Raw genomic sequence first — 60,948 nt, 5'->3', positions numbered from 1 at the left:
GAGGTCTGAAACCTACCACTGCTACCCACCGGCCTGCCAGGTCCCCCCGCGCGGGACCCTCTCGGGGTTACCACCTCCGCGGGTGGGGCGCTGCCTGCCGTGGAGGGGCCTGATCGTGCGGGGCTGGCCATGCGGCCGGCGAGAAGGAGGGATCGCGGCAGGCAGGCGGAGGGAGGGAAGGAAGGAAGGAGGCCGGGCTGATTAGCATGCAGCAGCGCTCGCAAGCCCGGCTCCATTGTTTTAACACCTCCCCTCTCCTCCGCGCCAATCTGTCACCGTTCAGCAGGCGAACGCTGCTGCCTCGAATGCTGCTCTTCTCAAATGAGACGGATAATTAGCTGCCCCGCACGAATGGCGCACTCTTCTCACCCCTGATTGCTATCACCTTCTTGCTCCTGGCAGTTTTGACACCTCGTAATCAGCCTGCTGCTTTTTCTCTTTCCCTATTTCTGATTTTTTCTCCCCCTTCCTTCAGTTTTTTTTTTTTTTTTAAATGCAATCCCAGTTGCCATTTGGATTGAGACTCCACTGTTGAGTTAACCTTGTATGATTGCGGGGGAAAGGGGAACGTACGGTAGGGAGGAAAAGAAATCGCCTCCTCTGAGCCTCATCTGCTGAGTGAACCATGGGTGGGGGTAGGAGCATCTCGGCTTGATCCTCCAGTGCTTTTGCTCCTGAGGGGGAACAGCCTCTCCTGAGCATCCTCCGAATTAACATTATCTCGGATGGGGAAGGGTCGTGTGTGGAGCGACTCCTCCGCTCAGTTGATGGAGAAAAGTCTGCATTCCTATTGCCTTAAATCTGTTGAGTTAAATTCAGCAATACGAGGAGGGAATTTGGAAAATAAGTTCACAGGGCCGGGAAGCTCTCCCTTCCTCCCGGGCAGGCAGGGAAGGAAGGTAATTTCTCCTGAACCTCTTAGAGTGAATTCACTGTGTTTTATGGGAGTCGGAAGAGAGCTCTGATTGGAGTGCGAGGTGGCAGAGGGAACTTCTTCCCTTCCGATTCCAGAGAAATAAGAGATCTCAGTTAATGCTCTGGTGATTTCTGGGAGATCTTAAAAGAGAGAGGACTCGTGGAATCTGTCATAGGAGCGTTTTCCTCTCCTCTAACAAGCACTGACAGTCTAATTACTGGAGCTACGAGCAGCTGTCGAGTTAGCCGGGGAGAGAGAGGAGCTACATGTGTTCCGCCGGCGCCGAGCCCTCGCACCAGGCTGCGGCGCCGCCCGGCAGCCGGGGAGCCCTTTGCTCCCGCGCTCTCAAGCCAGCACTAGAGCTCCCGCGGACGCGGGCTGTGAGTGGGGGGGCTCCCGGGTGGCGTGGGGGGCAGCCCTGCGGGAGCCTCGCAAGCAGCTTCGGCCCCGGGGCGACCGGGGAGGGACTCGTCCTGCCCCGGGAGAGGAATGTGGCAGTACACCTTGGCAGTGCCTGCTGCTCCTTCTTTCCCCTCAAGCTCCACTTCTTCCCCCTAGGTTTATTATTATAAATGTTGATGAAATCTCACTCCCATTTGGATTCAACCTCCTCTGCTGAGCTGAGCTTGTGTGGAAGGGGGAGCGGAGGGACACCGAGCCCCCCCCCCCCCGGTGAGTGTAATAAAGCAGATGTCCCTGCTGGCAGCAGCAGCCTCCTCAAGGAGAGCTGTACGAGTGGGGCCCACTCAGGGACCGCACTCACCTCCTACTTCAAGTCGGTCACAACTGCTTAGCGTCAGATGTATTTGTTTGTAACCCAGGCCGGCGCCCCTCGCAGCGGTCTGGTCGGTGAGCCCATCCGGGCCCCCTCAGGCAGCTGTAGCACACAAAAGCACACAAAATGAAACGGCTTCCTCAGACGCCGCGCTGGGCAGGGGCTCTCCGAGCGGGAGCGGGAAGGTCCTGCGGGGCGAGGAGGCTTTGGGCAAGCGTGTGCCCCCGCCGCCCCCGGGCGCGGGGCTCCCTCCCTGCCAGCAGAGGAGCTCACCGGGAAACCGCGTCCCCGCATGGGCGGCGGGAAGGAACAGATGACTTTATTTTCTTTAAAGGTGACTCGCAGTTTGTTCAGCTCTTAATAACGTGAGCTCCAATTTCACGGTTGAGAGGACAAGTCGGGTTTGTGTCGGGCTGGCTGGAGATGTGCGAATCCCCTTCTCTCCTCCCCATCCTGGAACTTGTGACTCTCCCGGGAACCACCCCCAGCCGTGCTCTCTAGGGAGGTACTTCACACGCCGCACGGCGAGTCCAGGGATGAACGCATCCTCCTCAGCGCCGGGCGCCGGCGGGGGTTTAGAGCTGGTCATAGTAACAAACGCCTTCTCCAGGTCACGTAGCAGGCATGCACCGAGCGCTGCTGTTTATTACAGTACACTGTTGACAGCCAGTCACAAACATGAGAGGTTTAAAATAGACAAAATAATTGCAGAAAAATCCATTTCTAAAAATTACGCAGGTGTTAATTCTTCCCTAAATTGGTCACCCGCGAACAAGTCATTAAAAAGAGAAACTGTTGTGCTTTGCTATGAAAATATTAATGCTAATTATCGAATATAAGGACTAAAAACCTATATTCAGTTCAAACGCAAAAAGCTCCAAGTCACCCTATGTCATTATATTACTTAACACCCCCCCCCCCCACTTCTTAAGTTGATCCCAATAAATGCAGAAAATGTGCAAACTTCATCAGAATGCAATGTTTCAGCTGAACACAAATTTAAATTCCATTGAGAAAGCCATTCAGGTTAAAAAGAAGTCACTGAGATTTGGGGGATTAGGTTTCCCCCTTTCCTTTCTAGGCTGTAACAGACTTGAGCAATCCTTCATGGCAGACCAGAAAGAATGGGAAATTTGCTATTCTTAGGTTTAGGGAGAGTTTAGCCTTTTCTCACTTTATCCTTCACATTAATATAAAATTTTCCATGAAGTATTTTTACTAATTATTAATACTAGAAAGGTCCCTGAACAAAATAATTTTTTTTTAATAACACTTAAGAGATATCCATAAAATTGCTACTGTTACATTTTAGCAAAAGGGTCAGTTATGTGCTGTGTTTGATCACTCCCTCTAGTAAACAATTCATCTGGGAAAGTCAACCCTTCATTTATGTTACTAGTGAACAAGCCTATCCCAATTTTGGCACACCTGGCATTCAGTTACTGTGATGATTTTACAAGAATCTGAATTACGAGGTTCATTACTGTAAGTTAAAATTGGAAATTTTATAACAAAGTAAGATGAGAGCCTACTTCTCTTCCTGTTTACTTCAGGGAGAACATAATCACATCACTGGATATTGAGAAAAAAATCCTAGCATTACACCAATTTCCCCAGCCAGATTAAGACATTAATCCTGCAAATCTACACCTATAAATGTAATAATGACTTTGGGCCTATTCAGGCAATGATTAATTGAAAAAAAACCAAACAAACAGCCAAACCCAAGAAAAGGGAAAAAGGTAAGGTGTTTAACATCACTCTCAAAGGTAATATTGAAGCATAACAAGCAATAATGTGAGTTACAGTAGAGTGACTTACAGTTTCATTTTATGTTGTCAAAGGACAATAAAAAATGTGCTTATCTGACAAACAATTTCAGTCATGAGTTCTTGTTACAAGAAGTCTTAATTCTTACATTCTTAGCACATCTATTGAATACAAAAAATCAAATGTATGCAAAAACAGTGATCCATTGAATTCTCATACATTAAGACTGTACTTTAAAGTGGGAATTCAGATGCCGAAGAAAATCTTCCTTAGATGTTTTAGATGGTGGGAAAACTTCTCGACAGAATTCACATATTCCACACTGATTCAGTTCAGAGTCTGTATAAGCTTGTGCCAGCAAATCATTGTCTTGAGGCTGCCAAACGGGCTAAAAGAAACAGAAAATGATTATTGATGTGGTTTATGTTATGCTGTGGTTTATATTTATATAAAAAAAATAACCTGCCTCTTTAAACGACATGTCATTTACACCTGCCTGGCCAGAGACATTAACTAGAGAGTTCTCATTTAAGGAAAGCAAGACAGGGCTTTGATTTTTTTGAAGTTCTATAAACATGCTATCCTTGCAAACATGTAAAATGCCTTCATATCTGTTCATGATAAATACTGCTATGACCAAAAGTCTGTAATATCAGTCTGATACATAAGAAGGCTTTTCTTTAACCTCACATTTCAGAGTTTTACTGTACAAGCCACAGTACCTAATATCAATTTAACAGAAATAAGAAAACACATTTTCAGCTTAGAATAAAATGTTGCTTGTACAGAGTTAATATGAACCATATTTTATTTCTATTCTTATTGACACACAACTAGTTTTCAGTTTACTTACAGAATTACTAGAGGAATGTCTTATGGCTTAAGTTACTTACTTGCTCTGACTGCCTTTTAGTGTAAATGTGTCTCAAATAATCTGTTTTGGGATTCCTTCTGCCATGACAGCGTCAAACTCAATGGGACCATCTGAATATCTATCCAGGCATTCAGGCAATTCTGTGCGTTATGCTGAATTCGGTTCAGCAGCTGTGCTGCTCTTGGTCCTTGAGCGAGTTAGTTTAAAGCCAGCAAGTCTATTTACGAGACACTGGAGTTCAAGGGACTTCAGCCTGATACATACTTTAAGTCAGAGTGTACACTAATTATTTCGTGTTATACCAACTAGGAATCAAAAAGTCTTCTATCAGTTTTCCAAGTAAAGTTAAAAATTAAGTTTCATTACTTTAGTATTAGCAACACAATATAACATATATAGTTACGTTATATGGCCAGGACCATTAGGTTTTGAGTAAACTGAAAACTGAACGCATACTGCTGTGACTGCAAAGTAGACAGAATGGCAGCAAGCTGGTATGAGCTGTACGTGGGGATGGAACCTAGAAGAGGAGAGCACCCTACAGTTTTTTTGGCTCAGTTTTCTTCTCTCTTGCTTCGCTCACACATGGAAAGGCAAGCAAGAATACTTCAGAAAGTAGTTGCTTCAGAAGTTTTAAATTTCCTGCTATCGTTACTTACCCAAGAGTTTTAATTTTCAGCTCTTATTCAAATTTCATCATGCCAAATAGTTAGAATCTATTGTTTATTCCTCCCACGGTAACTCCCTGTACAACTAACATGGCTTTCATAGTCATTAAACCTTTTTAAACCAGCTACACTTCTTCAAGTCAATTTCCTGTCCATTCCCTGTTTAAACAGTGTTTTTAGCTTATCAGATAGCAATAGCAGATTTACTGTCTTTCATTATGGTCAGCAATCCATATAATTAAATTGACTAATTAGTAATTAAGTGCAATCACACCACTTTTTTTTCAGCTCAGAGTCTACTTATTGTATGTTGCTGGTGTAAATTGCATATTAAATCTATCTAGACACTGACACACTTAAACATCCCTATGGAAATGTGTTTAGAATTACTTGTTTCTAATATCTTATGATGTAAAGTACCATTTGAAAAAAACATAAAATAGTACTGTAAAAACCCCACAAAGGCCATAGTAAGCTTTCTAATCTTGGAAGCACAACAAGGGCAGATACTCATCCGGCAACCCACTGAGGCAGGCACTTAACTTCCATTTCTTTCTTTGAGTCTTTAGCATGTGCTTAATATGCTTTTCAGTATAGGGATATATTTGAGCAGATGTTCCATTTCAAAAACATTAATGTTAAGATTAAGATCAATAGACTATTGATTTGCTTTTAAAATCATGAACATTCTTAGAAATACTTCTGGTGGAAACAACCCCCTCAAACTGTGAATACCAATAAACACATGCATCTATATGCAAGCCTCACTTAAATGTAGTCTGTAACATCCTAGGTCCACTAATATCCACGTTTATTTTAATCTGCTGCTCTTTTCAGTCACATGTTTTTTTTAAAAAGTTACATCCTAAGAAAACAGTACTGAGTTTTCACATTTAGTATCCACATAGAAGGAAAGAGCTAAATTTATTACAGCAACTGAGAGCAGTTCCAAGAACTTACTGTTGCCAAATCTATTGCATTTATGGGGTTTTCCATTTTATAAGTTAACATATGTAGTAAATACTTGCAAGTTTTATCTACACTAGGAAAAAAAAATCAGGTATATAATTCCTCCTTATTGGAGCTTCACCAGTGGCAGGGATGAGGGAAGCCATAAGCAGTGTAACTACCCCTTAGAAAAGCGGTAAAAATACTAGGAACAAGTCTATGCATAAATTTTGCTAAGGTTAATACAGTAGAAAGTATGCAAGTAACTTTTAAAAAACATTAGTATTTTAATTAACATATATATTATCTGGAAATTAAATCTTTAGCACAATTAACAGCTAGAAAAAACTCTAAAGCTGAGTCCAATACACTGGGAAAAATACTTAAAAACCTTGTTTGAAGGCAGCTGGATAAAGGTGATGGATGTTTAAATATACTGATATACACAGCTGAATATTTTTCTAAAGTAATATTGGCTTTTTTCAAACAAGCTTCTGGATAAGATACAACATTTTAATCGATGTTCTGGATGTTCTAAAGTGCTATTGTAGATATGACTTACAAATCCTGAAACATTCACCATTGCCTTTCTTTTCTCCAAGTGTTAGCATTATTACATTTTCTCCACAAAGTAGATAATTTACATTTTGAATGTTGGCTCCAAAATAAATTTCTTTTTTTTTTTTTCAGAAATAGCAACGATCAAACCAAAGGCTTACTGCTATTCAACCGCAATTCTTCTCTACTTTTTAAGCTGCATACTTCCCTATCAATTTATAATCACATACCAGCTGTTTCACTTGCTGTAATATACAATGCAGGGTGCCATCTATTGAAAAAGGAATACACAGACTAACTAGTAAAAGAACAAGCTGGAGAGGGAATAAAGAAAAAGAGGATAGTAACAAGCAACGGAGCAAATGCTTCACAGCTCCACAGGAATTTCTACCAGTGACAATAATAAATGGTTTAATTTGTTTAACTCAGTCACAACTTTAACTGAAGATCTAATGAAAAATAAAGCACAATAAAAACTGTGATTAGTAAGCTGGTATGAATTAAGATCTTCTACATTACAAATAGATATTTAAAATACATTTTGAAAAATCAGGCTTATAGTTTAAAATACAATGATGAACAGCAAACTTCCCATGCTTTAAAACTTTTAGTGTAAAACTGGTTTGCAATAGAAAATCAAAATAGACTGGGTACGTTGCAGGAGAAGAAAACATCAAAGCTATCAAGTCCTACAAACGTTTTCTGAATGCTAGTTTTTCATGTCATGCAGTGGTCAAATTGAGAGGTAAAGCTTTTCTGCTGCAGGTACCTTGTCATTAGCAAAGAACACAAAACCACATCAATATAAATAGTAAAAATATGCCAAATCCACCCTCACAGAATTCCTAAATATCACTATTTGCCTATTCTTGAAAAGCTGTCCTTTCACAAGGTATGAGAAAAGCCACAGAAACATTAAAACATCTGTTTAAAAGGTCCATAATAATTTTACCAGCAATTTCAACTGAGACAGGATGCTACACAAGAGCACCAAAGTCTTCAGAGACGTGATTGTCAGAACCTGCTGAAATGTTTTTCTGCATTACAGCAACTGGGCCTTGCTTTCACAAGCTCTCATGAACTTCAGGTAGCTGTAAGTGAAATGCAAGCCCAAAGTACCTACATAAACCTAAAATCAAGTATTATAGTGGACTTCCCTTCATTTGAAAAAAAAAATGCTCTCCTCCTTGACTGCTTAAACTATGAAGAAAAATTTTACGTTTTCTTAGAGGGGAGGAACAGAGTGCCCTTTATACCTCACATCGAGATAAAAAGTAGATACTTCTTCCACAATTAAATATTTATATGTTCAGCTTTTTAATTAGTCCATTTGTCATATTCTCTGCTGTACATTAAAAACAATTAAAACAATTATGTGCCCTATTCAACTGAGATCAAGGGTAGAAAAAATGCAATCTAGGGGGAAATTTATGATTAATGACAGCTTTGAAATAGATATAGAAGCAATTAATATCTAAATGAACTGAAATTTGTGCAAGCATATCCAGGGCTTACATCTGCTTAAATTCCTGCCCTTTCACTGGTAAAGTGCCTTGTACACGTACTTCAGTATCAGGAAGAAAAACTGACAAGGGATATCATCTTTAAAAAAGACCGATTAAATACTTCATAGAATATATGAACCCTGTGTCAAAGATCTTTGCAACATGGTTGTCTGAATCATTACCATTTTTTGAAATGTATGGTATTTATAGAAGGATACCTGATGAGGACCTCTGACAGTTGTCCCAGCAGCTTCCGAAGAAGAAAAAATTACTTCAGATACGCCCTGGTTTGTGTGCTTAGGTACAAACGTGAAACCAGTATCTGTTGTTTTTAAACATGCTTTGTCACAGGTACTTTCTATGGGCACGTTTGCATGATTTGGGGGGTTTGTTTTGTCAACAGTAGTTAAGCTTTGTAAAGCTGAGGTCATGAGATCAACTCCATGAGCTTCAAATGAGTTAGGTTCCAATTTACTGAGGTTAAGAGCTCGGTCTCTGTGCTCCAGGTTAAAATGATGATCTTGAAGCATGTTTTCAGCTATACCAGTACAAGGAACTGTTGGTTTTTCCTGAGTGCTCTGCAAGAAAGCAGAGTCATTGTCTGTAGGTGGAAACTTGACATTAAATTTAGAAAGTGATTCTACAGAGTTGTTGTCCTCATCTTGGCCCACTCCTCTTGGTGTGATAGATGTGATGCATGATGCACCTCTATTTATATCCTTTATAACCCGAGGCTTAAAAAGCTCTTCTGCTTGTTCATCAGTTTTATCAGTACACTGTATCGGCATGGAAAACTGTATTTCTGTGAAGAAAGAATGAAGAAAACATTAAATAGTCCACAAAAGTATAGTTATTAAGGGTGTGGTGTTGGGGTAATTTTCCCGAGAGGTTTTTGATCTTCCTTCTTGGCTTTTTAACCTTTTTCTCTTTGAAATCAGTTTGAGGCATAGTTCTCTTTCACGAACATTAGCTCCTACACAAAAACTATCAGAACAGAAATAAAAGGAAATAATTATGTTCTAATAATTCTATTTCTCTTTGATATGTGGCTATAAACATTTTCATTTTATTGAAAATTATGTTGTCCCATACTCTTAACACATACTTGCATATATTTACTGAAGTGTTCTGGCAGAAATAAAAGCTGGAACCAAACCCATTTCACACAGTGCCAAGAACACGCTAGGCGCCATGAGCGCAATTTTAGAAGGTATTCAGGTACCAAACTCCCATTGGTTTCCAAATCAGGTAAATATTTAAACTGCATAACTATTCAGAAGTGGGACCATATTCTCCCTTTGTTTTGTGAATTCCCCCTTCATTTTTTTGTACTTTATTAACAATTTTTTGCTAATAATAAACATATGGTTATAATATATGTGGTTACTCCTAATCAGGTGAGAGAATAACTTCAGTACAAATATACTGTACAGCAGCCTTCTGACATCACTCAGATATTGCAGTAATGTGGACCACAGAAGTAACAGAAATCAAGCAGATTAAATCTGTATCATGTACAGTTATTCACACAGTTGAGTTAGGCACTTATTTAAGGAAAACAAATCCATTCTGAAATAAATTGCCAAGCACTCATCCCTCAAAACTCCCACCCTCAAATAATGAGGTTTAATAGTGCACAATCAGAATATAACAATACAGTTCAGACATAGTGAATTGAAGCCACAAGCTACACATTAGGACTTTGTGTAACAAAACTTCAGTAATGGTATAACCTAAATGAGAAGCAAGTGCTGAAATCAGCGTCTTTTGCTTCAACCATGCATGTTTGGCAGGTGTTCTTCTGAAATTACTTCAGAGTTTGATCCTACTATTAAGAAAAGCTAGTAGGGAATACCCGTAGCAGCTTACATTATATTAAATGTAAGCATTAGCAGAACCCGACATTCAGGATCTCTTCCAGTTGTAACAAAAATCAAGCCTTTCTTTTGTTTTCAGGAAGCGTTGGATTAAGCTCTTGTCCCATGTAACAAAACAGTATTCAAAAGTCTGCACAAGGAAGTCTAGAAAATAAGTCCTCTGACTCTCCTCAGTCCAGCAGTTTTCCTCTAACAGATATGGGGCTAGAGACATTCATAACAGACATCTTTTGAACTGACAGCTAAATTAAAAGCAAGCAAGTGCTGTCATTCACACAGTATGATGGGGTATCACATGTAGTAAGTGCCTGCCTCTCACTCCAAGGGACAAAACAATTACAAGAGCCATTGATGTGATGACTGTCTTTTATAGCATGTGATTTGGAGCATTCGTCATAGAATGCCAAAACTGGCGGTGTGTTTTCTTGGTGAAATACTGAGCACCATGTGAACAGACTTGAAAAAGGCAGATGGTAAACAGTGGAAGTACTTCTATGTATGTGTAATTTACAGTATTTTCAAATATAAAGCAAAGCTTTCAAACAGTTGAATCACAATAAGAGCTTAAGTATGATATTACCAGTTTCAGGTTCTGGCTTTATCTTAAATTTACTCAGTTGGTCTGTTTGTTCTCTGGCTAGCATACGTATTCGATGACACTCTTTTTTCATGTCCTGGAAAATAGTCTCCAGATTCTCCCTGGAAGATCAAAATTGTAAATTAAAAAGTCAACCAATCCAGCTTGTTGTGACCTTTAATCTAGTCACACCCACAAACCAGAGAAAAACAATAGCGTAAGCTATTTTTCTTGGATACCTTGTTCCTCAACATATATATACATGTACATATTTTTGTTCTCCTTAGTAAAAGCAAGCAGAAAGGGAAAAAAAGTTGTCAAAGAGCCGTTTAGTCCTATCACGTGCGCGCACACACACACAGTCGAGGCCTGACTCTGCAAGGAGTTCCCCCCAAAAAATCCAGCCTTTACATTTCTTTCAGTTCCCTCAGGTATTTTGTGGAACAGCTTATCTTTTACAAGGGTACTGTTCCCATCTCATTCTAGGGAAAATAAGATGCTGCTGCTGTGAGCATTAATTGTTTTCCATTGTTTTCTGTGCACTTCATACTTTGTAGGAAAAGGAACACACGAGCCATTTGTTACTGCTCCTTCCTTCTCTGCCTACTTGACATTTTGGAGTGGGGCTTGTGAACTCGTTCCTTCTCCGATTTATACAACATCACATGACTTTTCCGTTTATTTTGAGGGATTTTTTTCATTATGTATTTTCCAGAGCATCATATGCACATCCAATATTCAGTTATCCATACTGAGAACGGTAAAAAAAGTTCTTTGTGCCAGTGTGAGTTCTATTTGCCCAAAGGCACTATGTTATTCAGTTATTGATGCATCTAGAGAATTCCATTGTGAAATTTTGATGAACTGTGTATTTATATTTCTAAGCACAGTATAATGGATTTTATAAAATGAACTTCAAGGATGAAAAGGTGAAGTTGGTGGCAAACTGGATTTGTGTTCTCTTTTGCCTCTTTGTATCAGAAGAGCTCAAAAGGGGTTTTTCTTTAATCTAGTGAATTGTTTTCCTTTTTACTGCTTATTCATATAGCAATCAGAAGTGTCATGAGCTGTGCTCCTACCTCTGCTGTGCTTCTCTTTTTGAAGACACAAATGTCTATTTGTATCTCATTCGGGGGGGGCAAAATCTACAGAAGGCGTTAGAGTTGCTACTGTTAACACGTTCTGACCGTTTTTCAGATGTTTTGGTAAGAAATTTAAAAAGACTCTTAACACAAGTTTCTAATCTGAGCTTTAAAATACACATATGATAAGATGAATCAATCTTTATTTGCCAGACGTTTGTGATACTATTATCTTACTAGTGTAAGATTACCAGTAATCTTAACAGTCACATACCTGTTTCCAAGAAAACAGTAAAGTAAGGGAGCTATTTGAGAGGAGGGAGACAGAAGACAGGTAAAGGTTTTTCATTTTTTAGATATAAATCAGTAAAGACAAAAAAGTCTTTATCACATCACAGTCTTACTTCCTCTTTCTTGTCATAAAGCAGTAGCGAGTCAGACTAAAGATCTGCGGAGTTCACCTAGCCTATGTCTGAGAGCGGCCAAAAGCAGATGGCCACTAGGCAAGAGAATAAGACAGCAAGAATTTAAGATACTTTTCCTTAATACTCTCCTGGTCTCACTTTAGAGAATCTACCTGACCTCAGCAAAATTGTTAAAAGTGGTATTACTGCCTATCCTGTGAAAAACGCAAACCTAAGGCTTTGGTCAATATTTTTCCCAAAACACTGGCAGAAGAAGGAATACTTGCTTAGGAAATATATTGTTTTTAGTCCCTTGGTCATAGCAAGGGCTGGCTGGCTTCAGCTTACAGATAAACCTGTTTCCAAACTCTCTCATTTAGGATGGATCAGGCCAAGAATTATTTCTTCATGTTGACTATAAGACCTCCTCCTGGCAGCGCAGCAGGCCCCTCTGCTGTGCTGCCATCAGTTAATCCATTATGGTTGTACATTCCTGTTCTGAAGAGAGTTAATGCAAGGGAGTTAATGCTTACCCAAAACCCAGCATTAACATCCACTGCAGTTTCCCACAGAGTTTAACCTCCTCCTGAACCAAGTGGCTGTTTTTCTTCCTCCCAACTTATCCCTACGTACTTGCAAAGCCCCAGATATGATGCCACATATTTGCTGGCTTCCCAGACCAGCTGTTTGACCTCTGGTGCTCTGCCCCGCCCCACCCCCCTACCACTTTTTAAGGTACTGTGTGGAAAAGAGGGAAGTAGCTAGTCTTATTTAATAGCAGAAAAGACAATTTAAAATAATTTTAATAATGCTGCAAGAGTATTTACCTTTCAGGCACAGGAGAAATACCAGAGAACCCTAGCGATAATTCAGGCTTATCTGGAACAACTTTCTTACTTTTCACCTTAAAGTAAAATATGAAAATATTGATCATAGGTTAGCATATTAATTTTGCTCTTCACCCTGATATGAATAAAAATGTCATGGGATCCTTCACCTAGTCCTTCTGGAAGCTTTCAAAACATTCACAAAATGACAAAAGCAGTTTTTTAGTCTTTGTGTGAATTCCTATTTTTAATTTGACTTAGCAACTCAGTGTGGCATTCCTCTGCTCATCCTCCCTTGAAAGGAAACTGGTTCTAAGACTATTGCTTGACTGTAATTCTTTTTCAATCATATATAAGGTAAGATTGTATTGTGTATAAGCTTGTTAGTGAGGTATTCAGCTATTTTAGCTCTTAAAAATCAAATTATTAACTGAAATTTTCAACAAACATATCACAAGCTAGAAAATCAAGAGTTCTAGCAGGTTTTTAAATAAGTTATTAACATTGACTACCACCTTGTGGTTCACTCTAGTATTACATAGTTTTAAATCTGCCAGGCATTAAGGAAAGTTTTTATAATAACCAGTCATTAAGCTGCAGTTCCACTAGATCTACATTACCAGATGGCCTGCGTAGTACATATGTACTCCAAATCAGACACAGAACTTGATCATATGTCTGCCGAATCAGCTGATTTCAATGAGACATTGTTTATAATCACAGACCCATAGCCTACAGGTTTATCTTGTCTTGCTCTAAAGTGCAACTGCAGCTCCTGTAGACACATTTCAGCTGCCTTATACCTAGCAACATGGGTTACAAATGCTTGCCACAGTAATTTAAGTAATGCTTGGGAAGTCTAATAGCAACAAGTTATGTGTTGCTGTGCTCCTACCCTTACCTACTTCACTTTAAATTAGCTAGCTAAAAGATGTTTAGATGGTTAGGTTCACATCGATGACTGCACTCTAGCTATCCCACAAGGACAGAACAGCACTCTGGATGCTACTCTATACAAAAATAGGGTGGCATAAAAGTGAAAAAAATAAAGTCAATCTTGGTGAAAAATTCCAACTGAAAATTATAAAACAGAAATGCTAACCTAGAGTTTTCCCAAATACTACAATTTTAATGGCATAACATAAAATAATTAACACAGAAACCAACCAATATGTATTTAATAGTTTGGTGTTCCCTGTGTGCTTTATATACTTTAACTATTTCCTAGTAATTATACAATGCTGAAATTTAGAACCAGTTTCTTAGAATAATTTGTACATTAGTATGTTTGAAAGAAGCAATAATTTACAAATGTTTGGGTTTTTAAATTTTATTTTTACTTGGTTGCTTCTCTTACCTCCTTTTTATATGTTGGCATCTGTACACCCTTTTGTGCTTCATTTAATTCTTTCAATCTGCTTTTCAGAGTTCGTATTTTATCTTCTTGGTTGGAAATAATAGATATAAGCTTCCTTTCCTTTTGGTTGTTTTTGTCCTCAAGTTGCTTCAACTTCATGCTCTCACTTGCTAACTGCTCCTAAAATATAATTTTAGAAATACCAGTACAATTAGTAGAATCAAGGCTTGTGGAGTTTCACTATTCAGTCTGGAATAAGCTAAATTAAGCTTTTGCAGTCTAAGTAACGGTCAATCTTATTTATTACATTATTAATTTTAAACCGGGAGTAAAGACCTTCTACCACTACACATAGATGTAACTCATCATAGATGATTCCTCAAAACAACTGTATGTTCTGAATTTATGAAAGTCATATTAGTGTTTATAATAAATAAAGACACTCCCTTGGTTCCCTTACTATATCATTTATGTTAACATTTTATGTACAATATACTGTATGTACCTTGCATAAAATAATAATTAATCTTAAACAATTTTGAAGAAAATATTCCGCAGATACCTTAATTTTTGAGAAGACCCAAGAATAGAATCAGAATATCTCAAGTTGGAAGGGAGTCATAAAGATCATTGAGTCCAACTCCCTGCTCCTTGCAGGTCTACCTAAAACTAAACCATATGACTATGAGTGTTGTCCAGATGCTCCTTGAATTCTGACAGGCTTGGTGCTGTGACCATTTCCCTGGGGAGCCTGTTCCAGTGATTCACCACCCTCTCAGTGGAGAGTCTTTTCCTGATGCCTAATCCGAACTTCCCCTGATGCAGCTTCATTCCATTTCCTCATGTCCTACTGCTGGTCACCACAGAAAGGAGGTCAGCACCTCCTCCTCTGCTGCCCCCCTTGAGGAAGTTGTAGACTGCAATGAGGTCACCCCTCAGCCTTCTCTTCTCCAAGCTGAACAAACCAAGTGACCCCAGCGGCTCCTCGTAAGTCTTGCCCTCAAAGCCTTTCACCATCTCTGCCGCCCTCCTCTGGACACACTCTAATAGTCTGTTGTCCTTCTTATATCGAGGTGCCCAAAACTGCACACAGTACTCGAGGAAGAGCTGCACCAGTGCAGTGCAGAGTGGGACTATCACCCCCTTCGACCGGCTAGCTATGCTGGCTTGATGCACCCCAGGACACAGTTGGCCCTTTTGGCTGCCACGGCACACTGTTGGCTGATAGTCTCCTTGCCATCAACCCAAACCCCTAGATGTCTTTCTGCGAGGCTGCTCTCCAGCCTCTTATCCCAAAATTTGTATGTATAACCAGGATTACATTGCAAAAATTACAATGTTATAAAGATTTGTGAAATAAAAAGCAGTGGCTGGCCCCACTTTAACTATCCATCTGGTAATCCATGGAATTTTTATGTGGGCTTTTTGGTGGAATGAAGAACATAGCAAACCGTTTTTTTAATATGCACAAAGACAGTCCTTGGATAATTTTCAAGAAACAACCTATGGTTAAAAACTGTGGCTATGAAAACCTTACAGCTGTCAGTTTATGAGATCTATAGAAAGACTGATCCTGAACTGTATCAAGTGTCACAAAAAGTGGCCTGAAGCCCCGTGTCTGTCTCTGCAAGAGAATTAAGCCCAAAGGATTAACTCTGCAAGAAGTAATATAAGTGAAATGCAGTGAGGTAGTCTGTAGACAGGTAGGGCAAGGTGAAAAGGAAAGGAGGAAATAGGTGCTTTTTGAAGAATGTTTGTTTTATTTACAAATGGGGCCTAAAGAGGGTGAGGTTGTACATTTGGAGATTAGGTACCTAGGGGCTACTCTGCTAACCAATGACAGCCATGTAGGGATGGGTCCAGAGCCAGTCTTCAGAGACACCGGGTGGTTAAGCATGGATGTGTGCACATGCAGCTGAAACAACTGTTTAGCCTCAAAAAGTTATACTAACTGGATTAAAAAACAAACAAACAAACAAACAAACAAACCAACCAACCAACCCACCCCAAAAAACACAACCAACCACAGAAAAACAGCTTTGAAGGCATTAGGATTTTTGTGATTTTGAATAGTAAACCTATGGTAAGAGCTTCAGTGCAACTCCAGGCTTAGCTGGTATATCTCATGGATCCGGATTAATCCTGTTCTGCTCCGTGGTTCAAAACATTGTCTAAAAATGGCATGCTTCTATCCCAGCAAAACTCCCCTCTCACCATCATCTGCAGCTCTTACACATCCCATTCGTTCAACCTTTGAATTGACAAGGTATTTCTCCTTTAGGTGTTGCGAGCTTCCTTAATCCTGACCCTTCTTCCATTCTTTTCACTTCTGGCAGGTGGTGTGGGGAATACATGTATAGTCCTAGGACAGATCATGGAACACTCCCTATACTTTTCTACTGTGGAATCTGTATACATCATGGTAGATAAGAATCCAGGGAAGCAGATGAAAAAAAAACCCCAAACAACCAAACAAACCCCAAAACAAAAAACAAAAGCCAAACAGCAAACAATAAAAAAAAAAAGGAGAAATATTTTCTTTTAAATATAGTTCTGGATAAAACCAAACAAATGAGAAGACTGAAGATTTTATGCTAAAGAACCCATACATCATCTCCTATAACTGATGCTACTGCAGCTAGATTTCATTTTCTCAAATAGCACAACAAGAACACTAGGAAGAATTACAGGACTATGAGGCACAGAAAGTCCAAAGCAAGTTAAGGAAGTATCTGATGAATGAAAAAAGACAGTCATATCTAGTGACGTGGGAAGAAAATAACAATTTATGTTGAGGAGATGGAGACATGCATAGAGGTATTCATAACAGATCTGAAAATAGTTTGGAGGAAGTTATAGCAGGGCCAGATGCTGGATGTAATTTTATAACTATATACCCTTCTCATGTTCTTTAAACACTATAAAGTCACAGTAGCTGTAGTGTGGGGAACTGCTTTTTGCCATTCCAGGAATGGGAAGCCAGTGGTATTCTATGGTGTGGGTTTACAGACCCCAAGCTACCACAGAGCCATTATTTGGTCACAGGGTTCCCAAACATTCCATAGCCAAATTCTATTTCCCATTTAAAAAGTCAATGGGACGCAGCTTCTCCTGTATTTTCCTTTGAAAATTATTTGCTAGAAATCCAAACACCTAGGAAAAAGCTTATGTGAAACACAACACTTGCCCTTGAAGAACAACTCCATCTTAAGGACAGTAAAATAACTTTCACTGAGCCTGTGATACAGTATTGGTCTGCCCACACATAATTCACCTGTTTGGGACTATTACAGCTCCAAATAACATGTGGGCTTTCAAAAGCTTTCAGATAACCAGGCACACTGCAGTAATGGCCAGTAGTTCTCTCCCATTTGTCCTACATTCTCCTCCAGGAAGTGTGGACAAGATTTAAGCAAGCAATAAGAAAAGCAACGTGGGAACCCATGTGAGAAGAGCCATGCAACATGTTGCAGTGAAGATGTATCAGTACATACTGATGTAAATCATCATTCTTGTGCACCGTCAGGATATCACAATAGGAAAACTCCAGAGAAACAATTAGACCTTTTGGTATATTTCAATAATCAAGCCCTTCATATCTTGATGATCTTACAGTTTCTAATGCTGACTGAGTTTGGGTGTTTGCAACAATGTGGTAACGTTTATAAAGTGGCTGAAGTTTATAAAGCTAATGCCATGACAAATAAGTATGTCACACAGGTCATACCTGCTCAGTTACATAGTTGGCCAAACAATGGATCTTTTAAACACGCTGGTATTAGCAGCTGGCAAAGATTAGGAACAGATCAATATATTTTCTTTTGGAGAGGCTTTATAGGATCAGAGGACAATTCAAGTTGGAAGGGACCTCAAGGGCTCTCTAGCTCCTAATCAAAGCAGTTACAATCAAAGGGTCAGTAACACTTCTGATCAGGTTACTCAGCTTGGTCTTAAATTCCCCAAGGATGGTGACTGCATAACCTCTCTGGGCAACCTTTTCCAATACCTAGCTGTCCTCAGGGTGAAAAATCTTCCCTATGTCCAGTCTGAACCTTTCATGTTTCAACTGCCCATTGTGTCGCATCCTCCTGCCATGCACCACCATTAAGAGCCTGGCTCCATCTGCCTGATAACCTCAATATAGGTATTGGAAAGCTATTAGCTTCCCCTGAAGCCATCTCTTCTCCAGGCTGCACAAGTCCAGCTTCTGCAGCATCTTGTCATGGGGTATGTACTCAAGCCCCCACTATCTCAGTGGGACCTGTGCTGAACTCACTCTAGTTTATCAACCTTTCCCATATTGGAGGTCCCCAAACTGGATGTAGTATTCTAGATATAGTCCACTGAATGCTGAATAGAGAGAGATACTCACCTCCCTGGATGTGCTAGCTGTGCTCCTGTTAATACAGCTCAGGAACCTGTTGTCCTTTTCTGTCAGGACACGCTGCTGGCTCATGTTCAGCCTGCTGTCTAACAAGACCCCAGCTCCTTTCCAGCAGAGCTGCTCTACAGCCAGTCAGTCCCCAGACCGTACTGCTGCAAAGGCGGGTCCTTTTATTTTTCCCTGAAGTGTGCTACAATGGCCTGTTTCACTGGCTTCCTAGAATAAACAAACTGTCAGATGGTTTCAAGGAAAAATACTGTTCAACTGATGAACTGCTACAAGTGGTCTCAGGGAATATTATCTGTAAATTTTAACAGTTGAACAACAATTATTTGGTAGAGATAGCTTAAAGAGATGAAGCAAGAAGTAAAAATATCTATCAGTACCAGAATTTCTTATATCAGGTAACAAGGCCTAACTAATCCTACTGCATACATCATACCAGCAGCAAAGAACAGCTAGATGCATAAAATTGCCAGCCAGCAAAAAATCATGAAGTACAGCTTTCTTTGCATCAAAGATAGGAAACAAAGTGACACTAGAGAAGCTGGTATTGAGTAGAACACGCAACTCTACAAGACAGCTGCAGTAGTTGCTCTTAGTTACTTAAGTAATTTTAACACCATAATTTTGAGCACAAAGATGACTACCATCCATCTGCCATTCCTCTGCTTATGTCCTGCACAAAAAAAAAGACCAAAACATTTATGGCAGGATGAACAGTTTTGTATGCCATATGCATCATTCATTCCTGACACAATTTCCTCCCCTTTTCCACGGCACAAGAAATTCTGATCAACAAACTCCACATAGTGTTTCATACTGAGGTTCTTGACCCAGGAAAATATGAACACGAGCATGTTTTCTTGTTATAGGTATTGACTTTAGCTTCATGTTTTATTGAGTTTACAAGGATTCTGATGTCTGACTCTACTAAAAATATCATGCAGAAGAAGCTTTACCTGTCATTGTCTAATCTCGCTTACTAAGGTTTTCTGTTGGCTGGGCAGCTTTGGCTCTGAAACAGTAACTGGATCCACATTCTTCCTAGTTAATAAAGTTTAGCCAGGATGCACTCAAAAACAGGCAATAATTTAGGTCTCCTCAAGCAGGGGACTGAAAAAAATCTAATAATCTTGTATATGGTCTGGTACTGACCACCAAGCCGATCTGGTCCACTCACCTCTTTCAGTGAAGATGAATGTGAACAACAACAAAAAAAGACACACTGGCAACAGAATTTGACAACAGGAGGTAAAATACGCAAGTATGGCCACCTACTAGAAAACACAGGAAAGCTAACCCCTCCTTTACTTTAAAACTCTGAAATTTAAGCTCTAACCATGCCCCTATTGCAATAAATCCAGTACTTCTATTAACTTTACTGTAAGACAGAATATAGTCCACTGAGAAATCCCATTGGACTTAGCAAGACGGTTTCAACAGGTAGTTGATAAACCCAGGCACCTCCTGCCACAGGAGAGACTCTGAGTTTCAAGGAAGAAGCAGCAACATTTTAACTTGAAGACCATAATCATAATTTATTACCTGTAACTGTACATTATGCAAGGCTGAAATTTTTGGTGGAGAAGTATGATAAAGCAGTTAATGCAGTAAAGGACAATGGCTGTAGACATAATTTATTTGGTTTGGAGCAGAATGTGATTGAATATGATTAGAAACATACAGGCTTTCAAATAGAATATTCAAGCTTCTGAATTTCAACGGCCAATACTTTATTGAATTAGATACAAGAGAACTATACTGGGTCAGTGACAGGATGATGGATTTTTTGTGTAACAGATGTCAAAATATGATGTCTAGGGAAGAGCACAAGAAAACGAAGCATTCACAATACATCCTTTAATAAATTTCCAGACCTTCTTAGTATTAGTTTCTATGTATTTATTAACTCTCAACAGATTTCTCTTCCATTAAGTTGTCCAGTTTTCCCCTGAAGCAGGAAGTTCCAGTGGCTGACTACCTATCCTGTGAAGAATCAGCTCCTTTTGCCCTTCCTTTAACATGGCACATCGATTTTTTTCCCTTTTTTTTTTTTTTTTTTGACTTTTACTTCATTTATTTAGAGAGACAAAGAAGTGGGAACTCTTAGGTTAACTTGATGTGGTCCTGGTGATTTGCTACTGTTCATTTTCCCCAACTTGCTCCATACATTCATTCCATGTAGGTTACCTTTTTATCCATCTTACATGAAAAGTTCTACATTTAAAAAGCGCAAAAATTGGCAGCTGCCATAAAAGCATATAAAGCATTTAGCACAACAGAATTAATTTTCCATCATCCTCAATAGGAAGTTGGGGTTATATGGTTCTCCTCCCGAGTTTATTCAATAAAATGAGGACTTGGGTACAGAGACTGCTGTGTATCTCCACTCATAGCCAGCGTATGAATGGCATGACCAAGACACAGCCAGAGCTAACAGAAGTGTGTGTACCTCTGCTGGGCTGTCTGGACATCTTTGTACCGCTCTTGCCAGGTTAGCGGAAGCTTACTAGGAACAACACCAAATATCAGAGTCCTCCTTATATTGGAAGGCTGGTGCAAAGATACCCATGTGCCTCTGCAGAAGCCAGACATGTCTTCCTCAAGCTCCATGCTCAAAAACACCTAGAGCAAGAGAGCTACTGCATTCCCAATAACAGGAACATAGAGTAGGCTGGGTCAACCTGACTTTGCATGGCCTTAGATCTCTACTGACTCCCTCTGAAAAGACCTTATTTGTATAGCACTGTGCCTGCGTTTAAATGCAGATAGACCGTATAGGTGATAGTTGATTCTGCATGGAGCTGTATCAGAAATATTTCTGTTCACGGCACAGATAAAGCAAAACCCAGGGGAACTACATATTGGTGAGAAGTGACTGCAATAACTGCACAGAAATGCAGATAAAGACAAATAACTTACATTCTATTAATAGCCCCTGAAATAATGATTCCAGCTTCTCATGCATTGCCTGTAATCTTCCATATAGATCTCATTATTTCTCATTTTCCCATAAGAAGAGCAGATAACACAGCTTCCTTTCTTCTACTCATTATATGACTAAGTTACTTAAAACTATTGTCCTTGAGCAAGCATTTGGAAACAAAGAGTATGAAATATTAGACTTAGTCAGGTCTCCATGTGCAACTCTAAGATGTAACTTTTATCCAACTCAAGACAGAGACATGCAAACATTTGCAAAAATGTTCCGTCAAAGAATTAACCCTTCAACTGTGTTGTACTCCAAATAACTGCAAAGATTAGGAAAGAAATGAGATCTTGTGATTACAGATTCTCATGTAGAAAAATTATATAGACTTTTTTAAAATAAAAAAGGAGCGTATATAAATGTTTGGTAACGGTACGTTTAAAATGTTGGCAAAGGCTTAGTCTCAACTGAGATTCCTTCAAGATAATTAAACCAGCACCAGTAATCCAATGAAATTATTTTTAAACTAACAGAAATGCATTTTTTAATCAGAAATGTGAATTTAGCATTAGTGTTTATAGCTCAGGTTTAGGGAACAAATCCTGAAATTAATTCTTTTTAAATCCAATGCCTGATTTCATGTAAGGTCTTTTATGACCCTTACAGGGTCCCTACTATGGAGATTCATACTGAAAGTAAGAGACTTCATGTTACGGAACAGTTCTCAAACAACACAGTAGGACGACTTAGTACAAGAACAATGCAACTTTGTGCATCTCTATCACTGTTTTTGCTCAATATACAAAATCCATTCAAGGTCTTTCCCATCTATTCTGCACTACAGCTTTACTCTTACTCCTGTTATTCTCAACAGGCTCTAGTGAAAATCTCAGTGTGACTTCAGTGAAAGGAACAGAATAGACACCATATTAAAACTGGCTATTTATAAAACCAAACAAATAATCAGCGCCTCCAGAGCAACAGATAATTCACCTTCCATTCCATCACTTTTTGAGTGTAGATACTCCATTTCTTGCAAAAAACCCAGACTGTTTGCCATGTGAAAAGCTCCTGTGAGAAAAAGAGAAAGCCCCTTCCTGACCACTGGTTTTGGCAGGTTAAGAAATAAATAAGCAAGTAAGTGCCTACTTTATCATCAAAAGTATTCTAGGGAGCTCGATGGCCAAACAGCGACTGCACTGGGAAGGGTCAAAGATAGATGCTTAGTTCACCTAAGCAGACCGCAGTGGGACAACACCCATGCACTTCAGGTGAGGATCTTGTATTAGAAGTGGAGCTCAAAGGCACCAGTAAAAATCTCACTTATCTCTTTAGGTTCTTACAGTATCATCATAGCACAAACGTGATCTTATGTTAAACATACTGCAGGTGACCATACCTTTAAAAGCTTTTCTTTTTGCTTTGCTACATTCAGTTTTTCAGAGAGCTGGCTGAAAGATAAGTTGGAGGTTTCAATGTCTTCATGCATCAGAATGTAGGGATGTGCATTACCTTAAAATAAATAATAAAAAAAAGCAGCTGATTGTCACTGCATTTTTCCCCAGCCAGCTTCTAAGTACATACAAAATTCAAAGAAGGGCGGCTTATATTAACTTCTTTATATCCTTTGGGCAAGCCTTCATATTAAATAAGCAAGAGAAGCTCAATTCTGTGCTTAGAGACAATGCAAGACTAAACCAGCAATAAAGAATGTATATGTACTCTTAAAAATAAAAGCCAACCACTTTGCTAGTATTTATGAAAACCAGGAGTGTTAGGCTAGTGTGAATAAATATTTAATGAGCATGGCAGATTAACACATGGTTACTTTGACTCTTTTCTCTGATTTGTGTAATACAGTCAAAGAGTGGAAAATTATCCATCAACGACTATTTGATTTGAAAGAGAATTACCTGCTTATAAAGCTTTGGTTATCCAATAAGATTAGCATCACAAGACTCATCTAACATAAAAGACATATAACCGCAGCACTCACATCTAGAACAACCTAAGCTAAACTTGTCACCAGGTAATTGTAAAATTAGTATGTAACAATTTTGGTTTTAAATCTAGTGAATGTTTTGAACCCATATTTTCATAACTTTTATTGGCTTCAGTGTAAGCAGGTTCTACATCTAAAGAAAAATCTCACAATTTCTTAAAGAGGATAAAGAGAGACCTCAGAAGTGTTGCATTTTATAAATAGATTTTGAAACTGCACATTTGTGTTAACTCTCACATTCACAGAAAAGTATGATACTGCTTTGAGAGATGTATATTGCAAAAACTGAAGCAACAAAGTCAGAACTATTCATCAATGCAACACTGCATAAAAAGAAATAACGTACAAACTGGACTACATACCTCTATTAGCATTCAGAGCAGCTAACTGTGATTTCAGGTTTGCAATAATGCTGTTTTGAAGCTCTATCTTTTCCTGCTGTTCATGTATTTGCTGCATGTAGTTTTCTGTCTGCAAATATAATTTAATTAGCATTAATCTTATTCTGTTTTGACTAAGGGTCTTCTATTTGGCATATAAAAAGCAGCTCTGATTTTTAAAGATAATTGTAGTTATGGACCTCTGCGTGAAAACCCAACTACGGTCACCTTTGGCGAGTCCATATTTTAAGACTGCCCTGACTAGAAAAGGTATTATAGGAAATAAATCCAAATTTTAATGAACTGTTTCAACTGTGGCAGTTGTAAAGGATAGGATAACTTTTAAGTACAGGATCCTTCATTCATAACCACAGAACACATCAGGTTTAAAACGAGAATTTTAGTATTCTTCAGAGTGATGGTCAGTTAGTTTATCTATAGAAAGATGTAATTTTCCCCCCATATTTTCTAACAAATAGATGATATAAATACAGGTTTTCAAGAAGACCGATTTCAAATGGAAAAGAACAACATTGCTTATTCCATACAACAGATATTTTATAAATAACTTTAATTGCCTATGAACAGAGTTTTGCCTGTTCCTTGGAATATAGTAGACTTGTTTTTCTAACCTAGAAAAACTTGTTTTTCTAACCTAGAGGGGCTGGGAGGGGAAACAGGGAAGCAGCCCCATTCTTCATCTAGCCATACTCTATCTCATGCTATAAACAGGCCATACAGAGCCTAATAAGACTGCTCACATTTCACTGAAGTGTATAAATATTGTTAGACAGCCAGCTAATTGAACAAATGGTCAGGTGGCAGGAGGATGCTAATATTCAAAAACTATTATTTCATTAGCACATGTCTAATGTTGCAGCTACGGTAGTGCTAAAAACAAGCAAGAAAACTTGTGAAGTCCCACCAAGGAAACTTACAGGAATGCACTGATTTTTTTCTGAAATTAAGAATATGTCTATTACTGAACAGGTCACAACCTGGAACAAGACCAGGCATTGTTTTCACGTTTATTCATAGTTTATCCATACTGCTATCTAATTCTCAAATTTTAGTCACATTTAAATTCCACACACCCCCTAATGCCCAATGTGTTTGTCTGTAAAGCAGGCAGGAAAAAATCTACAAGCAAAATTTATTTTAAAAGGCCAGGTAGTAGTTGTATTGTGGGGGGGGGGGGGGGGCGGGAACTGATCAAAGAGCAGTACACTCCAGCAGCTCTAAGAGACCTCATGAAGCAGAAAAATCACTGAGAACCAAATTGAAAATGTACAACAGCAATGTCTTGTCAACACTTCTGTACAGAGCACAGACATGACAGCTAAAACAGACAGAAGAGAAGATGCTTTTGACAGCCAGTGTGCACAAATTATTCCTTGAGTCAGATGGCAGCAACAAGTTACCAACTAGAAGATCTGCATGACAACCAACCATCCATCTGTATCAAACACCATCTGGCCGAGATGACTCTGGCTTCTGTGTGCTTGACATGGCTCCCAGCTCTATAGACTGGCAAAACAAGTGGCCTATCGGTAACTTAAGTAGTAAACTGTTAACAACAGAATGGTGGACAATCCAACAATGTGTGAAGGCCACACAATGAACAGAGGAAGTTACTAGAGTAAAGCGCTGTACAAAGGTCATTAAAAAACAAGCAGTTTGGTTAAAAAACCTGAAAAACAACACAAAAAAAAACCTCCAACTAATTGTAGTATCAACTCTCCCTGAAAAAAATACTTCTTTCTCTTTTGAAGTCATGAAATCCAACCCCTGAAAGTTGGATTAGGACAAAGATTTGAACTGGTAGTAATCCTTTATGAAAGCGTTTAGTTTTTAATTTCTGAACCAGAGAAAATGCAGAGAGAAGTCTTGCAAGCATTCAGTTCACTTAACACTGATGATCTCACACACTTCTCTGGTTTTCTTCCACAGACTTTAGAAGAGCTATCTGACCTTGTACTTGATGTCTTCTTTCTTGGGCAGTTGTTCTTTTTTATGTACTGTTAGATGACCCATGAGTATTAACATGACTGGTTTTCCTCCAAATAATTAATTGTTCATCATAAGAGACAGAATTTAAAAGGTTCCCAAATATTCTAAAATGTGTTGCCTTTTGTTAAGCTAGATATGCAGTTTCAGCACAAAATGTATTGATACGCTACTTCTGCTTGTTAAGTACAGAAAATGCTACAGGTTTGCACCAGCACTGCTGCAACACACTCTGAACGAAGGTAGACTGCACAGTGGATGATTGCACACATGACTGACTTGATACCTGTTCTGTAGTGCCTTGGCTAGTTTATTTTGCCATGCAGGGGATGGCAAGATTGTGCCCAGATATAAGAATATTCTATAGCAGACCTTTCCCTGTTCTCAGTTCTACCACTGCTTCCATAACTTGACACCCAGTATGGTTCATCTGCCCCTGAACAAAGTCGCAGCCTACCAGTTCTATGGAAGTATCAGAGTCCTCATCAAAAACATGCAAGCCTTCCTATAACAGAGGTTCTAATGCTGGGTAGAACATACACAATAAAATTAGTATGACAAAGCCCAAAACTGATAGCTTTGCAATATTCTGACACAGATGATAAGAAGTCCTAGAAGAGTCTTGGTTGAAGTATTACATTAATATTCTAAAACTAAGGAAAAATATGAAGTTCCTCCTTGCTGGTCAGAATGCCTCCAGAATCCTTCTGTTACTTCATAATTAAAGAATAATTGTACAGATGATTATTTTTAAAAAAGCAATACTTATTCTAATAATTTTAAGGTAAGTTTGCTGTAAATGTCTGACACACAAAGTCTGTCATCCTAATAGCTTGCACAGTGCTTAACATATTAGAGACTTTGACCTTTACATCAAGTAAACCAGTAATTCATATGGCATATCTTCCTATCAGCACAAAAATGATTTAAGCTATTTATATTAATAATTTAAGAAGTAATTTTTTTAATAAAGGAAATTAAATTTCAAAAGGTACTTCATTAAAGCTTCGTAAGTTTTAGATAAATCTTTGCTGTTTTGGTTAAAAGACTTCATTAATCCTCCAAAACAGACGACACTTTTCTCACATCTAAAACTACAAAAAAATTAAAGGTCAGAAACCTGAAACCCACCTACTATATTCACAGCCTAACGTGTTACTCTGCAGTGTATTGGCCTGGTTTCATAATGGCAATTTCAAACTTTAACAGATGCACTAAATTGTGCATAGCTGAAGCGAAACTGAAATCTACATGTACCACAATCCTCCATATGATACAATTCAGAACCCAACACATACTTTTTGCTGTAGTTCTTTCACAGCATGGTCCCTATCCATGCATGCTTGTCGATAGGCTTCATAAGCTTTGTTAAGCTGCTCTCCAATGTTTTTATCCATAATTCCCAATGTTGTTTCATTACTGAAAAGATGGTCAAGTTAACAGACCTGAAAAGTAATCAGAAGAAAAAAGAGGGAATGTTAAGAAACAGAAGTATGTAACTCAAAACATATATAACATGACTTGTATTAATATCTAGTTCAAGTAATACGTGCAGTATGTTTGAGCATTAACTCACATGCTAGTTTGAACTATAGCTCTGCTCACCTCAATGTTTAATTTTATGTCCCGGGATAGGTTTAATCAAAAGCCAAGTAAAAGCAGGTTAGCTCTGAATCAAATTCTGGAGGTACAGAATGTGTAAATGTACGTGTAGTTACAATGTTGGAGGACTGAGACTTAAAATTGGTGCAGATAACCGGTTACCTGATTTTATGACACTTCCAACAGATAGCATAAAAAGCCAAAACAAAACTCAGCTTTTGACATTAAGCAATAAAAAGATAAAAGCTCAGTAACATTAGGTCACATGAACCTATTCTATGCCGTATTTGAAAATGGCAACACAAGAAACACTATGAGGTGAATCAAAACATCTTTTATCTAAAAATCAGTAATAAAACCCAGTAAGAATTAGCAAGTCTCAGACCTTTTCACACAACGCTATCAACTTTTTACAATTTGTGAACAATTTCAATAACAATTCCTGAAACTACAGCTCATTAATTTTGACACATAAGACCACAACACTATTAAATGTCACAGACTTCAATTTTGAGACAGAGTGTACTTTGCAAACACAGGTTGTTTGCTTCCATAGTAATGTATGACATGAATTTTAAGATCAAAATTTATCATAACGTAAGCACAGTAGAGGACAGGTTAGCGAAGCCTCAAAAAACAAGCAAAGAAAACCCAAACCAAAACCCAAAAGTACCAGCATTAAGAAAAAAAAACCCCAAAAACCAACCAGTAATTCACATCTCCTCCCCTGATATTTAAAGCATGGTTACCTCTCCAGTGTGGATGGCCACTATCACCTCTCACTATCTTCTGGGATTAAGCATAATCCACAGATACTGTTAAGGAAAGTGGTGCCATCAGAATACAATAAGACAAGCAAGAAGGGTATGAGGATCACTTGTCTTTGACCCTGGTGAAAATTCTAAGGATTGAAGCTTGAAGCTTTTGTTCTTGTTTTCTTGCTCCTGAATATCTTCCACATCATAGAGCCTGAATACAGAAATGTGGTTTGACTTTCCTAGAAGGTACAACAGACTATGGTGTGGATGTCATACTTTTTGTCCTGCAGATGTTTATTTTAATTACGTGCACATATTGCAAAAGCAATTGTATCTCAACTCCAGCATGGCTTTAATAGTGGCAAAGTGAATTCTTTAACAGCTTGGAATCATTTAGGGATCCTTTGATGTAACAAGTATTACTGAAATCCAAGTTTATGTTTGTGTAAAATGCCTACACTGTTTCATATGAAATGTTGTTTTTGTTTTTCGGGTGGGTTTGGGTTTTTTTTTTTGTGTGTTCCCCTCCCCCCCCAACCACCAGTTCAGTAGTTTATAATCTCAGGTCCATGCATACTATCTCAAAGCAGAGTTACTAATACAGGGTACTTCATCCACCCCCTTCCTTGCCCTAAGAGTATCCTTCCACTAACTGCAATATTAATTCTAATACCTGGGGCACATCTTTAAATAAATGGGTAGGCTTTTTTCAGTTTCAAATGAAGAACTGTTTTATGTAGTTCAGTGAATAAAATCAGCTGTTACAGCTGACTGCAGGGGCGCGTACTAAACTGCAGAAGGGTATTGTTATGGCTGAAAGTGACTGAAAGTGTGCTCTCACGTTCTCTAGAAACTTGAAGAGTTTGCACCAATAATGATTTCATACTTCTGTGTCTCCAGAGACACTTGTAACAATGTACCTAGTAAATGGCAATGTCCTGTACGTATAAAAGGTAACCTCAAAACATGAGTGCAATGGGATTTAACAGACTATGTTCAGCTTCCAATAGCAGGAATGAACAGGGTTCAGCTCCATATGACTCACAGTTCATTGAAAATGAAGGCATTCATTTCATTCATGCAAATTAAAATCTCAATTTGAAAAACAGTATTTAAAATTTATACCTAACTTCCAGTCTTTTACTTACTGATTGGTTGAGACTGGGAGCATTAATGAAGAGTTTTGCTCTTATCTGGACTGCTAGTACCACAAGTACTTGATCCAATAGGCAGAACTGCAGCATTGCACATGATTTTCTACTTGGCAGGGAAAAATAAGGAGGATGGTAGCTAATTTAGTGGTAGCTCCCTAAAATCCAGACTCCATGCAGTAAGAAAGGGGCAATAAAAGTCATTACTAATGACACTTTAAGATGGAACTGTAACTAGAACAATTGGTCCTATACTCCCCCATACCCTAGATACTCATCTCTGCTTCCACCTCACCCTTCCCCTCCTTCCAGCACAAGCAGCCTTACTGTAAACCATATCAGCAAACCAATCCAGCTTAAAACTAAATGCTAAAGGTGTTTTTGCTGTGTTAGCTTTAATGCAGATCAGCTCCACAGACCGCTTCAAATGGTATGGTAACACAAGGAAGCCAGTGCAGGAACAGAAAACATCAGCAAAAGGCAGACAGAACTCTTGCGTTCAGTGGCAGCATTGGCTTTGAAACTGTAACATGAAGTCATGGTTATGTAACAGTGACGTAAGTCTGCACTGCCACAGAACAGGGTACTCCTGCCTCCCCCATCTCTGGCCACGTATGTTTGCCACTTACTTGTATCAGTATTAGCATTTCTATGCTATGCAGTTGAGTATGCCAAAGTAGCTCCCTGCTTCCTCAAAAAAGCAACAACAACGCCCCTAAAAAAACAACCCCAAAATTAAAACTGGAGCCAGCTCACTGTGAGGCTGCTGGAGCACTACTACCAACACAAGGAGGCAGCGGGAACATGAGCCTAGCTGTGGGCAGGACCGCAGAAGTCTAGATTTAGATTGGATTAAACTGCTCTGTAGTCACACCCCAAACTGCCTGCTGCTGAAATAAATAACTGCCTCTTATGTTATCTATCTCATATCCAGAACTCCTTGCAGTTAGAAAAACTGTCTCCTTTTTCTGCTTCTCCTCCATAGGCATCAATATTTATCAGAAAATTTGCCAACTGTTCCTTGTCACTTACTCTTCTCCCTTCACCCAGTTAGGAGATTAAAAAAGCCCCAACAACACTAAAATAAAACAGAAATAAACCCAGCCCCCAAAACAAATATCCCCCCTATTTTAATAAGGCTTAGTTATGCTGCGTCTGTACAGCAACTGGAACATACTCAGCCCAAAGCTGACAAATCTGATCTTCAGCAACTGACATTCTAGATATTCATTAGATCCTAAAGACTTTCAGTTAACAGCAATATGTAGTAAGAACAGATGCGGCACTACAAACTGGTGCGTTTATTCTAACAGGAACAGAATAAGAGAAAGAGATTAGCCCCAGAGTTTGTCTGATGAGGGGATCCTGCAAATGTGAGTACCTGTTAGCGTTGTGTTGCTAGAATGATGGCAATGAGAGCTAGAATTTCACCTTTGAGTTAAGACTTGAGCACCGGAGAACAACTGGGTATAGCATATGGTACAAGACAAACTTTTAAGTAAACAAACCCACTGAAACCTGCAGATGCTCTTAAAATACTTGCTTCAAATGAGAAACATTTTGTTGATATAGGTGGGAAAAAAAGCAGCAGCAGTAATAGGAATTTTCTATGAGTCACAGAATCATAGAATCATAAAGGTTGGAAAAGACCTCTAAGATCATCAAGTCCAACCGTCAACCCAACACCACCATGCCTCCTAAACCACGTCTCGAGTCAAATGCCACAAAACCCCAACACAAAGATCGCCAACATACTGCTGTGTACATCCTGAAATCCCAGCTCTGCAGATCACTAGAGGCGCATGTGTTGAGTTTCCATAGTGCCTCAGAAAACACCTTAAAATCTGAAAAAATAAGTTTTTAGCTAATCATGTGTATATACACATTCATTCATAACACACATGCCTACCTCTCACTGGTTCATATGAGAACATAGATGCCATCCAGAAGCAAGAACTCCTCTACATATTTCTGCTTTCAAAACAGCTTCTTCAATGGAAATATTTGTAAGTCACACTGCCATCATCTTGAGAAGTGGAAACCTGTTGAGGTAATTTGTGAGAGACTGAGAGTTCACTGCAGTTGGGTTTGTCGGTTGGTGTGGTTTTTTTTTGTGTGGTTTTTTTTTTTTTCTCTGTGTGTGTGTGTTTAATGGACAAAATTCCTGCTTTGCCCGACTGCGGGAAGAGTCAGACGCCCAGCAGGAGCCCCTAACGCCACACCAGCGTTACCCCTCGGAGCGCGGCAGGGGGAAGAGGCGGCGATTAGCGGGGAGCTGGCGGGGTTTTACACCCCCGGAGCTGTTCCTGCCAGCGGAGGCAGCACACCTCGTTCGGCTCCTCCGCTCGCGGCCGCGGGCGGGCGACCACCCCCCGCCAGCGAACCCGCCGCCCCGCCGGCCCTCCCGCGGGCACCGAGAGCGCCTCCGCCCGCAGACCCCGCGCCCCCCGCCCGCTCCCGAACCCGGGCGAAGCAGCGCCGGACGCGGGGGGGAACGGGACGGGACCGGCGTCCCTAGGCGCGGATGGCGGAAGCGCGGCGGGGCCGATGGCAGGGTGCCGGGGAGCCCACCACCAGCCGCCGCGGCCCGCACCCCAGCCCCCAGGGCCGAGCGCCCGCCGCTCCCCGTAGAAGGCAGAAAAGCGGCTTTACAAGCGACTGAGACTTACGAGCGCCTCACGGAGCCCGCGGCCGCGCCCGCCACAGGGCGCCCGCTCCTGCCTGAGCACCTTAACCCAGGAACCAGAACCGACTTCCTGTCCTGCCTCTCCCCGCCCTGTGACGGGGCCCGCCGCGCCGGTCAGGCCGTGCCGGGTCAGCGGCCGCCGGGGCCGCGGCCGCCGGGGCCGGGCGGGGGCAGCGCCGGGCCGGCCGCCGGTCTCCCCGGTCCCGCAGGGGCAGGCGGCGTTCGGCTCCCTCCACCTGCTCGCAGCGCCTCTTCCTCCCGGCTGCAGCCAGGCCCCCCCCCTCCCCCGGCAGGGTCTGCGCTGCTCCTGGCTCCCACAGGGCCTGTCCCGGTTTAGTCTTTCCGTGGTTCTGCATGATTTGTAAATAACAGTACTTCTGTTTGTAACGTAGCGACGCTGCTCATGCCCAGAGTGCTCTCTGCCTAAAGAGTCTTTTACTTTCATACGTTGCTGAGGGGGCTTATTTTCCGCTTAATTTAGTTTATTCCGGCAGTGAATTTTATAGACAAGAATATGATTTTGCTACTGCTACAAGCCCTTCTCTCTGAAGGTCACAGGTACAACTTTTTACCTGAAGGTGTGTAGGAGGGTGGGAGTTGATGGGAGGAGGCGTTTCTTGCGTACTTGCCCAGGGCACCGCCACAGAGCTAGCGGCAGAGAGGCGTTACGGATCTTGAACTGGCCTCGGCGCTCTCCGAGCCCCGGTGAACGTACCCACACAGCCAGGCCGTGGTGTTTCTCCTGCTAGAGCAGAACTCTTCCCCGCTGCCCGCTCACAGATCAGAACCTGCATTGCAGCTCTGGCAGCCCTGCCTCCCCCGGCTGTGTGCACTTGGAAGCCCGAGGGCTGAGCTCAGGCACAGGCACAGGAAGAGCAGCCAGGCGTTGTTCTCTGTACCCTTTTGAAGGTCATTTCGATTATAATTTACTTTTCCTGCTAAATCTTTAACCAGTCTTTTGGTCTGTTTTGGCGTGTACTAACACGTAGATAAAGAGACTTACAGGCAGATAGTTTAACGAGCCCATAAATATACTTCCTGGTTAGATGCTTTTAAGAGCTTCAGGTGAGGTTCTAATGAACTGTTAAGGTTCAGAGAGGGTTTGCTCTCTTAGCATGTTTCCGAGAACAGGGGATTCAGTTTCCTCTTTCAGAGACAGCGTGTTTGAGACATCCAAGATAAGGTTTCATTCAACCAGGTCTTTAAAGAAAAAAAAAAAAAGGGCAAAAAGAGGCTAATGTTTCTTTTTTAATTTCTACATTTTTTATTTTTTTTCAGTCTTGCCAATTAATTCTGCTTTTAAAATGGTAACGGATATCTCAGTAACTGAAACAAAACCTGCAGTTCTTAAATTCGGATCAATGTACGTAAATCTAATTTAACTGACCCTATATTTAAAAAGGGGTAATATGCAGAAAAGTACAAGTAGGTGTTATCTCATGATAAACATGTATCAGCTAAGATTATGGCTACCTGAATTTGAACAGAGCCATAACATAGGTACCTGAAACGGTATCATTGCACGATAGTTGTTATAGGAAACAAAAGTTTGTTTATTAAATTCTAGGAATGTATTTAATGTAAATTCACTGTGAAGGTCTCAAACCCGACAAAGCAAAACTGACAGCCGTCTACAAATGTGACTTTTCAAATCACACGCATTATTCTTTTAGTACTTTATCAGTAACATTCTTTCACAGTAAAGCACAGGAGAAGCTGGTCTTTCCTCCTTTGAATAAACTGTTAAATAGAAGAAAAGAAAAATACCTGTGAAAATAATATAAAACCTGTATTGTGTAGCTAACTTGTTCTCTAACTTTGACCTTTTAGAGTGGTTTCTGCTTTACAGTCAATTATTTTTTGTCCTTTTCTTCCTAATCTTGCTTTCTTTTTCTGTTTTTCTGCTTCTCCTCTTCAGTCTATTTCCTTCCCTACAGCTATTCCAGTAATGGCTTTCTGTATTTCTGTCCCACACCAATATTTCACATTTTTATGTCATTGTTAAGGCAAAATTGCATTCCTATATGTAGTCTTCACAAGACAACTGGGAAGAACAAGCATATATTGGTAGAGTTTATTTAAGATTTTATTTAAGATTTTATAGAAATTATTTAAGATTTTAGGAATCTGCTAATCTTAAAAAACAGTTGCAAACCACTTATCTAGAGTTTGGGAGTGGTGGTGAAGAGCTTCAGGTCTGTATAATTTTATTTCACATTTAGATTTAGAGAGTCTTATTTTGACTAATGATACTTAGAAACATTTTTTTGGGGGAGAGCGTTTAGCAAGGTGATACTTTTTCAGAGTGAAAATCTGAAAGTTTGCTCTGAGTGGGTCAAACAGTCTATTTAAATACCTCACTTTGTCTGTATACAGTTTACTGTTCGAGATGCCTTCCGAAATGGTATTTTAACAGGAATTCTACTTGGTCTTTACTGATGCGTTAACAGTGTGCTCATTGGTTAAACTGCGCTCAAGTCTCGAGAGGAACTGATTGCTTTTAAGGTAGGCATGTGGTGCAGCAGGTGCCAAAAGGCTGTGTTTCAGTAGAAGTGTAAATCTGATTCCTTTATACAATTTTAAGCTTATAAATACCAATTGGCTTCTACCGGCTGTCAGAAAGAGGTTAAAATGGTTCTTGCAAGCTCTCAATGTAGCCATTCGTTCAGACACTAGGTGGCTCACGTCAGATGTTTAAACCTTTTCCAGAACTTTTAAACTGTGGTCTCAAAGGAATGTGTGGCGCAGTGCTGAGAGTCTGTGCTACACTATGGTGTTTCTCCATTCTTTCAATACCTTCTTGTTGTTTTAACAAAATAAAAAGCATATTTTGCTCTTGAAATGCCTTTCCTGGTCAGAAAAGAATTGTGGATTAATTTAGACCGAATGCTGTTCCATAGTAAGAAGGAAGGTGAGGTTGAATCTTCTTATTTTTTTTTCCTTTCCAACAGCAAGAGTAGTTAGTTGATGAGCCTTTGGAAACCTTAGTATATGCAATGCCAGTAAGGTATGTATTTTGCCTAGAGATTGTAACAGACAAAACCTGGGTTCCAGAAGCTAACTAAAGAATATTTAATCGAAGTGCAGACATACAGACTTGGAGCACTATAAGCAACATAAAAGTAGTACCAGTACACTTATAAAGTTTGTAGCTCATCTTTTACTTTTTCTATCTATCTGAATGCTGAAGTTGATAAGTATTTATTCATTGTCTTTACGAAGTGTAGAAACCAAAGGTTTGGATTTTCTTTCCTCATCTCTTCAGTAACAGTATATGCAATTTTTATGTTGCCTGGGAGGAGTGTCAACAGTATTATGAAATGTGGTTCTGTACTTCAGTACTGCTTATGACTAATATTAGGTGGGAACTTCCACTGAGAAATACCCAACTGAAGAACTTCCTTAAATGCAACTGCAAGCAGACAGTCATTCCCTGAAGCAGAGCTGTTAGCAGAAACAGCCTGCAAACTGGCTTTGGACCCAGTGCAACATTCCTTGTTTCTGTAAGTGATGTCAATGATTTCTGGAGGCTCAATGCCCTGCGAAAAGGTTACCCTGCATGAAAAGGGAGCAGCGCATGAACAGGCAACCCTGCATGCTTGGGAACAGTTAACATACATAGCAACTATTGTGCCAAATATAATACATACTTTTTAACATGTTGTGAGGAAAAAGCCAGCGATGATAATGATGCCAACAGAAAGTAGCAATAGCTTTGTAAAACTAAGGCTATTCTTCTGTATGGAATGTAGCCTGTGTTACACAGAGAGAGTGCAACAAGATGGAGGGTGAAATCCTTAGAGAAGACTAGCCAATCCACTGATTCTTAGTTAAACTCCAAAGGAACTTAATTATGCAGACCCTTGAGCTCTATTTTAAGTTTTTTCCTTTTGTGCCTTCCCTCCTTCCCCCCAAACCACTATGTAGTGAAACTGAGTTTCTGTATAACAACGTGGGAAAAACACTTACCTTGGAAAATTAGTTTTCTCTAGCATCAGTGCCTTTTTGCTATAGAGGCAAGTATTCAGGAGATTTTACACATAAGCATTAATTCCTTAGACTTGTCAATGTGAAGAAGTGAAATATTTTGATATCAACTGCATTACATGTGTCTTCTCCCCATCAAAATGCAGTAAATCTTGGTAGCTGATTTAGATAGAGCTACATTATAGTCAGTATCTAATTTGAGAAAACACAATTGATATAAGGAGCCTTTGCGCTATTTGTTGAATGTTGTTTGATCCCAAGCCTTTGTTCAGGCTGTCAGTGTGGAGTAAGAGTAGAAGAAATCAGAGAGATGTATTTGAAGTAACACATTTCATTTCTGGGATCTTATGACCTCTTTTCCTCTTCTGCAGAAAGGGGAGCTATGTAGTGCAGCAAGATCACAGATTCCATGGTATTATTTTTGTTTCTGTAGTCTCATAAAATTCCAAAGTTTGGGGAAAAGGAAGAGACAGGTGTTCATGCAAAGTTGTTACATTAATGGACCAGTGTCAGTATACCTATGGAACTTCTTGTCAAAACTGTTCAGGATGTGAAAATTTTGGATGTGTTCAAGGGGAGATTGGACAAGTAAATACTTGAGAGATTTCCTGAGGGAATCTAAAGAGACAGGCAGCATCAATCTCAGGAAGTTCTCTGACCTGAAAAAAGCTGGCAGCTGGGAGAAGACTCTGAGGAAGTATTACATATGCTTGCCCTGTTCTTATTCTTCCCAGGGCACTGATTTCTAGCCACTGCTGAAGAGAAGATGGTTCTGAACCAATGTGGCATATGTTCTTATGTTAATGACTTCATGCTGATACAAATGTGTAGGAATTTATCTACATTAAACAATCTCCTGTAAAAGACAGGATACTGTAGAAGGATGGGGAACATTACTATTGCAGAAGCTCCAGAAGATCTTGGAATAACCATTCAGAATGATTTCTTATTATTTTAGAATATCCGTTTGAAAGATAAAGCCTTTGAGCAGGTTTATTAAAGATAATAATTGAGTTTTATCTGGTTTGGAAAAGACGCTGTGAGCAGTTTGACCATGTTTACAGTTAAATTGTGATGATCAACAGATCAGCTGCATTATATCATGGCTTTCATTGTTAGTAATCATTCTAACTTTGCAGAAATCTTAACAGAAGGTATGTCTATGTAAATACACAGCAAGGCAACCCTCTTGGTTGCTGCATTGTAAACAGATCTTGAGAAGGTGGCCTCACAAAGAGTAGTGGTTAGAGATTTTTTCCATTCTTTAGCTGGTGGCAGCATCTAACCATTTAATGCAGTTTATTTAGAGCAGGAGTTTTGAGCTGGGTCTCCATATACATGAGTTAATGTTGTCCTAGTTAAAAACTGTACAATGGAGTAAACTTTCCAGGCTTCCTTCTAAAGTCAAATTTGTAGGAAAACTCATAAAATGCTTTGATCTCTGTTTCATTTTTTTTTTAAGGAAAACACAAATCCACTTTAATTATTTTTACAAGATGATAGAGCAACTGGAAATATATCTCTAACTTCCCTGACACATGGAGTTAGTATACTTCCTTTCAACTTTATTTGATTATGTGTTATAGTGGAATTTGAAAACAAATAGTCCTGTTTCTCTGCACAGTGAAAAAATATTTTGCAATGATTCATCTCTGCAGTCTTTTTCTTGTTGATATAGTTGTTCCAGCTCCTCATGTTAATTTTAAAATTGTTTTATAAATGAAAAGATGGCTTTGTGACTTCAACAGAGTGCTTTTCTTGATTCTTACTCATATTCATCCTATGAGAGTTTAGTGGGTCTAAGCTTGACTAATTAGAGTGTGTAAGACAAAACAACATGCTCAGATGAGTGTTTCTGTAAATCTTACAATGTAACATTGCAGTGAAGTTCTATAACCAAGTAAACCAAAAAGATTTGAGCAGTCATTGAGCAGTCAGGCTGCTCAAGTTTTAACTAAAATTTCTTCAACATGGACCAAAGATAAATCAGCAGTTGTGCCTGCTGAATTTTATGGTAAATCTTTCCCAACTTTAAGCAAAGAAGGCCTGTAACTATGTGCTGTGTAGTGGCTTACAGTGTGTTGATGCTGTGCTTGGTTGAATACAGCCTCATTGTCTGTGAAGCTAAGAAGACTAAATGATAAACAAAAATGCAGACCAGCTTCTTGCAAATGATATTTGTTCTTACCATGCGGTAAACAGGAATATGTGTACAAAAAGGAAAAAAAAAAAAAAAAATTAATTGTGTGTTCTCAGTTCTAATACAGAAAATACATCACTGGTAATAACTGACTTTCTGAAAGAGTTGTCACACTTTAAGATTTATTCCTGGTGAAGTAAGGAGAGAAACACATGATCAATGGGTTTGGGCCTTTTTGCATAATTAGTGACAAAACGCGCACGCATGCACACACATGCTCACTTACTTTGTCTGGCACAGCTTCAGTCTTCTTATTCACCAGCTGCTAAGTCATTTTCATATCCGTAGCTGCTTCCTCTGAGTGCAAACACACCTGCTCTTCTAGCATTGTATCCATTTATTGTTGGCTTCCTGGAAGCAAGTGATGCAAGAGAATTTTGGCTTGTGTCAGAGATCTGAATAAGCATCGGATAACACAAAACTGCCACGCTCATATAAAGCTATTATATGTTAATTTGTCTGTATTAATTACCAGTTTCCTTCAGCAGATACACATCGAGGGCCTAAAATTAATTTTTCTAAGTGGCACTTTGCTCACATTATTCTCTGTGCCATTTGGGAATACACCTATTTGACTAGTTTTGACCATTGCTATAGTGTTACCACATACCTGCCAGCATTCTTAAATCGCACTGCAGTTTATTATATATTAAATCAAATGGGAGAATTCTACACAGAACTGAAAAATCATTCCCTGCAACAGTGAGTAACAACTGCATTTTAGAATGCAAAAGGGAGATCAGGCAAAAAGAATGTTAAAGAAAGGCAACTCTTAATACGGGCAATAAAACCAGGAAAGATAAAGTGATAGATGTCGGATTAGTTGGGGGTTGGGAATAAGAAAATGAAGTACCAGAGACCTTCCTTCCCTGGTGCTCGGCTTTACCTTTCCATCCATACTCTGAAGTACAGCCAGATTGACAGCTGTCTCTAACGGTCACTTTTAGCAGATTTGATCTACACTATGGCCTGGACCTTAATGAAATTATCTTAAGTTTCTTCTCCAAATTTTTCAGAGGCAATGGGCTGATAAATTATTGTTCTATCAGTCCAACCCCTGATACATTTGTATCTTCCAACCTATCTACTCCTACTTTGTTGACAGAGTAGCTAAAGACAAGAATCACAAAAGGGATTTAGGGTTATGGTACCAGTGGCTTCATGGAGGCTGCTACAGCCTCTAGTACATAACTTCTTTCCTACACAGAGTATGGGGCTTGCTGAAAAGCAATGCTTTAAGTAGAGCTGCTGTAGTCCTGAATCCTTTCTAGTCGTGTCTCTTGGAGATGAAAATTCAATTTTGCATGGGCAAATCACAGACCTTATAATTCTCCAGTCTCATGGCTACAACAACCTTCGGGTTCCAGCCTCCATTCTAACAATGTTTGCATGTTTTATGGCACAGTAGGCAGTAGGTCATTCCCACTTCACTGCTTTTGACAATCGGCTTTACTGACTGATTTTCTCTTTTACTGGTTCCTAGAACCAGCCCTCTGAAGATACCATCCTTGCCAAAGGCAGCATCAGCTTTACCTAAACCATTTCTAACATATGTTTGCCTGTTTTGAAGATCTATATTGGTGATAAAGATTTCACAGCCTCCCAAGGGACCTTCTGTTCTTTCTTACAGATCTTTTTCCTAACTCTCTAATTATTCTTCAGTTGAACCACACTTTCCACAAGGTACAATGAACAAACTGGACGGTATGCTCCAGCTGAGACTTTCCACCGTAGTTTTCAAGAAATACATGCTGACTGGTTTATATCCTTAAAACAAGACAAAAAAAACTTTAGCTTTTCAACAAACTCCTTCAATTACTCGCTCCAGTGTTTTTCTCAGAATGAAAGTAAAGCAGAACAGTATGTGATTCCCTGGTTTCTTCTGTTCTCTCCTCTTAAAGATAAACATGATGTCTGTCCTTTTTCATTCTTTTAGAAGCTCCTTTTTCATTCTTTTAGAAGCTCCTTTTTCATTCTTTTAGAAGCTCATCTGTTCTCCACAAGTTCTCAAAGATAATTGCTAATGGATTTGAAATGTCTTTGTTCTGTTCTTTAAGTATTCTGAGAGGAATTTCTTCAAGCCCAGCTGGTTTGAAAATATTTTATCTAAGTTATATCATTCTAGACTGTATTCTCTTCCTTTGTCACTAATACTAATTATTTTTGCCAGCTGATTGAGGTTGATCCTTCTAGTGAAGAAAAATAAAAAAGGTATCATCAGCCTTTTCAATACCATCTCTAATTGTCCTTTCTCTCCACTGAGTAGCAGATCTCTCTTTCCTTTGTCTTTGTCTTGCAACAGATGTATTACCAGAATACATCTTTTTTCTGCCTTGCTATTTATCCCATTTTGTGTCTTGACTTCTCTGATTTTGCCATCTTTTTTACATTGTTGCATTATTTTTTTACACTGCTCAGTGATTTAACTTAGAGCATAGAAAGTAGAAACTTTATTGAGCTTAAGATAGTAACAGAAAATTCTCACTGTTATTTAGCATGTTGGGATTTGTAAAAGCATATTTGTTAATTTGTTCGTAGCGTTGGGGCGGTTTTTGTTTTTTTTTCTAAAGGAGGTGGAAAATCTCTTAAACTCCTTGGTTTTTTTTGTTTTTTTTTTTTTTTTCCAAGGATCATAATGATGTCTGCCTACTGGATTTAGGCACTTAAAATGTCTGTACAGATCTAGTCCTGACAGATTTGCCAGAAGTCACAGTGTATATTTATATTAGAAATAGGTCTGAAGCACAGAAATATCTTGCTCACCTCAGTGGCTTCTGATCCATACATAATTTTCGATCTGCTCAAAGCAGGATTATTTGGTTACTATCTAATTTGTGTAGGTTTATTTTATGTTAGCAAATTGCCGTACTTAACAGTCCTTCTTTACATGCCCTTCATTGTCCTTGTTTATTTCTACATTGTCTTGGGGAAAAAAAAAGAATGAAAGAAAGAAAAAAAGTTTCAGTATGTATTTTTCCCATCTGGTTAGTCCAGCACTCTTCTTAATTAGTAAAATGCCATCCTGTCAGATTCTCTCCTGCCAGGAAGTCATTCAGCTACCAAATCACTTCTTCACCTCCATCATATATTTTAACATTTGAAAACAGCAAAACTGTAAGATATCATATTCTTCCTTACAACAGAAAAAGCAAAATCAACCCCAGTATTGCTAATTAAGTGTAGTTTAGGATTAATTTGAATTTAACCAGGCCTCATGGGATTTCGGAGCATGTACTCAGAGTGTCATAAAATATGTAACAGCACTTCTCAATTAACATTCATTTATTTGGGAACAATAAAAAGCAGCACAAATAGGCACAACCTGTTCCTTACTCTTTCCCCAGTAGTTTATGCTCTGCCCAGACTGCTTTCCCTACTCATTATTCCAAAGGCCAGCTCCTACTTATAGCTGGGCAATACCAGACTGGATCAAGTCTCACTGTATTCCCTTTCTCGAGTTTTAAACCTCTTTTTCCATTATAAAGGCACTTAAAGCAATTTATTATCTGTTAAATCGTAAGCCTTATATTTGAATACATCAATTGGGTTGCAAAAACATAATTACTGTGTGTCTTTTCTGTTGCGCCAAATGGAATGCCAGCCATTTTAAGATTACTGTATGGTTTAAGTAATTTATTTTTAGAATTATTGCCATATCAATACAAATATTTAAATCAGTCAATACCATCATACTGATTATAAATAACAAGGTTAATAAATGCTAAAATTAACTGTTCTTTCAAAAAAAAAAAGAAAGGACAGTCTCAAGGAGAAACCTCAACTACATCTGTATTTTAAACATATAAAAGGATTTGAATAGTTTATAAGCAATTAGGAAACTTAGGAGAAAAATATGAAGTTACAAACCTTCATGGACAATTTTTGTAGAATTTGCTGAAGAGGAATGCAATAGGAGAGAATTCTGTATATTCATATAATTTAATAGAGATTATAGCATTTTTCTACCTTTGTTAATTTTTTTGTAACTGCTATAGAATATATACCAAAATATTTTTCTCCTAAATTCTGTTGGAATTTTTACTTTTACATGGAAGTAATTTGAAAGTAAATATTATCTATAGTTACACCAACTGAGTATTTCTCCCAAAATATTCATGCTGTATTCTGACTCCTTTGTAGTGTGGGCTTTTCTATGTTTTCTGGCCACCTGGCAGGTGTGTTGAGGTGAGGTTTAAATTAGATGGAGCAGAAGTAGGAATGGTGAAGTAAACTACTCAGAGACTCTTCTGCACATAGAACTCGCTTCCCTAGGCATCTACTTCTAGTTGCTCTTGGAGTCTCTGAATCAATAAGGGCATTCTTATGCAGGAACTTCTACTTATGTGGAAGTAAGGAAGGAAAGACTGTGTGATTGTGGCTTAACGCTGGGTACAATCGGATCTGTAGATGTGACTGTTCCAAGGTGTGAGAAAGCTGGGTAAGCTCACTGTATAGACATACCAGGTTTTAGATTTTATCACTAGTAGCTCAGCAGAGGATGAAAGCAATTATGATTTTTCTTCCATAGTGTAGCTTGTGAAAAGTGTTTTGTGCTAATTGAATGGTCCAAATTCTCTCTGAGTAAAGGCCGTGTCCATATTGTGCAGCCAGGGTAAAATGTTATGCAAATGTAATGCAACATATAATGCTAGTTCACCATAATTCTTATTTATGCTTCAACCCCAACTAAAGAAACTGAAGATATCCAGGCATCGCTTTAGTAACTGAGCAAATCTTTCTTCTTGCTTCCAGCAACATAGCCAAATAAGGTGTTGGCATTTCAGCCAGTAGGCAGAGACCCTGTGAATATTCCTCTGTTCCCTGGAGCTCTCCCTAGCATACTTACACTGTTCTCTTGGACTGGATTCACTCCAAGAAATAAGTATAGGAAAGCCAGTATTTTAGAACATGGAAACAACCTCCCCGCAACTGGTCTTTATTAATCACTGTCTCTTTGGACAGCATTTTGCTTCCCTAAGTGTTTGTCAGATTTGTGCCCCAGGCATGCATACTTGAGAAATACAGTTTTATTTGGGTACTGAATAACATAATACATCTCATTAGTAATAAGCTGCTTTTTCTGACAGAACATAGGACTTATTAAACATGACTGTTGAGTTGATTCAATGTCTAAACAGGACCTTGCTGCAAATCCCAATCTACTTGAGCAGACATACAGTAAAATGCCACGTGTAATACCTCATTATATCATTAGGAATAATGATAATAAACAGTGATAATGAATTTCTTGGCCTCTTATATTAAAAGAAATGAGAGTGTAATGTCTCACACTGCGGTAGAAAAATAGTAGCTGGCAAGAGGTTAAGATGGGTATACAGTATAGTGAAAAAGGTTAATTATGGAGAGATGTCAGACACCAATTATTTAATCTTTAATAGTAGTGTTCTGTTATGTTATAAATACGGCTTTCGCTCCTATTCATACCTTTGGTGGTCAACTAATATGCAAAGCATCTTAGCAATGGTCCTGTAGGTTGGGAATTTTTTGCCAACAAAACTGAGAAATGCTAGGTAAAGCTTCTTTTCTTTCAGCCAGTCAGCATGCATTGGTCTTTCTGTTCTTTCTCCCCCAGCATAATTTCCATTCCTTCTAGATCCTCCTGTCTTCAGCCCTGCTGCTTCTGTGTGGCTTGTAAGAGTTTATCGGTTTTTGCTCTGCCTTTGCCCAGGCTCCACCAGCTCTCTCTAACTCAGCTACTCCTTCCTATTCTGTTTCTTATACCTGAGAAACTCCTAGCCTTTGGATTCTGTGGCCACCATGACTTTTCCCAGTTACATACTTCCTCACAACGGCTTGCATACTTTTCTAGCATATGTATTCTGGCATGACAAACACCAGCCCCATAGTCTGGCAGCATAAAGCAGCTTCCCTGGTGCTTGAGATAAGGAAACAAGATTTTCTTCTTTTGCTGCCTTAATACTTCAGAAGAAAAATACATGAAGTGGAAAGGTAGTGGAAAAAGTAGTATAGAAAGCAGGAATTCACCTGCCTTTGAAGAGATGACCAAAGAGGAAGAAAAATGATGACATGAAGAAAACATTGCTGTTACAAGGAATTCATAGGTACAGACTGAGATATATGCGGCGAGATCATCTGCACCTAGATGATTAATCTGATTTTTCAACGAGGAACCTGGAAGGAGCCATGACTATTGTCAGCTTTGAGTTATTTCTAAAGAGCGGCTGCAGTTCTAAAAAGACAAATCCTATTTGCCAAGATGCAGGCTTGCTCATGACTGTAAGAATAACAAAGGATACTAGATGATGGAAAATTAAGAGAGAAGAGTCTTGAAGCAAATTCTAGCAGTGATAGAAGGTAGAAGAGGGGACTACTTGCGTTCTAGCCTGCAGCGTGTTAGTTACCTCTCCAGCCATCCTTTTCCCTGTCATGCAAATTTTTCACTGTCTGATCTCACCCCCTCCACAACATTCAGGGTAATGTTCAGACAGAATTGTTAAATCCACTCAGCATTCAGAGTATATTAGATAGGGGTTTTAACCAGATTGTTGTTCTAATTGTTTAAATCTGTAAACTTTCAAAACGAATTGAAAGCAAATGTCTATCTTCATTTGGATGTCTGAAGGCCCTACAGATCTCAACCTGGCATCAAGGGTAATGAATATACAATGATTATATTACCAGATTTATTTATTGTATCAGATTTCTTTATTTTCCTTATCTCGACCCCTATTTCATTTTGACATCTGGATGTGCTTGGCATTATGGTAATGTTAACCCCCCCCAACAAACAGCTTGGCTAAGACTGATCTAAGACTGATTGAACTGCTTCTGAGAAAACAAGAACTGACTTGAATTTTTTTTTTTTTTAATTAAAAAATATGGCATTTACCTGAAGCTTATCCAGCTCTTTTGGGATTTTTCCTATCTGTGCCGCAGGTACCATTTCCCTGGTATCTTTAACTTTTCTCTTGCTAATGCTTGAAGATGAGCATGTATACATTGCTAGTAAGCATGCCTCAGCTAGCAGCTACACAAATAATACAAATAATAAAAATAGGTTACTGGAAAATACAAAAGCACTACAAGATTTGAAATGCTGTCAAATACAAAAGGTGTTTTGGGAAATTATTAAAAATGCTGTCCTCTTATGACCTTCATTTTCATATTTTTTAATATGTGTGTATAATAAAACAGCATGATTCATTAAATACATAGTTTGGCATTTGGGTTCACCGTATGTTTTTGAATATCAAAACGATAGAGATTCCACCTCAACAGTTTTTTCTTATAACGTACTTTGAACACAATATTACAGATGGTGCTCCTTGATTGCTCACAAAAGTTCAGGTTTGTAGTTTAATGAATAATTCTTTTAGGTTATCTAATGGATTTCAAGGCACTGTGTCAGGTCATTGAGGCAATGGTGAACTTCCAGATGAAACCCAGAGTTATTTTATGGTAAAGAATAACATAGAGCCCTGTAAGTTTTATCTGTGGAAGGTAGCCTCAAATTAATCAGGTTTTGTATCAATAAGGCCTTGTAACTTGGATTGTCTCGTGTCCATTCATAATTTCACAGGTCATTCCTTCCCATTCACAATCCCATAACTTCATTTTGGCAACTCAGAGCAGAAAATGAAAGTGTATAGGAGCTATGAGCATGGACAGGCTATCAAGGAACAATACTGAAGCATTGCTTGGGCATGCAAGGATGGAATTAGGAATATCAGAACTGAGCTAGAGCTGAAACTGAAAGGGACGTGAACAGCAAAAAGAATGCCAAACACACTTATGTGAGTACACTGGCCGCAGAGGGAAGACTTGGGAAAATGTCCTCTCTTGATGAATGGGGCAAGCAATCTAATAATGAGGATGAAGGTTGACACCAATGCTGTCTTTGTTTCTGTCTTTATTGGCAAGGTCTGCTCTCAGGCCTCGCAGATCTCTGTTCCTAGCAGTAAAGTTCACGGGAGAAGGTTACTGTCCTCAATAGACAATTGAATCAGAATCAGCTTGAGTAAACTGGGCATGTGTAAGTCCATGGGACAGATGGGATTTATCTGGTAGTGCTAAAGGAGTTGGTTGTTGTCAGTGTAAGGCCTCTCTCAAAATCTTTTGAAAAGTTGTCATGATCAGAGGAAGTTCCTGATGACAAGCAAAAAGATAAATATTATGCCCATCTTCTGAAAAAGCAAGGAGGAGGATCTGGTGAACTACAGACCCGTATTCCTCCCAAAATGTAGGGACAACATATTTATTAACATATCATTTCTAAAGAGATAGAATGATTTGTTCTAAGCCATAGATTTTCATAAGTCTTTATTACTGCATTTGAGTAAATAGGTTTGGGTTCTTGGTTTTCTTTCTATCACACTTCTTCCTGCAAAAATTCCTTTGAAAATGTCTCTACACAACAGCTGACTTCCACATTGAGTCTTTTCCACAGGATATTGATGGCCAGGGACTACAGACTGAGGACTATTAGGTGGGCATCAGCTTGCATGTAACTTGCTCTTGGAACTATGGATTCAACTCCTGGCATTGTTCAGTAAATCGTTTGCCTGGTCTAGAAGAAAGTTACATAATTTAATTTTGGATTTTGGTTTAGTATTTACAAAGCAGATCTAGCAAGGAGAGAGAGCCGGTTCTATTTTGTTTTGAAGAGAGTTACATTTTTACTTCTACTTAAGAGGTGGCAGACCATGGTTTACTTTGTCTCCTTTTCTGCAGTCTTCTTTTTCACCAGCCATGGATGGGCAGATAAGCATCTACAACCTCAGTTTAGCTTCCCTTTCTTTTGGCAACAGTCTGTGAGGTTTTTATTCAGAGCTAAGACAGCCTTGGGTTTGCTAAGATGTTAGCTTCATATTACTGAGCTTGATGACACCTTAAATTAATGTTTTCTTTTACATTCTTTGAACTGGTGTTCTAGACTTCTCAAAACCAGGTAGTTCTTACCAAGAGGCTTTTCTATTGCTCCCTGGCCCAAGCAGTGAGCCAGCATTTGAGACCTTGTATGATTATGGTTGTTATATGAATGAGTTAATTAATGGTTGAAAATGTTTTGAGTTTCTTTGTTTTGTTTTCTGGTCAGGTAATACAACATCTTTTTTTTCAGTGAATACTTTATGAATAAACAACAGGCAGTTCTTTGCTTCCCAAAGTAGCTGCCTTAACTCCCTTCTGAGGTCTAGCACATGACTGTCATGTGCTTTGCTGGCCATTTTTTTTACTCTTTTTAAAATTTGCAGCCACTCCAAAGAGGAACCTTGGCTTATAGCATCACTGTTCATCAGATCTGTGTACAATCTAGTGCCATTTGTTTCTATGATAGTTTCTAGCTGTCTCATTAAAATGCTTCTTCCAGTTAGGATAACCAAGAATTACCTGACTCTAAATAGATTTCTATTTGCTTGCAGATCAAACACAGGCTTGATGGCTTTATGATTTCCATTGTAAATATATCCTAAACATTTCTAGTGCACAGAAACGTGCATAGATTCCACGTCCCTACAACTAACACAGAAGTTCTCTATCCCTCTTTGCTTTTTCTAGTTTTTTTTTTTCCAACTCTTGTAATTTATTATGCAACAGTAGACAGGTATAATCTCTACTTTGTACCATACACTGTCTTGATGCTTGCTACATTCTCTGCTTTCTTTGCCTATGACCAGTGCACCGATATTAGTGATGATAATTTCTCCTGGGCACACTGTGAAAGAAAGGCCTGTGGTTTATTCACAAGACAATAAAAACATTCTGAGTATTCCGTTCACGATTTGTCATCAACTTTTTGGCCCTCTCAAAAATAGATAGTTTTTATCAAGTTCCCCCATCTGACCTGCACCTTTGGTACTAGCAGGGAAACCTTCAGGCTGATGGCTTTCTGATTTGCTCAGGTCTTTTTCCCCTGTACCAGTGAAGCCTACTCAAAAGACTCCTCATCAAAATAGTGCTGTAAATAAGTGTCCAAGCTAGAGTGTTTGACTTCACAAGATAGGTGATAATGGTGTTACAAATTTATTGTACAATAAGTTTGCCTGCTATGTGCAATCTCCTGTTGACTAATTAAGGTGCTTTTGAAAACATTTCCTTTACTCTTATCAAGCCTCAGATTCATCTGTTAAATATGAATTATACTGTAGAGAGAATTCTACATATCAATTTATAATTTCGCCTCAGAGCAGAAATTCATCATATCGTTTTATATTTTGACATTTAGAGAACTGTTTTTGTTATTTGCAAATACCTTTCTATGCACATTATAATACAAGCTCTTACTGATTATTTGTGACATACCCTTGGATACCATTGCTCTTTCCACTATTGTCTCTTGAAGCCAAATCAGTTTTTTAGAAGCCACGGGGATTGTGACATTAATTAAAATATTAAACAGTCTAGTTCTATCAGAGTGCTTCATCTGTGATCTTTCCCAGGTGAGTTATTCTTATTTATATGTTTAAGCTAAATGTAAAGAAAAGATACTACATTTACAAAGCTGCAAGTGATACACATGTGTATTTCTTTTGAAAGAGGAAAACACATGGATCACAAAACATGGTATTCTTTCCTCATCTGTCATTCACTACGTTGCACTTGTAATGTTAAAACTTTATGTAATGGTTTTTCTTCAGCTTCAGTGAACTAGAGATTTTTAGGGCCCTCTGTATTAGAATAGTCATGAAGGATATTTTACAACTACATCTGTCTGTTTTAACTCAGGAAACTCTGACATGTATCAGTGTTTCGGAGACTGAACACCTCCTTTCTTATTTGAAGTTACACTGCTTCCATGAATCTTATTTTGCTGAAGCTTCTGTCCAGCTATAGCAATATCCATTTTTCAGGTGAAAAAGTGCTATTAGAAAAGTACTGCCAAGATTTGAGTTGTCTTTCTGTATTATTTTATAACTGGGAATAGGAAGAACCATTCACTGTACACTGCATTATGATAAACTCTGAATGAAACAGTTAATAGGTAATTTATTGTATTGGTCATGATTCTGAAAGTTTGTTGGGAGGATAAGGAGAGTTTTCAGATCTGAATTTAGTAAATATGGCCAATAAAGTTTAGCTGTCGAAAATTCCTAAGTGATACAATACAGAAATACCTAAGCAAGCTGCTTTTTAACAGTTGTTCTTGTATTTGCTTCCCCCCCCCCCTCAATCTAACACTGTGATTTAGGGGCAGCGAGTATTTGAAAGCATGTTACTAGCATTGCAAAGTACCTTTCTTCAGCACAAGTAACATAGAGGGTAGGTGACTACAGTGGGAAGTCATATGTGTGGGTATATGCTGAAAGGAACTTCTGTAGTAAGAGGTGTGATAGAAAGAAAACCTATAATCCAAACATATTTGCACAAAGGCAATAATTAGTAAAGAAAGGTTCTATTATAAATTATGGATTTTCATAAGAAACTGTCCTATTTCTTCAGAAATGGCATGTCTCTAAGTACCTTTGTTTCTATACTTTGAATGGGGGAAAAAAGCTAACATCTTGAATAGAAAAAAGTAAAAAAAGACAAACAGAAAGGGCAAAAAGAACTGAGGTCCTGTAAGATACAGGAAAGAAAAGGTTCCATGTCTGACAAAAGGGGTGAAGAGAAAAAAACAATATGGGGTTTGGTGATGGCCAAGTTTCTTATGGTCAGGGTCTCTTTTTTCCCAGTGATGTGTTCAGGTCAGGCCAAAATAGCTACATTTCTTGGCATTTCACTTGATATAATAAAATGCTGCAGGCTTTTCCCCCCATTTCTCCCATACCACATTTACTAGATTAGTCCAAAATCCCCTACTCAGATCTGGTAGATCTGGCAGATCTGGCATATGGGCTACCAGCTGCCTATGAAACACTGGTTATCTTCATTTTACAGCAGGAAGAAAGTCTTTTTAGTGATGCATTATATATATATATACATTCTATCAGCATGCCTATTTTTATTTCAGTTTCTCTCTTATCTCTCAACATATTTAGACTTTAGATCATGAGTTTTGAATTGTTTTGGACTAAACAAACAGAAATGTCTTTGCAGCAGTATGCTGCAGCTTAAGAAGATGTCATGTTCTGACCTACAAGAGAGAGGAGGAGAACGTCATACCTAACCCATAGCATTGATCTGAGGCAGCTGACTAAGGGATGTTTCTCAAACACTGAATGCGGGAGGATGGGGTAAGTTCAGGAAAAACTGGTTGACCAGAAGTACTGGCAGAAGCTGAGGAATACTAGTTACTACTACCAGTTGCACAATGCTTTAAAGCCAGGTAGCCTGGCTTTAAATGAGGGATTTAAAATTCCAGCAAGTTTTTTGCTATTTCTTGCTAATGTGATTCTTCTCTGACTTTTCAATGATGTCTGTCCATAGAGTCACTTAGAAGCCTGTTACCATTTCTAGCACGTATCCCACAATGAATAATACTAATACATTTTCATTGTTTCAAGACTCCAGAAATCTATGTACAACTTACTACAGATATAAAACTGTAAATCTTTCTGTTCTTTGGTACCGCGATGCTATCATTTGTGCTATTGGATATAAAATTTTTAGTTACATTTCCTGTTCAGAGACTGTTTAAAGTTTCAGAATGGCAGATGGGTGCTTTTTTAGCCTTACAATGAGAAGTAATAAGCAGCAGTACAACACTCACTAACTGGCTTCTGTATTTTTTTACTGAAATGACAGCTATTGAAATATCAGTATCTATTCATTGGATTTGTTCATCTGCATCTCCACAGGCCATAGATGTCCTTGGCCTCTTTATTTTTTTTACCAGATGGCAGTCACAACTGCTTTTTCATCCACTTGTTCTATATTTATGTATTTCAAACAGATTTTAAAATGGATCTCATGGCCTAGTGTGATAATTTAAAACATTTATATCAAAAACATTCTCCCCCCATGTTTCAAACAAATAGAAATAAAACATTCTTCCTTAGCTAATGCATTGTTATACTTTTTTTTCTCTGTAATTCTGTAGGATAGATTTTTCAGGAAATTATCCTCTGGATATTAGATCTTTAGAGATATATGGGCTGGAAATTAAGAACAGAACCAATCAAGTAAACTCTCAGGTTCATATTTTCTCCTCTAGAGGTGGGAATATTAACCAAGCAGACCTAGCCAAAAAGATGAGGTATGCTGAGGAAAAACAATGCACCTCTGTAGCATTATACTTAGAATCACAGAGCTATTTAGATTGGAAGAGGCCTCTCAAGATCATTTAGCCCAACCTCATGCTCAAAGCTGAGTCAACTGCAAAGTTAGATCTGGTTCCTGAGGAACTCATCCAGTTGAGTTTCAAAAATCTCGAAAAAAAGGCAGTTCCACTTCTTTGAGCAGCCTGTTGCAGTGCTAAATCACTTCTTTAAACCTCCTAGCTATGCTCTTGCTAATACAGCCTTCATCACCACAAATGCACAACTGCTGACTCATGTTCAACTTGCTCACCAGGACCCTAGGTCATTTTCTGCATAGATGGTATCTAACCAGTGGATCTCTTCTTTCTCCCTCCACTCCCAACTTCACCCTTCCTTCCCCTGTAACATTTCACTCATTCTTTTTTTTTTTTTTAAGGAACTGTATGCTGGTTCTGTAAATATAAACTTATCACGTATGTCCTCTTTCTGCTATAAAACTTCCTGTTAAGCTATAAAACCCTGTTAACTGGGGTTGTGAAGGACTGCAGGGCCCATGCATTTTGTTTTTCCTTGGTGAATCCTCCAAAGCTGCTGATCTGAAGGATCGCAACCACCTCCCTAAAGATTAAATGGGAGCTTTCATGTCCTCGTGAAGAAATAAATAAAAGTTCTGCAGGTGTAAAATTTATTTGTAATTTAAGATCTAAGAACTATTTAATGAGATTCTAGAAATGATCCTTGGTTTCTTCTCTCACAGTTCACCTTGTATGTATTTTTTGTATATGTAGTGTCTCAAAATGTTTAGGAGATTCATCTTAGAAACTACCTAGGAAATATAATCAGCATACTACTAAAACCTTCAAAATACATTTACTTATGGAGAGTAAAATGGGGACAGTGAAAACATTATAGGAATGAGAGTTCCATGTTGCAGTGGTAGAAAAGGACCAGAAAGGCTATTGAACTAATTGTATAATAAGTTATTAAAAGAACTGCTATGGTGACAGATGGAAATAAACACTGCTGCATGAATAATAATCATGTTTTTCCCTACCCAAAGATCAACTCTAGACATTCTGTCTGAATTAATCTTCCTTTAAATTAAGAGAAAAAAACCTAAACAGAAAACAAAAGAATTAATTAAATCCTGCATATGTCTCCTCTGTAATATGATGTATTAACTTTCCCTCAAAAATGGAGGCTATCCTTCTGTACGAAACATTTAGAAATGTATATGTATATGACATAAAAAGCAGAGAGAAATATCACACTTCATTACATCAGTTAGAATTCAAAGAATAATTGCAGCTAAAAAAAAACCCTACCAAAAAAACTAAACAAAAAACCTCCCCAAAACCTGTCAAAAAATGGATTCCTCACAAGAAATCAATTATAAGAAACAGAAGTACATTCTGCGTAGAAATTATGGTCATATGAAAATAGAAGCTACATACTGATACCTTTACATATACTAGTACTCCCCCTCTGTCTGTATAAATAAATGACCCTTGATTTCTTATTCTCTTCCTCTCTTCACAGTTTCTTCAAATCAAATTAAGATTTTCAGGACAGCCAATATTGTTTTCTGTGTATTTGTACAGTATGTGGACTCTCCAAGTCTGAGGTCTCTAGTGCACTGTCATAACAAAAATAAGAACTGAAGAAGTAATCTTGCTAACAAAGTAGGGGGGTAATTCTGTAATTTTTACATAAGTGTAATTCACATTGATTCTGAAATAAATTCTGCCAAAAAAGTGATGAATACAGGATTAGGCAGGAGGTACTTACTTCAAATCCCCGTGTCAGCTTTTGTCTTCCAGCTGCCAAGGTTTATGTGTTGCTTATTTTGAAGTAGGAACTTTTTTGTTTTCCATTTTGTAAAGCACTAAGCATATTCTTTGGCCCAAATAAATGAGTTTTAAAATAGAAACGTCCCTTAGACTTTGACTATCAGAGACATGCACTGATCTTGTTTGTAATGCTGGACGGTTCAACTCTGATTTGTTGTACTGTTGTGTCTTTGACGACACAAGGCTTAAGCCCGTGAGGTTAAACACCTGAAACTCTTTTAGTTTCTGAATGGAGCAAAGCTAGTCCTATTGCAAAAAGCAAGTATTTCATGTCCCCAGAGGCCTGAAACAATCCTATGTCTTTGGTAAGTAATTCGCATGATTTTTCCTAAGTGTAGCATATGGCGGGCATACTTGTAAACATATCCTAAGATGCCCTTTTTATTGCTTAGTTCTGAACTGAGCTGCAATTTCATATACATACATTATTTTTATATGATAGCCATTACAATGGCATTCATATTTTAATATTGCCAATGACAATACCAATGATTTGAATTTGCTCTGAAAATGTTGTTGCAAATATTCAGTTATACCTTGCATTCAGCTGTAGGTGTGTACTCAGACAAGTTCAAGTTGGGCAAAATAGTTTTCTGAAAGCACAACTAATACAATGGCTTCCCCGATCAGTCTGTCACAGCGTAAAGATTCACACGGGCTCCACTTTCAGTGTCAGTATAGCAAGTGAGCGAGGGTCTTTTCAGAGGTATGGCTGAAGCACAGACGTGTATTAGATATCAAGGTGAGAATATCTCTAGGGACAGACTAAATGAGAACTGAATCCAGTATGTGTAACTGACCCTCAGGAGAAATTTAGCACTGTGCTGAATGCCAGCTGGGACCTGGGCACTAAACTGTGAGAATTAGGTATTGAATAGATCTAAGTTGCTTATTTATCTTGCACAAACCTTCCTCTGTATTGCAAGTTCCATTCAGAAAGCAGCATGCAGGTGTCACACTGCTTTTGTGCATTGAAAGGTTCAAATGTTTGTTACTCAGTAGCTCTTACTTCAGTGAGCTTTTCGGAAGGAAAAAGCAAGCTGTCGTCAACAAGATTCAGTTAGGTAGTCCAACAGAGTTTTGTGGGTAATTTTTATAGCTGGTTAGACATGCTAGAGATGTAAGTTGGAGAAATCAAGAGCTTAAATAGTCAGACTGTCACCACAGGCTGTAAATAATCTTTTTTAAATAGGAAAAATCTTCACTGCTATCCAGCTCCAGGATTAACTTTCCATGTGACCCTGTAAAATTTCTTCTTTTCTCCTCATCTTCCCCTTCTCCTGCTTTTCCTTTGGTTCATGTTTCATGCTTGAGCTCTCAATTTGATTTAGATAGATAATTCTTCAGTACAATAAATAAATTGCTTGGTACCATAATGTTCTTTACACATTTACAGCAAATACACACAACGAATAATACCATCAGCTTTCAGTGAAAAGCAAACTTCTAGTTTGTATACACAGTACAAATCAGCATTTATCTAGATTTTATATTAAAATCTAAGGGGAAAAATAGGCTTTTAAATAGCTACTTTACAAAATAAAGAGAGAAACTTCCTGCACCTGCAAGAGCTCTAGAACATAAAATGTTCTGGTTTGCCTCTAGCTGCTGTGAGCAAATCCATGACTATAGCTTTGAATCGTGGGAGATCAGTATACTTCAGAATAATTGATTTACCTTTTCCCTCACTTTGGAAAATCCAAAATGACAATCTCCCTTCAAAACGTATTTAAGAAACTCATATATTTCAGAGGCAGTTCAGATGAGCTTCAGACACGTAGAAGTTGAAGGGAAGCTTGAACTGTAAGCAATTAATCAATTTGTTGGGGTTATTTTTTTTGTTTTATTTTATGTGTCTGTGAGAGGAAACTCCAGGGAGGAAAAAACCCAGCAGATCAGATCAGCTTGGTGACCACCGTGATACCTGGTAAAAATTATAATCCCTTGACATCATGCAGACACCCTTGACACCCACCCGTTTTAGGATTTCCCACATTTAGCAACACTGCTAGTTTCTGCAGCGCTTTAAGCCTCCCGTTGCTATTTTCTGCACAATACAAAACCGCATGTCTGTAAAGGCACAGTGACTTGAATGATCCATTCGTAATTAAGCTAGAACTATAATGCATTTTCCCCACCTCCCACATACCTATTTTTACCACTTTCCTTGTTCTGACTCACTGAAGATGTGAAGTGCTGAGGCCTTGCCTAACATACAGTGTCCCCAGAAACCACTGCCCTCCCACTCGGTTTGCCTCTGCACAGGAAGTACTGTGCAAGCAAGCTACTGCCATCATGTGCTGCGTACCAGCGTCTCTCTTTGCCCAGTATTGAGTCCTCAGGACTCAATATATTACTACTAATTCAGATGTTTATGCTAATGTATCGTTATCTACTAGATAGCTCAATTCTCAGAGAGCTCCAAGATCTGGAAGCTGGGGGAAACTGCTTTTACCGTGTACAGATCCCACAATGGCAATCACAATAGCTGGGACACTCTACATTTGGAAAATAAAATAATAAGGAAGGGGATAGCACACTTACATAAGCAGAAGTGCCAAAGGAGAAAGGTTGTCTAAAAATCTGTGTGTCCTTACATTTTAGGCATTTGCCTCCCATACCATGTTAGAAGCTTAGATACTCAAAAGCTCATAAATTCCAAAGTTCCTCAAAGAGACCTGCCTTCCTCCCACTGCTTACCCCTCCCCAAGTATTTATACTCTATTTCTGTGTTTTATTGTGTGCAAACACTGGATAAAGTAGCAGTCCTGCAGATTAGGGACCTGAGTGCAGGTCTCCTTTCTCCCAGAGAAGTGCTCTTTTCACTAGTCCCAAGTCAGGTTCTTGCTTATAAGTTTCTTTCTTGGCTCCTAGAAGCTTGTAGTCAGCAGGAATCATGCAGTAGGTCAAGCCTCTTTGCTCAAACCTCACAGCTATTCAGGGGAAATGAAATTGGTCTGAAGAAATACTCCTGGAAGGGAAGGCCCACCATCTTGGTTCATTTCTGATTTCAGCCCTGCTCCTGCAATCCAAGCTCTGACCTGCTTGTCTTTTAGCCTTGATTCCTAATCATCCTGCCTAGATCTATTCCATTTCTGCCTGCTCCTCACCTTGGACTCTTCTGGTTGACTTGACTGACTGATGTGGTTCTTTTTGCTTTTTCCATTTGGATCAATGAATGTGGACCCTTTAGCACCTGAACTGGGCCTTACATTTGTCCTTGGTGCTTCTTTGCTTTGAACTGCTGCTTCCCTTGTTCTCTTCAGTTCTTGGCTATGATTCTACCTGATTGTTGTGCATGGTCTGTGTCTGCATATCAGTCCAGCCCAGGCCCAACCATGGATATATTCTGAGAGTTCACAGCCCATAAAGGCTAAGTATGTAGGCTATATAGTGCTGAAGTCATTCTGTCGACCTGGGCAAAGAGTCTTTTGCATTCACATACTAAGACAGCAAAAGAATATGTTCAGGTATATCTTTTTATAAAATTCTTATTGAGTCTGACAAATGGATAAGTCACATTACAGCCATTTCAGGCAACTTGAAAAGCATATGAAAAAATATTAGCCACCTCAAGCTACTAACACTTTTGAAGACCAACTTCATGGAAATGGGGTGAACTATATTCCAAAATATGATGTAAATTGAACCATGAAATAAAAATTGCCATTTCATTAATATAACAAATAATTAACTCATCTTTCTTTCTAACTATGATATTTCATTAATTCCAATTTAAGTATTTCTTCTCATTAACTGATGTCCATATATATCATATGACTATTCACAGGATTTCGGATGAGAGTACTTCACTGTTTTTCAGATATGGTGCAAAAGTCCACAGTGTTGCGTACGTTCTAAATGTAATAAATACAGAATACAAACCCAAATAACTAAGAATTCCCTGTCTTAGAGGATGTTTTTGATCAGATAAAATATATTGAATTTATAATGTGGAAATTTCCTATAGAAATAGTTGAAACTGAATTGTATTTGCTGATATGTTGCATAAATACTGAACTTCAATTTTTTTTTTAGCTTTTCTTAATTTTACAGTGACATCTCTTTGACAGAATGTCCAGCTTCTGCACTTACAGAGCATAAAACGTACCAAGTATGCAATGTTTTTAGTTCACTGAATGACAAAACTTTCACCCACATTAAGGTGTAAATCTATTCTGCTACTTGACAAAGTAAACAAGGACCACTGTGTCCTAAGAGATTCCTCTGAAGACTCAGAAAGTCCAGTTTTTTGAAAGTGAGGCTGGGCAACTATGCTTGCACTTTTTGGAAGAGGGGAAAAATGTCCTGGAAATAGCTGGTGCAGTAGAGAGCTATGTCAAATTATCATAGCAGATTTGGAAATATAGGTCTCTCATGTCTGCTTATTAAAGAAATTGAAGTAGCCTTAAAAATACAGAAACATTTAAAAGCCAGTTTATGTTGTCACAGGGATTTCCATAGGAACTGCTTTCTTTTTTGCCTATTAACATCTCAAGTAGGTTTTTTTTTTCCCTTTATGTCCAAGACCTCATATATTGGAGTCATATGATTCAGGGCTGAGTATAGGAGTTATACCTAAGCAAGCCACCAAGGGGAAAAAAAGCTCTAATACTGAGCTGCTGCTGTGGGATGTACCTTCTAGTATGACTTCATTGAGCACAGTCTCCTGCTAAGTAGCACAAACTCTTCTGTAGTTCAGTGAAGTACCACAGCTTCTCTAGAGAGATTAGAAATTAAGGGCTCATAGATGAGATGGGTCACTTACATGTGGTACATTTGGTCACAGAGCAGGGGAGTTCTACAAATGAATGCTACACAAGGTAGATGGAGTAGGAGGTGACCAGCTTTCTGAATCTCTCTCTCTTTGGCAAATCTATAGCTCTCATTCAGTTCTTTATTTTGTGAAGCCTCTACACGGGAGAGACCAAAATCATTATTTGCTTCAAATATATGTGGCTGACAGTACTGGCCTAATAATCACTTCCCACCCAAACCTTCCTGTATATGATCTATTTCTAGTTGCTTATAATTTTTCATAATCTTAACTGTTAGTCATTTAACTATTAGTCACTGAACTAGTGAGCATCTTCCTCATCCTAGGTTTTCACAACTGTTTAGAAAAAATTCCAAACAGTAGTCATTTCTTCAAGTAAATCAAGGGGAAAAGTGTATAATTTTCTCCTTCTAAACTGAATGGAATAACCTTTATTGAGATGCTGAAATGAACCATGAATTAAGGCAAGGACTAAGAATTTGACTGAAACTATGCTTTTTGACATAGATATGCTTTTGTCATACCTCTGAAAATCCTCCTGATCCTTGTTTAGTTGTAAGCCCTTGAAGCATTCTGGCAGGTTTAAATATACGAATACATCTTAATCTAGAAATTGTTTTGTTTAATCTAGAAATCAGCTAAATTTGTGCTGATTCTGGCATCAGGTCTCTTTATGATGACCAGGCTACCATCCGCACAGAATGACTATTTATGTTGCAAGACAGTACACTCTGGACTGAGAGGAGCACACTTACTTTGTACTGACTGCAGCCAGCTTCCTTTTATGATGTTTTTGTTTCCGATATAACACCTACTATCTCACAAAAAATAGGGGAGAAAATACTGGATGAAAAACTCAATGAAAAAGGAAGCAACAGCTGGAGTAAGGGGGAGAATGGTGGACTGGAAAAGCAAATGTAATGAGATTAGAAGGAAAGGGAAGCTGAGAGTAGGAGATGGGGTGGGAAGTGGTCCACAGAAAAGTTGTACATCTAACTCTGTTTTTCTTACTTAGTGGATATAATGTCACATTAAATCAAAATGTTTAATTGCAAATCACATGATTTTGTTCTTTGTGATTGTTTGAGGGGTGAAAGTAACACTGCTTCCTCTTTCTTAATCCAGAAACATACTTTCTGTATCAAGAAAAATACCCCTTGTACATACATGGGTGTTGGTCAAATTCTGTATGAAGTGTTGAAGAGAAGTTCAGAGCTTACTGATCTTAAATGCAAGTTGCTCTCTTGCTAAGGTTATTAGTACCATTTGTTCCTTGAAACTGTGGAGGTTGATGAGGCTCAGGTAAAGGCTTTGCTTCTCTGCCTATCAAAGAAGATGGACTGAAATGCTGTTCCAACATAGAGGATTTAAATCCTAATTATTAGTGGACATCTAATTGTATATATTACAATATACATTTCACAAATTAAATATTTAAAATAATGTCATTTGCTTATATCTGCCAGGACTTCATGTCCCATGTGCTTCCCCTAGAATAAATGATGCAAAAGCTTTACATAGAGTAAGCTGCAAAGGCAAATGTAATCAAACTTGCATGTATTACTGCCCTAAAACCTGAAAGTTTGTTTTATATTAAGAATGGCAGTCTTATCTTCCCTCAAGGACTTGTTAGGAATTGGAGGACTGGTAAAATGTTGATATCCCAGGAGAGTGACATTGGAACAATTAAATGAAGAAACTTTTAGCTGCAACATGTACTTTTTGGCCAGAGGGAGAGGATGTCACTTGAATAGTGTAGAGAGTAAGCAAATTTTGTAAGAAGTCCTCCAGCAAAATCAGACGTTAGGAGGTAGAAACACAAGGATATTTTTTTTCAACTTTCTGTCTTTGATACACAAAAAAAGAGAAACAGAAAAAGAGCAATTTAAAATGCAGATTATAGTTAAAGAATGCAGCTTCTGTTCTTGTTTTGTATATTAACAGCCTTCTAAGCTTTGGTAAGAGTCATTCTGAGCTTTGAAGTCAGGTTTTAGCAGAAAAGTAAATAAATCCAAAATATCCCCAAGCACTTAATCTTTCAAAACAATATGAGAGATATAGCGGTAATGTTTCAATATTTTAAAATTGCTTCCACCTGAAGAGGTTCAAGTCTATGACTTTCAAGTGGGCACAGGAAAGTATGGAGTGCCTCTCTCTTAATTCCCTTCAGTTTTGACATCTAGTTGCCCAGCTTTATCAATTTAAAGCCCAAAAGGCAAAGACAATTTACCACATATACTGAAAAATTATCAGCACAGACCCCATCTCTTCGTTTGCCAACAGATTGACCTGAATTTTGCAGAGCTGTCCTATGTGCCTCTGGAATTCAACAAAAATAACTGCAATTAATATTTCTTCTGCCATATGCCGCCTTACAGTAGAAGAATGTTTTATTATTACCTTGTTTAAAATTAGGTTTTTAAATTGATGATCTTTTAGAAAATAAAAACATTTTTCATGGCTGGCAGGAGGTGCATGAACAAATGTATGAGGACCAGTTACATTCAATTTTAAGACTTGGTAACTCAGATAATTATGCAGAACTAATTAATTCAAAATCTGTTTATCAACAGTAGTCTGTAGCTCCAGCATTTCATCCCAGAGGCATTAACAAAGGCTTATCACCTGCCTTCTTGTTGCATTTTATCTGAAAGGCAGAGTATGGAAAAAATACCATTCCCACAACTAACAGTTTACAGAACTTACAAGAACTTTTAATACCTGTTACCAATCAGTTTCCCTGCCTTAAATGAAAATAAATTCTAAATGGAAAAGGGATGTGTTAAAACATCAGCATCTCTACTTCTAATACATAGAAAAGCTATGTAGAAAGGAAATTTGAAAAGAAGTTAAATAATTAATTGTTAGGTTATTATTCTTGGCAAAATATTCATGGTGCAATACTTGTACAGTGTTGTGAATGAATTAAATGTACCTGTTGAAGAACTGTGCTGATGCTATGGTTTTTATTATTCT

General features: G+C 38.6%; 1 protein-coding gene across 3 annotated transcripts; it reads right to left on the bottom strand.

Moving 5' to 3' along the window:
• Nucleotides 1-2,302: 2,302 nt before the first annotated feature.
• Nucleotides 2,303-32,794, bottom strand: TANK (TRAF family member associated NFKB activator). 3 transcript variants are annotated; one of them, XM_064451455.1, is made up of 10 exons: nt 32,613-32,794; nt 31,264-31,396; nt 27,142-27,288; nt 23,819-23,927; nt 22,854-22,966; nt 14,139-14,318; nt 12,782-12,858; nt 10,472-10,590; nt 8,233-8,816; nt 2,303-3,849 (listed from the first exon to the last, which is right to left on the bottom strand). In XM_064451455.1, the coding sequence occupies exons 3-10, from the start codon at nt 27,238-27,240 to the stop codon at nt 3,682-3,684; spliced, it is 1,449 nt and encodes a 482-aa protein (XP_064307525.1). In that variant the 5' UTR covers nt 27,241-27,288; nt 31,264-31,396; nt 32,613-32,794; the 3' UTR covers nt 2,303-3,681. The 3 variants fall into 3 exon arrangements, with proteins under 3 accessions (XP_064307525.1, XP_064307524.1, XP_064307526.1); XM_064451454.1 differs by lacking the exon at nt 32,613-32,794 and adding an exon at nt 32,024-32,180; XM_064451456.1 differs by lacking the exons at nt 22,854-22,966; nt 23,819-23,927; nt 27,142-27,288; nt 31,264-31,396; nt 32,613-32,794 and adding an exon at nt 18,511-18,666.
• Between the last annotated feature and the right edge of the window lie 28,154 nt (nt 32,795-60,948).

Source organism: Phalacrocorax carbo, chromosome 5 (genome assembly GCF_963921805.1).
Source record: "Phalacrocorax carbo chromosome 5, bPhaCar2.1, whole genome shotgun sequence".
Taxonomy (NCBI): domain Eukaryota; kingdom Metazoa; phylum Chordata; class Aves; order Suliformes; family Phalacrocoracidae; genus Phalacrocorax; species Phalacrocorax carbo.
This window is presented reverse-complemented; position numbering and strand designations above follow the sequence as displayed.

Bases quoted from the DNA above. Each gene is read 5' to 3' on its own strand.
- TANK (XM_064451455.1), bottom strand. From the start codon at position 27,240: ATGGATAAAAACATTGGAGAGCAGCTTAACAAAGCTTATGAAGCCTAT. The intron at 8,817-10,471 runs GTAATATCATAC...CTTTCTTCACAG, and splicing joins AAAGCCAGAACCTGAAACTG to AAATACAGTTTTCCATGCCG. The intron at 3,850-8,232 runs GTATCCTTCTAT...TGTTTCTTTTAG, and splicing joins CTGTCAGAGGTCCTCATCAG to CCCGTTTGGCAGCCTCAAGA.